We start from the raw sequence: 72,089 nt of genomic DNA, 5'->3' as shown, positions 1-72,089 counted from the left end.
ATGAAAGAAGATTCTGAGGGGTTTTTTTATTTGTCTAGTGTTCCCCATGTGCTAGGTGCCTCACTGACACATTGAAAGAAACAGTCCCTAAGCGTCTGTGCTTGCTAACTAAATAGATATCATTGTGACCGTGGGGCACTCTGTATTCATACCCTACATACTAATGTAATAATTTTTGTACAAAATACTCATTGCGGGGTGTCACTTGAAAATTAATAACACACTGGTTAATATCATTATAAAAATATGTGTAATATTCCTCTGTGGAATTATGGATACCCACTAATATGCTTTAAAGTCTGTGATGTCACTAAAATGTGCGTAAACCAGGCATGTCAGGAAGAGTTGATAAACAGGTTTTCTCCTGACAAAGGAAAGAGGCCGACACCTCCGATCAGATGTGGCCCAAATTCAATGGACTATTCATTTGTATCAGAAGTTGCAGCAGGAAGAGAGTTTGCATAGTAGTAGTCACCAGTGGGTAGAGAACCAGCATGGAGCCTTATCTTCCAGATCTCATTGCTTCTATATTCAGCAGGAACATTATTTGAGACTTGAGCAGAATATATTTCAAAGGTACACTGAACTACATAGAGAGGGAGAACAAATGCCTAAGTTATCCTTCACCTTAAGGAGACACAGAAACCAAGGGATTTGATCTCAGTGATGAGTTATTGCCTGGCCAACCAGTAGAAAGCTGGGAAAACTGTGGGTCAGAGAAAAAATATCTTGCACAAAGACTGTTTCATGCTAGATTAAGTTTTAGACTTTTAGATGTGTGTTCTCACTTTTGTTTGTGACTATTTCTGACCTAAACTTGAACTCACTGGAAACCTCTGTCTTTTTGGCTAAATAAGTTAATTTTACTTTTTATTCTAAATCAACCCAGTACTGTGTTTGACTTGAAGTGGTTATTAACACCAGCTAACACAACAAGCTGCTGTGTTTTTGTCTCTTTAAAGGAGTAATGGACCTTATTACTTCTCTGAATGTTCCAGGAGAGGGCTGGACATTTCAGGGTGGACAGTTTTGGGTCAACATGAAACTGGGGGTGTGTTGGGGTCACTTGGCTAGTAGTAACCCAGGCTGGCTGTGGTATAACAAGTAATCTGCTGGAGTCCCAACTGGTGAACCAGGGCTGCTTAATACACAAACACTCATTGCATGCTTGTATGCTGGCTAGGAGAAACTAGACAGGGAGCTACAGCAACAAAGCATTTTAAGGCACTTGGGGTTATAGGACAAGTGGTGATACAACCTCTGACTGGTCTGGTTTGAACTCCAAAACATGACAATTATACAGATTAGCAATTGGGGAAAAAGGCAATAACAAATAAGCAAGGAGATCAAGGTTATAAGTACACTTTTTAAAATGTTATCTGTCTGTGATCCCTCTGTTCTAATCAACACTAGCAATGCTTTTTCCGCTTTTCCTAGTTTCCTCCTTCCCCATATATGCCACATTCACCTCCATAATCCCCAGCAAGGAGTGAGAATATCATTCGGAAACAATATGCTCTAAACTATAGTCCAAAACCTATAATTAGTCTCTCATTCCAATAATAATGTATGGGAAAGGCCGGGATCACCAGAGAGGCTAACATATTGTTCCATCTGCGTGATAGAGGGGGAAATTTAGTACTAATACTGATTTGTTCCAGCTGGTTCATATTAGTTTCATTTTTACTTTAGAGTTAACACAAAGTAAATTTCCCCATTTGAGGATGGTACAAGAAGGAATAGTGAAAAGAAGTTATCTGGCTGAATGCAAATGTCAATAGTACATATTCTCTCACAAAATTCAAAATAAAATCCTTTAATGTAAAAAGAAATAAATTGTGAAAGATAATCTTTGCCAAGACTGTAGTTAAAAAGTTGAAGTAGAATACTTCATTGACTTTTCACTTCTTGGGTAATAGGAAGTTCCTTCACAAATCCAGATTATAGCATCATATGACTAAACTCTGGCCCCTTTGTGTGCCCCAGCATTAGGAGAATAAAAGGGATACCCACAATCCCCCAAAGAGATATTTCCAGAACTAGAATTGTGGACCCCTGGACAATTACTCCCACTGATTCTGTGCATTTGTGTGGATAGAAGTGAGCTTTAACTGGTTTGCCACACCTCTTGATTGGATAGAATAAAAGTTAAGGGGCAAAAAAAACCCAAAAAACAACAAAATGGTTGGGTTACATCCACAGTCCAACTCTACAAAGAATTCCAGTTTCTCTGAATATTCCAGTCTTCCTTGTCTTCACAGGTCACCAATGCAATAGAGAAAAGAGGTGCCTGAGAAAAATCTCAGCCAGTTCTAGGTTGAGTCTTGGTGGTGGACTAGCAAAGGATTGTGCTGAGGCCTCCATTTCTAGTGATGACCTTCTGAAGCCTCACCATTCACTGGTAAATATGAGGGTGGAAAAAACCTTGGATCTTCCTGGCTCACTCCATCAGGTGGAGAAGACATCCACCTAGAAATATCTGTGAAAATTTACGTCTTGAAATATGTTATAAAACAACTGTATTTTCTCCAAGCTTATTTACCCTACACTCCTTAAGAGGCAGTGTATCAGTGTTCAATTGACAAGGCAGATGATGGCATATCCAAGCATAACTACCTTTATAGAAACAGCACACAAAGATAAATATGTGCATATGATAGCTAGTCTTTGTAGAAACCAGAGCTTGCAGCTGATGACACGAGCAGTTTCAAGATCAATTCCCCAAACAAGACTACTTATAGATTAGCTGCTTATCACTTACAACTTCCTGTTTTACATGTGACAGTTACTTATATTACTTTTGGTTGTTGCAAATTTCCAAGCACATATTTGCAATATCCAGACTTTCCATACTGCTATTAGTACATTTTATAGTTAAAAACACTTGCTTTGATAAACAAGATATTACATTAAGAAACTAAACTTTCCATTCTGACTACTATCAATAAAAGCCAAACATCTTAATTTCTTCATTCTATATTATTACAAATTATTCTGAAAGTTTTCTAGGGGTTTGCTTCACTTAATAGATCTTTGCTTAGCGATAGACCCTTTGTTATACATTAACCTTTTGTTATACCCCCCTGATCCAGTATTTTAGCTCCTAAACCTTTCATTAGAATGTCAGATGCATGCCAGCTTCTTTTAAAGGTTTGCCAATCTTTGTGCAATTAGCAGCCAGGTTTGGTGTGGACCCACTCACTCCCTACTGGTCTGGGGGAGGGATTAAAAGTTTTGTTCAAAACCACACGAAACTCAGCAGATTTCACTTGAATCAAATCTAGAAATCAAATAAAGATGCAGGGGTTGTGTCCACACAAACTGAATCAAACAAATGACAAAGAACAAGGTTAAATCCCCTGAGAATGGGTATCTTACTTTTATGCAGTTCTAGTCAGCATGTGTGTGGCTTCTCTGAACTTATTTAGTCAGAAATAGTGTTAAATAAAAAGGGATTTCTTCTCTCTTTATCAGATTGTTTTATATCAATTGCTATATTTTACTATAAAACATTCTTTATTGTTGCATAATTCCTGTATCACATTGCTGTTTATACTTGACAAAGATGAAAAAAGCTATTAATACAAGTACATATTCCATACCACTTATTCTACTTTCTAACCATAACTGCTATCGAGATTTATCACTGAGAAAGAGTCACAAGACCAGAACATCTATTAAGTCATGGCCTACACATGCAACAAAAAAGTTAATGTATGCCTGATAGTCTAATTATGTTATCTGGCTGCACCAGGAGGGTGGTCCAGGCTTAATTAAACATGAAGACCAGCTGGGAAAGGAACTGAGTTGTGACTATGAAGGAAGGACATCTGGAGCAGAAGGGGATTGGGTTGGCTGTGAGGGACTAGAGGGAAGGGTTTGGCTGTTTGCTCAGGCTGGCTGTGCTAAACTGGCTGGTCAGGGGCAGATGGAAGTGATAATACATTATACTAAAACCAGACTAGAAAATGTGGATAGGAAAAAGATTGAGGAAGACTAGATGCAAACAAAGAAAAAGAAAAGAGTAGATTCTTTAGAATCAGCAGCAGGTACAACAAGTGCGAAGGTAGGAATGGGACATAGGCGAAAATTACTTAATAGTAAAATCCCTAGCTAAGAACAAAAAGATAGGAGACTTTAACTCCCTGAGGATTGCAGAGTGTTTCAAAAAAGTGTTTAAGACACAGTAAGAGCTAGGAAACTACCTTCTGGAGACTTGTTAGTGGAATGCAAAAGCAAAGAACAAGTAAGGAAGCTCCTCAAGATAAAGATACTAGAAAGCTAAAATAAATTGTCAGCTACCCAGATTCCTAAGTGAAAAAAGAGGGGTAGTGTATGATGTGCTACTTGAAGTGCTAGAAGAGAAAATAAAACAAGGAACAGATGAAGAAAAGGTGATACATGATAAGAGGCTAATTAGCAGAGAGGAATATGATAGCCCTCAATAGCTGTGCTAGTCACATTTAAGGGAAGGATACTTCAAGATAAAGTAACTTTAGTACATCAGATATTCTGGACTCAGCCATATATACCCCCTTCATTGAGATGCTACAGGGTCAAGATTTGGTGTCACAGCAAATAATTGCAAGGGTAAATTATGGTACAGCAACTGTGGAGCTGACCATTCATAGAACAAATGTGAGGAAGGGAAAGGACAAAACTTCTGTAGCTGTGGAGAAAAACACAGGTCAACATATGGAGGCTGTGCTGAGGCAAAGGAAGCTAAAGAAAATACAAAAAATAAAATAATTAGCATCTCATACGCAGAAGCTGCTAGGAGACATCTAAAAGGAGGAGAGAAAAAAAGTAGATCAATAGGGGAACAGGGATTAGCAAGCAACAAAATACTGGGAAGGAAGTAATGAGTGATATCTGAGTAAAAGGAGATGAGATGCCAGTTATAGAACAAAATTCATTGCATTTATGATTTGTCATAAATTTGTTGTTCTTAGACAGGAGAGAAAACAAAAACAATAAGAATTATAGATATAGCTGCTGAAAAGTACCTATGAGTGAGCAACCTAAGTGAAGAAAGGATTGAAGGTTAAGAGAATGGGGTGGTTATTTTTAGCTAGAAAGCACACAGTTGTATAGCCCATGGGCAGGGATTAAAGAAACGTTATTGATATTGAAAAGAAAGCCTGATATACTATGCATACAAGAGACTTGGCTAACAGAAAAACTAGACTATAAAATCCCACGATATGGTATATTTAGACATGATAGATTAATAGAAAAGAGTGGGAAGAATTCAAACTACCTTGAAGTATTGTTTAAAAAGCTCAATATTGAGTATAATGCTATTGAGGTACCGATACAAAAAATCCTCCTGTCTCTCAAACTGTATAATGTTTATAACCCCTGCAGGAAACTAGATGCTGAAAGAATTGTAGATGTCATATGTCCATAAATTATTTGCAGTGATCTGATCAGTCACAACCGATTTTGGGGAAATAGGACAAATGATAATGGAAAATATTGAGCAATTTTTGAAGATAATATTTTAATAATATTAGATGATGGAATACCTACCAGTCCAATACAGCAGATAGAAGCCTTTCTTGGCTTGACCTGGCAATAGCTTTTAGTAACATAGCAAGCAAATACAGTTGAGAAATTTACAGAGAGGAGGGACTGTGTAGTGAACCCTTCCCGATGTTAATTACTTATCAAGGAAAAAGAAATATTGAAGACAAGAATAATATCCCCCCTTGGAATCTAGAAAAAGTAAACTGGAAACTCTTTAGACACAAAAGTGAGGACTATGTTGGTGAGCAGTGTATAAGTGAGGATATTAAGCAATTTTTTTAATAACGTTACTATAAAGACAGCCTGCCTAACTATTCCAAGGAATCAACCATAATTAAAATACGAAAAGTGTACCATGGTAATTAAGGAAAAGAACAAGGCAGACAAGAAAGCAAAATCCACACTAAACTGTGAGGACTGCATGACATATAAAAAAAACTAAGACAGTTGGACAAAGGTCTATAAAAAGGGCAAAAATAAAAAAAGCTGGAGGAAATACTGTGAGAGAGTAAATAAAGATCTCAATACATCAGAGGAATACAAGGACTGTCAGAAAATTGATGGACTAAAGAGTAAGAGTAATACAATACCTGGCCTTCTAGTTGAGGGCCATGGAGTAATAAGCTCCAACAAAGGAAAAGTGGAAATTCTGGCAGCCAGGTTTCAAAAAGTCACTAATAATGAGGATCAGAGGATAGAAATTAGGAAAGGAAAAGAGTGTTCCTTAGTAATGATTATGAGATGAGGAGGTAGGAAGAGGATGTAGATCTTATTTTAAATGAAAACTTCAGTATGAGGGAAGTCCAAAAAAGGCATTATAAGGCACAAAAACACCACACCAGGCAAGCACAAAATAAGCTTTGAAATGCCCGCATACCTAGGTGATGAAGGCCTGAGGGTAATATTGAAATTATACAATACCTTATGGGGAAAAGGGGAAATATCTAGGGAGGAGAAATATGCAAGTATTTGAGGAAATGAGTTAGAAAATGAGGCAAGATGTGCTCTAGGCCTGAGAAAATATACACTAACTGCCCTTACAACGTGTTTAGGTAAAACTATGGAAAAACTGGTGACAGAAAGATTAGTAGAACGCTTAAAAATAGGCTCATAGATGGATCACAAAGTGGGATCAGAAGAGGTAGGAGTCTGATTATATGTACAATGTGGTCAGACAAGCACAAAAAAGCTTGAGAACCAAAAAATCTTGATAGTATCTTTCATGGGCATAAAAAAAACCGATAATGTGTTATAGAGAGAAAAACTATTATATAAAATTGTCAACCATAGGTATTAAAGGCAGAATGTACAGATGGATAAGGGATTTCCTAAGCAAAAGAACCATACAACGCTACATAGGGAAAGCCTTTTTTCATCATATATTATGTTACAGAAGGAACTCGACAGAGAGTGTCATTAGCCCCACTTTTTTTCAGATCACGATAAATGACCTTTCAAAATAGATGAGTACAGGTGCAGTCACCAACTTTCCTTGGTGCCGGTGGGTGCTCATGCCTCCTGCCCTCAGCCCTGCCCCTGGCCCTACCCTACTCTGCCCCCTCCCTGCCCCTATTGGACCCCTCCCCAAATCCCCGCCCCAGCCTCGCCTCTTCCCTGAGTACGCCACGTTCCTCCTCCCTCCCCACAGCTCAGGGGAGGAGGTGGAGGTGAGCTGGGACAGGGCGGGGAGTTGCTGGTGGGTGCAGAGCACCCACCAATTTTTCCCCATGGGTGCTTCAGCCCTGGCGCACCCACGGAGTCAGTGCCTATGAATGCAGGAATAAGGAATAAGCATCACATTATTTGCTGATGACTGTGCCATAGGGACCAAATACAGAAACCTTGAAAGTGATTCCATATGGTGGCAATGATGCACTACAGAGGAATATAGAATGAGGAAACAGGAGAGGCTTCAAGTTGTCCATTGACAAAACAATGGAAATGAGGACCTTCACAACACAGACAATTCAAAAAGAGGTAAAATTTTATATAAAAGACCAGCAAATAAGCATAGTGGAAAAAGTACAAATTCTTAGGTCTGATATTTGATAACAAGCTCACCTGGGGAGATCACACTGAAAATATTGTAAGTGCAAGGGCAGAATCAACGTACTTAAAAGTATATCTGGACCCTCCTGTGGAGTGGACAAGAAAATGGTGCTAATGCTGTACAGAGCACTAATCAGACCTATTGAGTATGGCTTTAGTTCAGCATCAAAAACAACTCTGAAAAAACTAGACTGTATCCAGGCAGAGGGATTGCATATAGCATGTGGTTCCTTCATTACTATGTCTCTTTGTGTGTGATGCCAATAGCAGATGGAGAAATGCCTATCACTCTTAGAATGAAGCTCCTGTACTTAACCTTTTCAGCCAAAGTACTAGGTAATAGTGAAGATAAGACTAAGCTAATATATACTGATTATTGGGAATTAAGTGGAGACTGGGTAGGACAAAAACTCAAAAATTCCTCATGTATGTAGGATAAAGAATCTCATTGACAAAAGCAGCTTAAAAGAGGCCAAAATCTATAGCTATGGGAAAATACTCTAACACTGGAAAACCATCGCCATTGAAAGACATGGTACTATATAATAAAATAAACAGCAGGATCATGATAAATATACAAGATATAGCAAATCAATAGATCTGTGATAAGTGGGGACACTAGTGTCAAATAGTGATAGCTCCAGAGAGTAAGGAAGCAGTAGAAGGAAGGAAGCCAGAGAGTAAGGAAGCCATGGCCATCCTGTCTGATTCCTTATAATGCTGCAGGCACTATACAAGGGCAAGTCTGACAACATAATGATGTGCTTAATGAACTATTACTGCTAACTGAATTGGTGCAATTGGATGTGACCGTAGTAATAGCATGGGTCTCAGCACATGTAGGAATAACTGACAACAAATTGGCAGACAATGAGGAAAAAAAAAACCAAGCTATTGTGCATGAACAAGACCTTCCTGAAACTGTGTGTGGTGCTTGTACTAACAATCAAGCACCAGGATAATCAATTTAGGAAAGCCATATCTGTGGAGAAGTGGGTTTCTATTGCTTGTGTAAGCTGGGTACCCCAGACAGCTATAGGTCTGTGGCAACCCAATTTGGGGTTAGGAAGTTCACCGTAAGGTTTGTGGTTATGGAGGTTTATGAGGCAATTGGCGCTGTGGGGTTTACCCATGGGTGGTTGGCATAAGAACCATAACAGAAACAATGGCTGGTTTTGGAAGGGATTTCCAAACTTCGCTGGGGCAATCATTGAACTCATACCCCAATAGTTTGCTCACCACAAGGGGACAGTGAGTATATGAATGGAAGAGGATACTAGTCTACCATTCTGCAAGGCCTTGTGGACCACTGGGGCATATTCATGGACATTAATGTGGAGTGCACTGGAAAGGTTCATGATGTCAGGTTGCTGAGGAGATTAGGGTTGTATACAATGGTGGAAGCAGAGACTTTATTCCCCAGGTATAAAATTGTTCTATATGGTATATTTCTAACAACTGTTTTGGGGAACACTGCATATCCACTCATGACTTGGCTAATGAACCTTTAGTGTTAGGATTTCAATTTGAAATGCAGTAGCTGCAGAATTGTTATGGAATGTGTGTTTGGTAGGCTGAACGCTTATTGGAGATATTGACACATGTCTCTATACCAGTGTGAAAAGTGCTGTTAGAATATTGTTGTGCTTTACACTCCACAACATTTTTGAGCATAAGGAGAACATTTCCATCCTGAGTGGGCTAAGGCCAGATCTGGTTTGAGAACTGTTTACAGGCAGCTGGATCCAACCTACATGCACACAGGTCCTAGTGGGCTAAGGAAATGGGGGATGTTATATGTGCACACATCACAGCAAAGCAGGAAGAGAACATCCTTTTCTTTTACCAGCTGTACATGTAAATGATGGAAAATAAATAGAAACTTAAGGACCCACATAGCTTTGTAACTCTGTTTCATTTTGAATTGCTATTAATGATGCTCTGTTATCTGTTCTCAGGTGTCAGTGCGCACATTAGGTAAGGCAGTTATTGCAGGGAAACCACAGTGTGCTATTGGCTTGATGTTGGTTAACTGCTGTTGATGGTGGTGGTCGTATTGTTATGCGCTCACTGCTGCTGCTGTTGTCATTATTGACATCTGTATGTAAGGCAATTCATCAGTTTACATTCTTATTAGAATCATTAATGAGGTAGGAGTGCTGATGGAAATACTCTTGGCCATTGTTACTTGTGTTTTTTTGCAGGCTGGGAACACATGAAACTCCATTTACGAGTATAGTGGTAACCCCTCTTTAATGCAATGATTTCAGGTTTCTCTTTACACTGGTGAAGGCTGCATTAGCACTTACTTTGCCACATTTAGTGGTCTGAAGTACTTTACAAAATAACACATTTCAATGCTTAATTAAAACCCTTTTTTCATAAATGTGCTACCTGTGGAATTGATCCTGGGACTGCAATACACTTTATTTGTGTGCCTGCATTTCTTTTCTTTATTTCTGAGGTGCCCCATCATTAGAGACCATTGCTCATGGGAGTGCTTGAACATTTGCAAAGTGCTTATGAGGGAGGTTGGAGGGGAATAACTTAATCACTATGGTCAGTGGTAATGTGGAAATGTAGCCCTTGCAAGGTGCAATTAATACCTGTTGGGACTCCCTTAATTTGTTAGTTACATCGCTTGAGGTGGGGGAATGGGTTTTGTAACATAGAACTGGTAGACACCTTGTGATTACCATTATATTGTGAGATTGTCTGTTTGGTTTTTTGTCTACATGCTCAACGAACACATTAACAAAGATATTGGATTAATCTACAGTGTACGCTTCTTTGGGTGGCATCCATGTAGTGTACATACCTGTGTAGCTTCCCTCTCTCCTTCCTCACCTTGCACAGGTATAAATAGCAGTGCAGACGGTGAGGCAAGGCTCAGGTGAATAAAGACACACCTGAAGGGTGTGAGTATGTATTCAAATACATACCATACATGTCTCTTTACTCACTCAAGCAGTGCCTCCCCCTCTAAACTGCTGTTTGAGCCCTTCCCTGCCACAGAGACAGGGTCTGGCAGGGGAAGACAGCAGAAAAAGGCTCAGCCATGACAGGCCCAGGGGCACAATTTATTTCTAATTTTCAAGTGTTCACAAAAACTTGCTTTTGAAGCAGAAATGCAGACCCTGTGCTTGTGGTTCAATGATTGATTTATAACTGTATTTCTTGAATGTTAAGGTGGGTGAGGTAATATCTTATTGGACCAAGATCTGCTAGTGAGAGAGAGAGAGAAGCTTTCAAGCTTACACAGAGCTCTTCTTCAGGTCTGGGAAACTTATTCAGAATGTCACAGCTAAAAGAAGTTGGTCCAATAAAAGATATTGCCACCCCCATATTGTCTTTCTAATATCCTGGGACCAACAGGGCTACAACACTCCATACAACATTTCTCTTGAGTAACATTTCAGCAGATGGAGAATGGCCGGGGGGGGGAGGGGAGGGCTTGGTGTTTGGTAAGGGGATGTGGTGGGACAGTGCCACTGTTTCAATGAGGAATGTCCCAACACACAGACACACCATATGAATTTATGAATTTGCACCATAAAAAGTGAATATTTCTTCTGCTCTGGCTGAAATCGTGGAGTATTTTGCCCAGATATTGTTGAGCATCTGGGTATGGTTGGCACAAAACCATGTGTTGACATGTTTACAGTGGCTAGTGAACTCTAAGGGTTTCATGTTAATTGGGCATTGCATTAATGCTTCTATTTAAGCAGGCAACAAAATATTTAAATTGATTTTTTGTTTCAATCAGAAATTAATTTGGATAACTGAAAATCGGAAAGGTAATTTTAGTTATATATATTCTGGAGCTTCCTCACAATATGGGAATAGTTTATAATGTTAGAATATGATGATATTAATCTGAAAATATTTTAAAAATAAAGACTTACAAAGTGTAAGATAATTATTTGCCTTTATCACAGCAATTTATTATTGTTTCGATTAGAACTAATAGTGAGCCTTGAGGAAATGAAAACAGATGTTATCGCCAGTCTTCCTTTATTTCCCCAAGGCAAATTTCTCCTCTGAACTGCACTTTATACTACTTATCTGCAGTGCAGGTTCCTATTACATATTCTACACTTGTTCCATGTTCAGAACTCCAGGAGATCTGCTGTGCTGATCACAGAGTCAGTTTTGCCTTGAATGCTGTTAATGTTGTCATGTTTTAAGAAAGAAATTGTTACTGCTAAACTTATAAAATAGAAAGTTAATTTTAATTATTAGTAGGGTGGACTAAATAGGCCATCTGATCTCCTACCACTGCTCATCTAATACTATGATGATATGAGGCACTACCATTGTTGAACCATATTCAATTGAAACATAAGTATAAGATCTTAACATAATTCAGATCTCTGAGAACTTTACTACAGATATGGCACAGTAAAACAAAAGATGGGTTTATACTTATATATGTGTGTTCTCTCGAGCTTCATTGCATGTTTAATTTTAGGATTCAGCAGAGCAGTGAGTAACTGGAAATGATACTTTGAAGCTCAATAAGATGCCCAGTAGTATAAATTATACTATCCCATGTATTAATGCAGAACAAAGCAGTAATTAAAACCAGTGGGCTATTTGCATTTCAACCCATTAGGTGTCATGGAATAGCATTTTATGCTATTCAACAATCTGCAGGTATACAGAGAGCAAAGGCAGAGATGGTCCATCCATTATCCTAATAGCAATATCTCTTTTGAAGAACTAATTTGATGCTCTCGGTCGTTTTAGTTATGAGGGACTCCTCACTATGAGAGATGGTGGCCGAAATGTTACAGGCATAACAGCAGTGATTAGTCCTCCTACAACACCAGAAGTATTGGTGGCCTGAAATGTATTAGAGTTACTGAAGAGAAATGTGTATTGTTCAGCCCTTCACTGGAATCACTTTGTACATAAAGTAATCCAATGTTTTATGTCATCTTGAACATATTGATATCTTTGACGCTTGCACATTCACTATATTTTGAATAGGTTTATTACTATTAAAATGATGTTTTGAAGAATGTCTTTAGATAGCATTTGTTGTCTGTCTGAATTGTGAATAGTAAAGAGGACAAAAATAGCAAGCAATACATGAAGATGGGTTGTCCACAACACAACAGTAGTTATGAATGATAATGTATACTGCTGCATGGTTTCCCTCCAAAATTGTCTGTCTGAGTTGCCCACAGCACTCATGCAGTCAGTTAGGGCCACATTTTTAACAGATGCCTAAAAATAGAGAGAGATGTTGAGGCACTTTTGAAAATCCCCCTTGTGTGTCTACCTCCCACTGACTTCAAATTCCTTGGGACTTTAAAATCAATAGGGGTTAGGCACCAGGTGGGATTTTCAAAGGCGCCTAGGCACCTATCTGTCTACATTTAAAAATCTGGTGATCTGTGCCTATACCTGCTCTGCAAATGCAGTGCACTTAGTTCTTTTTCATCTCTACCTCCACCAAAAATGTAATATTTAAAAATCTAAATTCATGTGCCTACAGCAGATAGGCAGTGGTATAAAAAAAATGCCCTATTGCTAATGATCCAGTGTTCTAGATTGCTGGGAGGCATGTAGTGTAGGTCCAGATTTGCTGAATAAATTGGGGTTCTCATGAAGCCACGTAACCTCTGCTGAGCAGCCCCTCATCCTCCTCCCAGACTCCAGATAATATCCAGAGACTCATTTCCCTTGTACCATCCAAAGTGGCTGCCTCTGTAGGCTTGAGTTTGGAGAAAACAACCTCTTCTGCCACCAACAATAGGAGCACTATGGGAGGTGAGGGAAGGAAGAGACACCCCTACTAATGGAGCCCAGCCATCTATATAGCCTCTTCCTCTTTCCACTTGCGGGGCTTGGTTTTCTGGAGCAGCAGGCACTCTGATAGAGAGGGGAGAAGGGGTCTGCTGGAGGGATTGTTGCCTTGCTCTCTGGAGCAGGTAAGGGCCCCAGCATAACTGAAAGGCCATCTGGCACACTGATCTGTCCTGCTTCCTTCTGAGAGCAGAAGAGAGGGGAGAGTTGCACACTGGAGAAAAATGGGACTGCACAATAAAAACAAACAAAACACCCAAGATATGCTGGTGGCTACCTGGGCAAGTAATTTATGTGTACTGGGTCAGTGCTCCTATTTATTCCTGTCTTAGTGCATCTCACCACTGATTCTTAACATTTCTCATGTCATTCAGCAAAATGTCATTTAAAAACTTATTTTAAAATAACATTTGTAACAATTAGCACTAGCTGTAGAGATTTTTTCATCCGTCAAACACTTTACATAAGTTAACTTCACAGCACTACATGAGGTAGGTAATCAAATTGTTTTTCAGGTTGCTTTGAACTTGAAACTAAAATGGCTCAAAGGATGGAAAAACTCACAGAAAATGAATCCCATGATTCCATACAAAGAGTGTCACTCCTCATTCAGGAGACCTTGTTTAAGTGTTTTATTATGCTCTCCAAATTTAATTGTACAGGAAGAATCAGAGACTTAATACTTAAGTTCCCTGTATATTTCTACAAACAATGCATAATGGCAGTTTAAATTATTGTAAATATAAAAGTAAAATGTTCTATTTATCTACGCTAACACTAATGTTCCATAGATTTAGCTGTTAGTATGGGTGAAATAATGGTAATGCTTTTTTCCTTAACATATACAAATATATGAAATTTTCCACTGCTGCAATGTGGATCGTTAGCTTTTAAAACTGTTCCGATGAATACAAGTGATGAGTTAAGAAATATGGAAATCAGAGTCACTTACTGCTGTCCACATCTACGGCACATGAAAGAAAATATCATTCAAAACTTAAAGGAAAAAGCTTACACAGATACGTCTTTGATCCTAGGAGGCTTATTTCAGGATTCAAATATATTAAAAGAATAACGACTTGCTGTGATTCCTGACAAATGGGAAGAATAATAAAACTTTACATGAATGCAGCATATAATCTTTTCTTCCCAGCATTTTATAAGATTGCCATCAAAAGAGAGTTTTAGTACATAATACAGCTGTTTGAGAATATGAATAAATAAAGATTAATATTAAAAGTACATATGGATTGTATAATTAGTGGACCAGGGAAATAGCAATTTAAATAATTCATACTAGGAAATGTTTAAATAGGAAAGCATCAGTTTTGTCAAGGTTGTTTTATTACTGGCAGTTGTAACTATTTCCCAATCATTAATAAGACTGTCATGATGTATATTTAACAGCTGACCATAGCTTGATCTTAAAAATACAAAGAGAAAAAATTACCAAAGAAAAACTCTTTAAATTATGTTAATGAGCATGTTTTCCTTTTTCAGTTTAATGAGGACAAGCATCATAACCTGCTCAATAAACAAAGTGACAAAGTGGAACATGTGCAGCTAATATTAGATTTATTTGATTAACACTTTGATACTTAAAAAGGTAAAAAAAATTGGCTTCTTTTTCTGCAGGCATTTATTAGCTACAAGAATTATGGAGAACAGGGATAAGAGGAAGTGGAAATGCTAAATATCAGCAAGAGCCTGTGTGGAGTAGATAGTAATTGAATGGGTTTTCAAACATTCTTAGTGTTCTGACCAAGTTCACAATCTCTTGAATCAACTCCCTGCCTTTTTTGTAATTACCCACACCATCTTTCTTCCTCTTTAAGATGATGCAGGTCATCTGTCTTCCTATTTGCCATAAGCAAAAAGTCAGCACCATGTGACCAGCTAGCTCTCTGTAGCTTGCCAACAAGTGCTGCATAGACTACCATTGGTTCTTGGACTGCAGTTTGAGAACCACTGGATTAAACTAAGCCAAGATTTTTACTTACAATAGTTTTTTTTACATATACATGTGCAAAGACAGAGATTAGGTTGGAAGTGGGATTTTTGTGCAATTAAAATCTAATCTTCAGTGTTACATTAATTTAGGATCAGATTCTTACATTTAGAATCATAGACTATCAGGGTTGGAAGGGACCTCAGGAGGTCATCTAGTCCAACCCCCTGCTCAAAGCAGGACCAATCCCCAATTTTTTTGCCCCAGATCCTTAAATGGCCCTCTCAGGGATTGAACTCACAATCCTGGATTTAGCAGGCCAATGCTCAAACCACTGAGCGATCCCTCCCCCCAGTAACAATATTTACATAGTAACATAACAGTAGAAAAAGGTAACTCTTATGGCTATAACGTATCCTATTCTTAAACTTGATCATTAGAGCTGGATGAGATTTTTGGCTTCTTTTCTGCTAAATTTTTGTGGCAAAACCAAAATTATTTGTGCTGTTTTATTATTTCCCAGGGCACAAAACTAGGCAAACCGTGTTGTAGCATAACACACTGCTTACCTGCAGGACTCAGTTGACCTTTATCAAGATGTCCTATGCTGGAGGAGGAGACTCATGAGGGCAAATAAAATACTCAGATATATTTAATGCTAGTTTTTAAAATTTAGTCATGGAAAACAATGTTTATGATGGCAACAGTAGTGGAGGCCTGTTCACCTTCACCTTGTAAGGGTGAATATGGGCCTGAGAGGCCAATTAGCATACCAGGCTGCACCTGGAGGAATAGCCAGGCTTAACTGATCATGAAACCCAGTTGGACAGGAGCAGGCTTGATAGTATAGTATAAAGAGAGTCTGAATCAGAGTGGGGCTGTATGGAGAGATTTTGTAGTTCCCCTTGGAAATTAAATGGGGAGCAAGGAGGAACCCCAGAGAGAGTTGGCCTGGAACCTGAGTAGAGAAGTCTGGCAAGGAATGATGGAGCCATCCCTGGAAGTGGAGCAGGCTCCAGTTAGTAAGCCCTGACAAAAGGGCGGGATTTGGGCATTGGTTTGAGTTTATCATTTTAGTTCAGGATTTTTGTTCGGGGATTCCAGAACAGGGCCCTGAAAGTCCCAGCACTGAGAAAAGGGTGAGCCTAGAGAAGTCGTGGGGGGAAGGCCTGAGACAGACCCTGATAGGAAGACACTCGGGAAGCAACAGCAAGTAGTTGAAAGGAGCAGACTTTCAGTGCTGGTTATAGGGTCCCTTGGTTGGAACCCAATTTAGCAGGAGGGCCTTGGTTCCCATACCAGCCACTGGTATGGTAGTGTGAGGCTGGAGAAGGGGACAGAGGGCCTTGAGAAAGAGGGACAAGGACCTCAGGGCCCAGAGCTTGGGCTGAAAGCCCATTTAAGGGACTGTTTATTCTATGGACTTTGTTACTTGGGAAAGAGAGACTTTAAAGTGACCTTGCTAGAGGGCCAAGTCCTAAGAAGAAAGACTGTCACAGAGATGGAGCAGCCATTGGCACAGGGTTGCCAGTTGGGAGGAGAGTTACTATGTTTGGTCACAAGGAGGTGGTCTAGTGGTGAGTGAATTCCTTCACACACCTAGAACACTTGTATTCAAAAAGAAGCAAAAGGTGTACTTTATCTCTGTATGTTACTTTTTTTGGCAAAATTCTAGATTCTCCCATTTATGAGTCAGTTACACTTTCACATAACTTTAAGAATTACTTTGATTCTAAAGTAATTCTAAATTTTTGTTTCTATCAATCAATAGCAATTTGGCAAAATGAAGGACCGACTTGCTTGTGCTTGACACCTGGAGAAGACAAAGTACCTCTGCACCTGCATGCAATGGGAACATTCCTGCAGCTAATGGATCTATCTTGTCAGGAGACAATATTTCTTCACATTTCACATATCTTGGATATAGAACCATGAACTAGAGACTAATTCTGCTCCCACTAAAATCAATCGGTAAATTACATTGATTTCACTAGGGGTAGTTTTTAGTAAAGAGTGCAACTTTATTTAGTGCAGCTGACCCATTATGTTTCATCAAAAGTCTTAGTCGTTTTCAGAGATTCATATTCCTCCCCAGTAAGTGAGTGTTTTTCAGTTATCTTTATGTAGAAATAGGTATTATCTAATTTGCTGGCAGCACATTTTCAGATTACAGTTAAACACAAATCTAAAAATCAAAACTTTTTTATGGGATTAAAAATCAAATCAGAATGCTGAAATCCTTAAAATATATCTTCACCTTTTTAGGTCAGTTTGCCTATAGGAATTGCTGACGATTAGCTCTTACCTATGTAAATATCACTAATTAAATAACTGCAGGCATCTATTTCATTATTTAAATGGAACGTGTATTAAAAACCAGTGACCACAAAACTCTGTTTCTATGGTTACCATTATGAGACTGAGAGCATTCTGTCAATGATAAATTTACTGTGATCATGGCTGGAGTATCGTTTTCTTTTCTTTATTATTTTTTTTTCAAATCTGAATCTGTGACATCTGTTTAAAAAAGTCTATATTCTATAGTGCACCCATACCAGAAGTGTAAGGGAATTGAAGATCATGGTTGACAACAATATGTACGTTGTACAGACTATCCAAACTAGAGTTTTCTAAGCTGCCCCACCATTCTGACTAATCAGCTAAAGCAAAGATTGACTCAGCCAACACTGTCCACAGTGGTAGCTACAAATGGTATTCTAAAATGAAAGTTAAGCTACTTTAGGGCCCACTCCCACTCTTATTAAGGTCAGTGCTAGTTTAAAACCTGGTTGTAAACAGAGCTGGTCAGGAAATGGAATTTCTGTCTCCAGGGAAGTGCTGACCACTCGCCTTCTAAAAACCAGATCCCTTTAAAATGTCTCAGGGTAGGTAGCCAAATCCAAAATACTCAGAATTACTAGTCGCTTCGGAAATTTTTCCCTTGGTTTTATCACTCTCATCTTTATAGAAACCAGACAAAGTAGCCCCCTTTTCCCAATACTCAGCCTGATGAAGACATTGGTCACCTGCATTTGAAATGGCTGATGCTTATAAACCTCCCTCTGCTCTGCATAATGTAGATGAAAGTTGCTGTAGATGACCCTAAGGAAAAAAAAATCACTTTTTTTTTAAATTCAAACTGTCAACAACAGTACTGTGTATTTAAAATTCTACAAGCATAAAAAAGGGGTGTTTATAGTTTCTGGACCTTCTTGACACTGTCTAAATTAAAAGCACTAAAAAGACTGAAAGCAGGCAAGCAATTAGTGCAAACCATGTCATACAGTCACTTGTGGTATTTTGAAATAGTTGCAGTACAAATGTAAATTTCCCTCTCAAGTCTGACCTGAAATCAACAAGTTCTTTATGTGAGGAATGCCTTATGGTGGTGTGTGTTTTCATCATTAAATAATGCAGTATGTTTTTAATATCATTTTTGCCCAGTTGGGAATTCTCTTTGATCCTCATTCTTTTCAAAACTGTTTACTCTGTTGTAAGGGCATTTGAATGAGCAATACCATCTGCTCATGTTAGTTTTTGAGTCAGATGTTTTAGCTTTTGTTTCCATCCTCTACATCAGTGGTTCCCAAACTTGTTCCACCGTTTGTGCAGGGAAAGCCCCTGGCGGGCCAGGTCGGTTTGTTTACCTGCCGCATCAGCAGGTTTGGCCGATTGCGGCTCCCAGTGGCCGTGGTTCGCTGCTCCAGGCCAGTGGGAGCTGCTGGAAGTGGCGCGGGCTGAGGGACGTACTGGCCGCTGCTTCTAGCAGCTCCCATGGGCCTGGAGCAGCGAACCGCGGCCACTGGGAGCCGCAATTGGCCGAACCTGCTGATGCGACAGGTAAACAAACCGGCCTGGCCCGCCAGGGGCTTTCCCTGCACAAGCAGCGGACCAGCTTTGAGAACCACTACCTTAAGTGATGTGACCAATATATTTTTTTCTCTCATTCTCTTCCCAGAAGGAGAGCTGTATGTCCAGTGGACTGTGGTGTTCTGGTAGCTTTTTTTCTCAGCTATTTGGGGTGAAGAGGCACAGGGTTTCTGTACCTGTTGCTGTGCATTTATGTTAGATAAGCAGGTCAAAGAACTGCACTTTGGACTTGGAGCAGAAGGTAGTGAGGTTTGTGATGGCCCTTCGTTCCTATGGAGTTCATTTCAGTTTCAGACTGGCTCCTGAAAAAGCTCTCTCTCCTGCACAGATGACCTTTACTCTTAAAGTTCCACTGTGCCAGACAAGTGCAGTTGGCCACCATGGTCTTACGAGTTTTTTTCCAATCTAGTCAGATATACTACAAAAATAAGCCTTCTTTGATACCTCTGATTCATAGTTCATCTAAATTCAGGAAGCAAAGAGGCATACAAGTATGTTTTAAATAAACAAAGTGAATAGAACATTTTTGAATATCAGAAAGAATTAGGTTTATGTTCAATAGAGACAGAGGCGGATTATGATTTATTGGGGCCCTGGCCACAAAGAACTTTAGGGACCCCCATACTGCCCTCACCATAGGGCCCTGCTCCTCCTCTTCCCTGTGATGCTCTGCCCCCTGGCCAGGCTAGAAGCCAGAGCTGGGCCATGTTAAGAACCACCCAGGGCCAGACTTAGGAAAAATGATGCCCTGGGCAAACTTGTATTTTGGCGCCACTGGCCTCCATGAGCTCAACATCATCTGTGGCCCCTCAGGTCTCCCCACTCCCCCAGAGCCCCTCTGCCTTCCTCCAGTGGGGCTGCTCTCAGGCTCCCCCAGCCCAGCCCCTGCCCCTGCCCTGGGCAGGAGGAAGGTCTGGGGATCCATACAGTGACCTGAGCTCCCAGGGCAGCTCTTACTATGGCCTGGCTCCAGCTTCTGGCCTGGCCAGAGGGTGGGGCCCTGGGGAAAGAGGAGGAGCAGGGGTTGGGGCCAGAGTTCCAGCACTGGTGGCCCCCCACTTCTACCGAGGTTCCAGGACTTCTGCGAGGGCCCCCAAATTGGCCAGGGCCCATGGGCCCCTGCATTAATCCACCACTGAATAGAGATGTGAAATGTCTGTACCAAATCTCAGAATGGTCAGAAGGTAGACATTTTTGCATATTGTTGGACATTCTAAATAGCTCCAGTGTAAGCAAAGTTTGACAAGAAATTTTTTCAGCAAAGTTAGGTGCGTGTGCTCAAGTATCCTGCTGAATCAGGGTCCTACAGGAAAAATGAAATTGTGGAAAATTTCAGAAAACATTATCCAGAGTTTTGCATAGCTTTCTTTCATGGTTTGGAAAACTTTTCATATAATGCTTCATTCAAATAGTAGTCCAGATCCTGAGCTGGTGTAATTCAGAGTAGTTCTGTTGAACATACTGACTGATGCTAACTGAAGATGTGGTCTGGTGTTCGCTGTTTCATAAATTTTATCCAGAATACATTGTGTACTTAGAGTCAAACAGTTTCGGTTTTCAGGAGAAGTTTCTAAAGAGCAGAAGCCTTGAGCCATGTGTGAAACTTCATGTGCAATTTTGAGCTCAATTTGCATGCACAGTTCCTGCAAATATGTGACAATCAGATAGCTGTGTGCACAAACACTGAGTAATTAGCATATTTAGTGTAGATTATTGGCCTAACGGGCATGTGTGTATTCTATTTGGACCCAGCAGAGAAGGAGACACACAGAGATTGTTGATAGAAATACATCCCTCTGCTGTGCTGGCTTTATTGTTCTTCTGGTAGCAAAACTGAAACTAACCTAAAAAATGAGGCTTTGCACTGTGGAGGAGGGAGTGCTCAAACATTTAAAGGGACAGGGCTTCACACTGTGTGTGCTAGTATCCAAGCTGCATGTACAACTGTGGAAACTGTCAGCACAAACTAGTTGTGCAATTGTGTACGCTTTTGTACATTGCCCTTTGCTCCTCAGGTTTTGAAGTCCTTGTTTAGTAAACTACGTATCTGTATGGTTTAATCACCTCTCAAATGTCATAGATTACTTCAGCTTCAGGTTTTCCTCCCTCCATTATGAGTAATGGCAGGGGGGATATCCATTTTACACTGTGAATTTAAAAAAAAATACAAATAAGTGGTAGACACTGAAATGTTTCCATTAGCCGTTTTCTTCTGTTATATCTGGATCTATCACTTTTTTTAGCAGATATGGAGCCTGATTTATTCAACTATACTTTGAGTTTAACCAATTTTAGGTACCCACTGTGCTCGTGTCAGATTGAAAGAGCTCAACATCTGAATCATTTTTATTTTTTGTGGTTGTGACCTTCAGTAACAGACATAGTGAGCAAATCTAAAGATAAATGATTCAGTGATGCATAATGTAGAGTCACTGAAGGGTCATACAAAAAGCCGAATTGCCATGTCTTCACTGCTGATTCGACTTGAGTCAAGAACACACCTGTTATTTGCAGTGTAGGCATACCTTGAGTTGCCATCTGTCATTCCTGAACCTTATTATATTTTTAATTAAGATGTCATTACATTTCCATCAGTTTTTTTTATGATAGAATAAAAATAAGACTAAAAAGTGAGAAATGTTTCAATACATTATTGAGCATCCTGGCTCTCATTTTAATCTAGGCTTGTTACTTCCAGGATGGTCTGTGATATCTGTGTTCCAAGCCTCTGTACATCTCACCGGAAGCAATTGGTAGAATAAATCTGAGGAATTTATGCTGGCAAAAAGGGATGTAATTTGCACACCCACCCCAGTGTGACAGGTTTCAGTGTGGTAGCCCCAGTGTGAGTAGCTGTTCCTGAGGTGGGAGAACCCCCAAGAGATCGGTTGAGTGGAGAGCTTCCTTTTCAGCATAGTTAAGGCTGCCTGGGAAGATGCCATGATTCGATCTATCTGCAAGGTGTCCTGGTCATACTCCCCCTGGAGCCAGTGCCACCGACTTCTTAGACTATACTGATTAGCTCAGGGCACCTCACTAGAGAAGGTGTTGCACTTGGCACAACCCTCTTGTAGGTAGATTATATCTAAGAGTGTTCTCCATATTCATTCATCCAAACTGGTCCCAGCAGAAAGCTGGCAGAAAATCACTTATTTCTCACCTTGTTCTTCAAATGCACTGTCAAGGTTGGGTACAGATGTGGGTACAGGGTAGGGTACAGATGTGGGGACTCTAGGGTACAGATGTGGGGACTGCATGAAAACCTCCTAAGCTTACTTTTACCAGCTTAGGTTAAAACTTCCCCAAGGTACAAATTAATTTTACCCTTTGCCCTTGGATTTCCACTGCCACCGCCAAACTTTATCTGGGCTCCTGAAAAAATGGAGTTTGGACACGTCTTTCCCCCCAAAATCCTCCCAACCCTTGCACCCCACTTCCTGGGGAAGGTTTGGTAAAAATCCTCACCAATTTGCATAGGTGACCACAGACCCAAACCCTTGGATCTTAGAACAATGAAAAAGCATTCAGTTTCCTTACAAGAAGACTTTTAATAGCAGTAAAAAGAAAAGAATCACCTCTGTAAAATCAGGATGGTAGATACCTTACAGAGTAATTAGATTCAAAACATAGAGAATCCCTCTAGGCAAAACCTTAAGTTACAAAAAAGACACACAGACAGGAATATTCATTCTATTCAGCACAGCTATTTTCTCAGCCATTTAAAGAAATCATAATCTAACACATACCTAGCTAGATTACTTACTAAGTTCTAAGACTCCATTCCTCCGGCAAAAGCATCACACAGACAGACACAGACCCTTTGTTTCTCTCCCTCCTCCCAGCTTTTGAAAGTATCTTGTCTCCTCATTGGTCATTTTGGTCAGGTGCCAGCGAGGTTACCTTTAGCTTCTTAACCCTTTACAGGTGAGAGGATTTTTCCTCTGGCCAGGAGGGATTTTAAAGGGGTTTACCCTTCCCTTTATATTTATGACATGCAATGATTGGAGATCAGACATACATGAGGATCTAGCCTGTTGTGGTGTTTGGAAGGATACATCAGAACTGAGGGAGGAGAGATTGAATACATAATGGAGGAAGTCAATATCATCATGAAACTCTGAGGCACATACTGGTGGTGTTCCAAGGTTGGGGATTAATGAGATAGATTCTGTGGTGGAAGAGGGGCAAAGGAGTCTAGGAAGGCTGATGGGGAGAGTGGAAGGATTTGACAAGATGTGTTATATAATGCCATTGTGATTTGTTCCATGGGATAGATATGTGCACCATTGATATGTGCACCCTCCACATCAGCCTCTGCCCACGGCTACATAGATGGGGTATCAGTCATCTCTACAGAACTGTGGATCCACTTAGCACAATCACTGGGTTTCAGGGATGCCTATGTGAAGAGGACTGGAAACATACCTTTCAATAGCCTGTCAACTATTGCAGCATAGAGTTGTATTAACATTTCTGTGGTGCTTCCTCCTTGCTGGAGAACCCCACTGAAGTCTGTGTGTTGAGGGGAAACATTGCAGGTGCTGCCACATGTGAGAATCCCTGGCATCACAACTCCAATGCAGCTGGGATACCAGGGAGCAAAGAGCTATGGACTCGGTCAGGACACACAGGGCCTCGGCTTTCATGACCCTGCTTTTTACTGGATACTTAAAGGTTGAGGAGATCAGTTCAGAGAATAAATAGGGCTTGGAGGCTGGACTCTCAGTTTCTCTCACAACTGTGGACCTCAAAGATCTTTTTCCTCCTGGCTTCCTCCCAAGAGTTTTCCTGCAGGAGAGCATTATTTAAGCCCATATTATTCTCTTCTTAATGATCCAGTTTAGACCATTGCTATGCATCATGCATCTTCCTTGATCTCTCCACAATGCTTCCTTGATCTTTTTCATTAAAGGTTATAGGTCGTTCAGACCCCTCACTGTGTCTTTGAAAAGGAAAAATATTTTTTCCAATGGGCAGTATGTTTCCCATATCTAAATTAAATTTGTGAACATGTTGCCTAGTTTTCATTTAATTGAATTAGATACTTCTGGAGTTTCTCATAATTCTATGATGGTTTTTCTATCTGAATAATTGTGTGTTATTGGCAGATTTAGCATCTTTTATGCACATCTTCTATATCATTACTAAATATCTTGAACCATATTACTACATGACTTAATCTCTTGGGCACCCCACTAATTTTTTTCTCCACACTGTCACTTATAATTTCTTGTTTCCTTACTAGTGTTTGATCCATGGTACAACCTTACATCTTGTTTCTCATCCAATGCCTATTAAATTTATTTTAAAATCTTTTGCAAAGGACCATGCCAAAAGATCTGTGGAGGTCCCAATAAATTATATATATTTGTTCCCTTTTGCCCATTATTTTATTAACCTTTTCCCACAATTGTGGCATGTTTGACAGGAATGACATATCTTTGCAGAAATCATGCTAATTTATTCCTACCAGTTGAGTTTCATGCAAGTGGTATTTTCATCTGCTTGTAATATTGCTTTTAACCACTTTCCCCTATACTGAACTTAATTACAATTTCAACCACTGCTACTCTTTAAAAGATAAATCCCATGTTGACCACTTACCAAGTCTCAGAGAAAGGTGACGTTTGAAGGATATATTCTATGTTTGGAATTCAGTAGTTTCATATTTTACCTATTTTGGAATTTTGATAAACTTCATCTGGCTCTCAGGGTTTACTGTTATGAAGTTTCTGAATTTGCATGTACCTCTCTTCCAGAGAGACCTCTCTCACTTAATATCTCTGGTTAGTCTCTTTATTTCTATAGCCACCAAATGTGTGCAGCTCCATATGTGATATTTTATGCACATTATTTAATATGATAATTTCATGTTTGCAAATAATTTGCATATAACCATAAACTTAATCTTAAAAATTAACTGTTGGTGAAAGAGATAGGATTGGCAGCCTTAGTAAATTAAGTCTTCCAGGGCAGTAGTGAGCAAATTTCCCGCTTACAGCTGTCCTGCCAACTTGCTTCAACTCTGAATGGGGATTTTGGGCTAGGAGAAACAGTCTTAATGACCCATGCAGTTCTTGGCCTCTCTGCTGAGTCTGCCAATTAGCACAAAGCATGGTGGGGAGAAGGGAGCTGTAAATAGGACTCAACAAAATATTTAGCTGTTACATGACATGTGACATCTCTGAATTTCCTATTTACACCTTGTCTACCTTAGTTTATTTTCTGTTCTGGGCCTGATCCTATTCTCATTAAGTTAAATGGATTCACTGAGGTATCCATTAAATATACCTTTTGTGGTCTGTCATCCTAATTATAAAAAAACACCAGAAAATTTTACACCATTTCACAGGGTTGGTATTCTTCAGTCTGGACAACACAAGGAGAGCAATAGCAGGTGTGGGGGTTGCATATCGTGATGTTTTGGCAAAGCTCTGTGGCAGATACTATCAGTCTGTTGCTTATACTTGGCTAGAGGTAAAGTCTTCAATTTCACTATTATTAAATTAAATCAAATCAAATCAGTTATAGACAGGAAGAAATGATAATTTCCCTAAACATAGTGGATTTTGTCTTTCATATAAACTAAAGGATTTACCCAGAGCCCATTGAAATCAACTGACAGACACCCATTGACTTTGGTGGAAAATTACATTAGCTGACAGTGTATCCTTCAGTCTCTTAGAGTTAATATAATTACACTTAGCTGTAAGTAACACAATTAAAATAAATATCACAAGAACTGAAAAGTTAAATGGAGCAGGCAAGGGATACATGATATATATTTAGATGAAATCTGAACATGAACATAGAATCAGTGAGCTACAGCAATACCATTTCAGATGGCAGAAGTTGTAGAGGAGAAGATTTTTATACCACCAGTAACCAGACTGTGTACACAGTTTGCTTTTATGAAGCAGTACATGCAAACAAAGTGAGGACTTCCCCAATACTCCTTTCCAATTAAAACAAATCTTTTGATTGTGGTACTGGTAGACCATGGGATATTAGCCCTTAAAACTAAGACACAATTATGTTTGGAAATTTTATTTTACATAATCTTTAAAGATTTCATAGAATCATAGAATATTAGGGTTGGAAGAGACCTCAGGAGGTCATCTAGTCCAACCCCCTGCTCAAAGCAGACCAATACCAATTAAATCATCCAAGCCAGGGCTTTGTCAAACCTTAAAAACCTATAAGGATGGAGATTCCACTACTTCCCTAGGTAACCCATTCCAGTGCTTCACCACCCTCCTAGTGAAATAGTTTCCTAATATCCAACCTAGACCTCCCTCACTGCAACTTGAGACCATTGCTTCTTGTTCTGTCATCCGTCACTACTGAGAACAGCCTAGCTCCATCCTCTTTGGAACCCCCCTTCAGGTAGTTGAAGGCTGCTATCAAATTCTCCCTCACTCTTCTCTTCTGCAGACTAAATAACCCCAGTTCCGTCTGCGTCTCCTCATAAATCATGTGCCCCTTAACCAATGTTATATATTGTTATAGCAGATTATTGTGACAATTCATGAACCTTTACCCACTTTTCACCAGTCAGGCTAACAATTTTAAGTAGGCCTGCTATGCCCCAATTATTAAAACAGCTATTGTCTCTGAAACTGACTGTTACTTACACATACATTCAGGGCTTTGAATACAATAGTGATAGGGTGTGACTCTGTATAATGATTTGTGAAAAGCCCTAATAGGATAGACTCTGGTCTATACTTCTCAAAGAGATGGGCTGAAGTGCAGGAAAGGGAAGTGAAATTGTGTTGTACATAACTTACCTCCTGCATCAATTTCAATACTACATGTAAATTCTTTTAGTATTATTGGGATTTATCTATGTAAATATCTTTAGCAGCAATGGGAGATTAAACTATGCAGTTTAAAGGAATTTTGGTAGATACCGATCCCAAACCCACTGAAATCAATAAGTATCTTTCTATTGACTACAATAAAGTTGGGTCCCATTCTGTTCCCATTTTTCTCCTTATCTCCTGTTTAAGCAGAAGTGCCCTGAGATTGTCTCTATGTGAGGCTGTTATGAAGAAAATTATCACTCTCTATGGTTCAATCTTAAAGAAAATATTCATACAATCTTAAGAAGTCTTGAAAAAATTCTGTTACAAATGTTTGAACGTCTTAGTGGAAAATGTTATTATTTGCTCATTAGTTTCTTCATAAACAGAAAACAAATATTTGGTGCACTCACACTGTAAGAACTGAATAGCATTATCATTCCATGTTAAGTGATGAATAGTTGTAGTCTTCAGATTATGTGGCTTTTCAAGGACATGATATTTACTTTTCCTCAGACAATTTAATCAAAAGAGAACATAATTCTGCTTTGGCAGGAGATGGCAAATAAGTTCTCTTTCTAACGGAGAATAGATTCTTTCCTTGATATATACAAAAGGAAAAAATGATTTTTTTTTCCTTCATTTGTTTTGGTGTCAAATATACTCATCAATATTATATTACTGCTACTCACCAAAACTGAATCTATGTTATTTTCAGTCTTATTAAAAGTTATGCAAGATAACTTTGTGTACATACAAAGGATTGCACAAGTGTATGGTATTTGCAGAGGTATTGTTTGCTGTATAAGCTTAGTGTCCTATGGTGGCTGTTATGATGGCTACATACTGCAGCCCACATTTTCAGTTGGCGACATGCAATGTGATCCCACAAAACTTACACCCACAGTTTTAAGGTGTAAGTAGTTGTGTACTAAGTAGTTTCATCTGTAAGTGCTCAGATTTGCATCTGTAATTCATTTGCAGGTACAAGTTTTGTGGACTAATTACAGCAGCAAAAGAAATCAGGCCACAGTCCATCTATCATAATTCATATGTCCCCACATTTCCAAACAATGTGCAGGGATTTAAAAAAAAAAACAACAGATTGTTGACAATAAAAGTACAGATGCTTATAAACAGACATGACAGCGATAACGTTTGATATGACAACTAAGACAGAAGGTGTCCCTCTGAGGATTAGCTGCTGAAAAGCAGCTCAAATTTACTAGCATGAAGTCCTTTGGCAAAAGTGCTACTGTCAGGGAAAGATCTCACATCACTTGTTATCTGGGTCATGTCATAATTATCCAAGGTAGAGAAAAGGGTTAGGATTAAAAACGCTGAAATATAAATTATAGAAGGGGGAACAATAATAAAAGGCAGGTTATTAAATAAAGAACTACTATTTCTTTGTGCTGCTATTATTGTATTGCAATAGTGCTAAAAGGCCACACTAAGGATCAGCCCCACTGTAAGGCCCCACATGTCTAGAACCCAGGCCTTCAGAGCTAACAGGACACTAATGTCTCCAGGCTGCTACACAGCAGCTGTTGTAACTAGTTTGTGCTCCACTTTCCATGACCCTCTATGAACATAGACCACGGAAAATTCCACCTCAAGGGTTTGACAGATAGAAGCCCTATGGCTCCTGATTGGCTCCATGCCCTATATAAACCCAGGAAGTAGATGGATAACAGTATAGCTCTTCTGTAGCTACTATGACTGTTTCTGTGCCTTGCTCTTGAATTCCTTGCTTGACCTTGGCTCGATTTTGACTCCTGACTCAGAACCTGAAACCTGACTTGGACTCTGACCCTTGGTATCGACCCTGGCCTAGATCTGATGATGAACTTCTTGGCTATTCCCGGCCTCAGGTTTGCCCCTGCTCTGACCCTTGGCTATGACTGCCCTTGTTGGGATTCTGACACCCTCATTCTGCTGGCTCTGCAAAAAAATAAAGGAAGACATTGAGTTACCCAAAGTGCTCAGGGCCAGATTTCCAATTAGGCAGAGTAGACACGTGTCTAGGGGCACCGGCATTCTAGGGGTGCCTTACACCTCTAAAACTGTGTGCAACACAAAGGCCAGTTGTGGGGGTGGGGAGGGCTGAAGATGCTGTGCCTAGGAGTGTGTAAGGTGGAAATCCAGCCCTGAAAGTGCTTACTATCTAAGGGCTCAGTCCTGCACTGAGAACCTCATGGTTGGATCTGTTTCAGAGTAACAGCCGTGTTAGTCTGTATTCGCAAAAAGAAAAGGAGTACTTGTGGCACCTTAGAGACTAACCTATTTATTTGAGCATGAGCTTTCGTGAGCTACAGCTCACCCCCACTGAAGTCATAGGGCTCCATTCATGTGCAGGCGTCCACTTGCATAGTTCTCAGCACAGCATTGGAACCTAATATAATACAAGATGCAACAAGTGAAAGTAACAAAGGGGCAAGAAGATGAGGCTAATAGTAATAAGATCACATGTGTACATATGCACTTACCTAGCCTAACTTGATGGTCCTGAATTAGTTTATTTAATTAATATAAACATCCATAATCCCCGCTGGCTCTCCACCTTGGCACTGTCAACTGGTAATTATTGAGGGCATCATTGCAAAATCTGGAAGGATTGGAGAGAGGACAGTTTAGAAACCTTACAGACTAGCTCTAAGAGTTTATTTCATGCATAAAGAGCTGTGCAGAAGAAAGCAAGAATTTACTTTATATCATGACCTTTTACAGATTCTTTAGAATTCTTTGGATGCATCTGGTCCTGCATGAGTGTAATGGACATTAACACTGACCATTAAAAAGCACAGCTGTTTGTATTAGCCTAAGATTTCTGTTAATACTTTTCATGGTAAAGAATGTATTGAGAATAATAAATAGTATTAAATGATGTTCTTGGTTTTAAAACTGTAGTGATTTACCTTGTGAAAGGAATTTGGCTTGCTGGTTGCGAACATGCGTGTTGCTGAGGTGGTCAAGGGAGCACGAACTGAATTTAATGAGAAATGCAATTTGTTAACAGTATAAAGATGTTAAGGATAAATGTGACCTTATTGTGACCCCTAAGTGAAGGGCCTCAAAACATCTGTGAGGGAAAACCAGGGTAACAAAACCATGGGTAATAAGCAGCAGCTGCTGCTGCTGCTGATAAAGAATAAATCTTGCCAAACTAGATTTTTTTGATACACTAACAAAATTAGTTGCAGGGAAAGCAGTGGATGAGATATACCTAAATTAAGAGCACATCTTCACTGTTCCGTTTCTCTTTCTCCCTCACCCTTTGGAGACACCTTCTCAGAAACCCAGACTTTTGTCTCCAAATAGGAGTCCTTCTCCTCTCATATAAAGTGCCTTGTTATCTCCCCTCTCTGCCTCCTTGGAGTCTTCCCCAGTTATACATTTGAGATCATTTTGAACAGCCCCCTGGGATCACTCTCTCTTCCACAGATGTCTCTCTTCTGAGGAATATATAACAGACTTTTATGAAATGACTGTTTATAGTTCCCATAACAGTCCATTGTTGCATATGCTGCATTGGACAAAGTTTGTAGTTAACGTTTTTTCTGGACTCCTTTTACAAAGTTATTTTTCAGGTATCAATGTACTGGTAATAGTTTTATCTGTTACATTGCCCTATTCCAAGGGCCATCAGTTCTTTCTTCTAGTTTAAGGTCTATGTTTTACTAATTTTTATGATTTGTAAGAGTATCATGTAGAGCAGTGGTTCCCAAACTAGCGGTGCTGCTTGTTCAGAGAGAGCCCCTGGCGGGCCGGGCCGGGCCGGGCTGGTTTGTTTACCTGCCGCATCCACAGGTTTGGCCGATCGCAGCTCCCAGTGGCCGCGGTTTGCCACTCCAGGCCAATGAGGGCTGTGGAAAGCGGTGGCCAGCATGTCCCTTGGCCCGCACCGCTTCCTGCAGCTCCCATTGGCCAAGAGCAGGGAACCATGGCCACTGGGAGCTGCGATCGGCCAAATCTGTGGAAACGGGCAGGTAAACAAACCAGCCCGGCCCACCAGGGGCTTTCCTTGAACAAGCGGTGCCCCTAGTTTGGGAACCACTGATGTAGATGCCCTTGGTAGCATCCTATTAGTATGAGATAAGCCCTAAAAGATTACAATGAATTTAACACAAGATACAACAAGGGTGTGTATCAAATGGAAGGGAAGGAGACTCAGGTAAGTGATTGAAAAGATTAGCTGATGGTTTTCTCAGCTCATCTGGTTTGTCAATGGATTTGCTGGCTTGCTTGCAGGTGCCAAATGTTTGATATTGTAGAGGTTCTCAACCTTTTTCTTTCTGAGGCCCCCCCACAACATGCTCTTAAAACTCCATGGCCCACCTGTGCTACAACAACTGGTTTTCTGCATAGAAAAGCCAGGGTTAGCGTAAGGGGGTAGCAAGCTGGGCAGTTGCCTGTGGCCCAATGCCACAGGGGACTCTGCAAAGCTACATTAGTCAGGCTTCAGCTTCAGCCCCAGGTGGTGGGGCTCAGGGCCCTTGGCTTCAGCCCCATGCAGTGGGGCTTTGGCTTTCTACCTCGGGCCCCACAGAGTCTAATGCTGGCCCTGCTTGGAGGCCCCCCTGAAACCTGCTCATGGCCCCTCAAGGGGCCCCCAGACTCCTGGTTGAGAACCACTGTGATATTGCACACTGTTGAACTCCTATCCCTTGGTAGCCAGCCGGGAGAGTGAAAACACAGGACTCTTTGTCAGGCATGGTAGGTTTGCAGGGGTAGAGGCTAGTGACCAATAGGACCAGCAAGCAGCCATGGCAATGGGAGACATAGCCAAAGCAGTGTGTTCTTTATCTTCAGCTCTTGAAAATTGTGGCCTGGCAGGGTTTCCTCTCCCCCCACTCTTGTGACTCCTGAGGAGTTCCTTGGCAAAAAAGAATGGGAAACTCACCAGTAACTTCAGAAGCAACAAATGGGCTCCTGTTATGCAAATAGGATTATGCGAATTGGGGTTATATTATACAAAACCTTATGCAAACAAAAAGTCAATCCATTCCAGGAACTTCTGGATCCGTAAATCCAGTAAATGGGGGGAGGGAAGCTCAGTGGTTTGAGCATTGGCCTGCTAAACCCAGGGTTGTGAGTTCAATCCTTGAGGGGGCCATTTAGGGATCTGGGGCAAAAATTGGGGATTGGTCCTGCTTTGAGCAGGGGGTTGGACTAGATGACCTCCTGAGGTCCCTTCCAACCCTGATATTCTATGATTCTATGAAATCTGTGGATTCAAAAAGACATCCAGTCAGTCAGCAGGTCTGTAAGTGTTTTCTTGATCATGAGTCAGTCAGTCCATTCATCCTACAAGAATCCAGAAACGAATTTTTTTTTAAAATGCCAGACTAGCAAATAATTGAAACTGAAATAATAGGAAAACACCAATCCCACTCTATCATTCATGCACACACAGGAGCAGTCCTTTATTCTGCAGACAGATGCTTAACTTCCCTTTTTATATTTTGGCATTGTGGCTGAACTCTGAACAACATTTGACACACAATATTTGGATGAAAGGTTAGACTTAAAGTCTGTCTTAAAAATCCCAATTCTGGCACTCTGTTTTCACTTACAGGCCTCCCTTTGCCTCACAAAGGTGCTTAAGGACATGTATAGTACTTAGGTTAGACACATTCGTAAGAATCTAAATGAATGAAGGCCTTACAGATTGTGTAGGATATTGAATGCATAAACAATATGGAGCTGCAATCAAATGTAATCATTATGAATTTGATGGAAATACAGAACTCCACTGCAGTTTAGGGCAGTATACATTGAAGTAATGTCATATAGCTAAGTAATAGCCTCTCTCTCTATAGCTCTAGAAGAAAAACCTTGAAATATTGCATTTAGCTCTGGGCACCTCACCACTGGAAAGATATTAATAAGTGGAAAGGTGCTCAGAGAAGAGAAAAAAAATCAAATCAAATCATTGCTTCAGAGACTGACTTAAAAAGAAAAGGCATGTATTGCTTGACTTTCAAACGTGTTAACGTCCAGAGCTCCCACCGAAGTCAAAAGGGGTTGCTATTGCTCAGAAACTCTGGAAACCACATTAATAAAATATCATATTACTAAGAGGAAAATACTGGGGGAGACATGATAGTATTTTACAAATCTTTGATATGAATACTGAAGCATATGAACACTGAAGATGGAGAGGGACTATTTACAAGGGGGTACAACTAACACCAAAGGGACGAAATTAAGAATGGAAAAAAATTGGAAAGAATAGTAAAGATACATCCTTAGAGTCAAATATATTTGACTGTGGCATAGTCTCCCAATAAAAGTGGTGGGGGTCCCACTTTTTGGAACACTTAAAATCAGTGTGGACAAGACACTAGCAAATGTATAAAAGGGAACAGTTGTTTCTTGACAGAAGAATAGAGTAAATGACCTCAAACGTTTCTAACTTTTATGATTCTTCTAAGCTGATATTTAAAAAAAACAAACACAAGGTGGGGACAAGGGTAGTAATGTTACCTGAGCTTGAAAATTGTTCTAGAGGATCCTTCAGACAAACTGTTAAATCATGTTTCTTTCTGGCATGGTGACATAGTTTGTCAAAAAGTATGATTTCTATCATTTATGGAGCACCACATAATCTGGAGAATTGCATGATTCTAGGTAAGGTGACAACTGAAAATGTTCTTTTTTCACTGAGCAATACCTGAGAACTTTCTAAACTCAGAATGAGTTTGAGAAATTCACATTCACTTAAACACTGTTTATATAGCACCACATAATCAGATAAGATATTTAATTCCAGTTTCTACTTTCTAAGTAATATAAATCACCATTTGTCTTCATCAGATAAATAAGGGAAGGGAAGTCCTGAGAATTCTTATATGATTAACATTGCTAGAGACCTAGTTCCTATTATTAAAACCCACTTATGGTCTGATCCAACTCAGAGTGAAGTCAATAGAGAGACTGCATTGACTTCCATTGTCTTTGGGTCTCTGAGCCTAAAGGCTTGAATAGTATTGGGTAAAATTGCATTTGTCCATTATTTGAGGGCAATATCTGGTAGATTAAAATAGTATACAAGAGCTAAGTGTAATAGTTCATTATTTCTACTTCTCATGCCAAATGAAACTCAGAAGTCTAGAAATGAGCAAAAATATGAATAAATAGTGATGGCACTAACATTGGCAAAGGGAGAAATGTAATGAGGGCCTGCAGACACGACTGGCGCCACTGCTATGCCTACAGCAGATCTCAAGTGTGGAGAGGGAAGTTAAAAGAAGGCCTCGCTAAGTTTGGGACTGACTAGGGTGGGTGGAAAGCAGAGCTTGGCTTCTCCCTTGTGAGGGAAGTTTGGTTTTGGCCAAGAGTCAGGGATAGCTTGCTGCCTGGAGTAGCCTGCTGGTGGATGAGACGGTCTGGACCCATGGAGACTGACCAAAGGATTGACTTCATGAAGACAAGCCCTGAGTAGGACGGGGTCCGGCTGAGGACTTCTTGGGTGGCCCTGTTTTGAGTTCTTAGCATTCTTCTTATTTTGGTGCTTTAATACCCCAGAAGGGGTGGGTCTCAAGTGTGTCTTAGCCAGAGGGCTAAAGCCCTCTGTACTGAACCCCATGAGAGGCAATAACTAATTGTCAAAGATCCTGTCACAGGATGAGCAGTGCCCCATTTGGTTACATGGGGGCTCCACCAAGACAGACTCTGTCACAAGAAAGTTTTGAAAAGGTTTATAAACTTCTTTCAATCTCAAAAATGATGGGAAATATAAACTTTAATTATATGGTAATAGTAGGTTATAGGTCAGGATATTTCTTGAACAGTGCTCAGTGATATGGCAAAGGACTCTGTACATCACCATAAAATAATTTCCATTGTTCAAGTGGTATTTTGCCCGTCTTCAGCCTTATAAAACTTCATAAGGACACCTTATCTTTGCTGGAGGAAGTGACCAAATGATTGGCACCATTCCCCATATTTTGAGGGACTGCCTTAAAGTTCAAGAATAGTGGACCACAGTTATATCAGTACCCTTTGAAAACGGAAGGAGTCAAGCTGCCTCATGACAACTCATGTCTCATGGGGTAGGATCAGATGCTAAAATAGGAAAAGAACATATTAAGAATTATTTAGATTAGATGTCTTAAAGACTGCACAGCCTGATGAAATAGTTCCCAGAATACTTAAGGAACTATCTGAAGAGATCTCTGGGCCATTAGCAAGTATCTTTGAGAACTCATGGAGGATGGGAAAGATCCTAGAGGACTAGAAAAGGATATAGGGATATAGTACCTAAGGACAACCTAGGGAATTATAGACGAAACTGAATATGATTCAACAATGTAATACTATTGCGAAAAAAGCTAAAATCATTCTGGGAAGTGTTACCAGAAGTGTTGTAAGCAAGACATGAGAAGTAATTCTTCCACTCCACTCAGCCCTGATAAGGCCTCAGCTGGATTATTGTGTCCAGTTCTGGGCATCACACTTTGGAGAAGATGTGGACAAATTGGAGAAATTCCAGAGGAGAAACAAAAGTGATGAAAACATGACCTCTGAGGAAAGATTTTAAAAAATTGAGTTGGTTGTTCTGAAGAAGAGAAGCCTGAGGGAGGATGTAAGTCTTCAAATACATAAAAATTGCTATAGAGAAGAGTGTGAAAAATTGTTCTCCTTAATCACTGAGGACAGGACAAATGGTAATGGGCTTAAATTACAGCAAGGGAGATTTAGGTTAGACGTGTTGGGGGGAGGACAGAGGGGATAGTTAAGCACTGGAACTAATTACCTAGGGAGGCTGTAGAATCTCTGTCATTTGAAGGTTTTTAAAAACAGGTTGACAAACAGTGTCGGGGTGGGCTAGATAATACTTAGTCCTGCCTCAGTGCAGGGCACTGGACTAGATGGCCTATCGAGTTCCTTCCAGTCCTACATTTCTGTGATCCCTTGAAGACTTTACTGGGGTTATCACTTGGGGATATACTCACTATGAAGCTGACCAAACAACATGTTTACTGGTGGCAGCTAGATATGCAGTTTGAACACTTCTGGAAAAGACAAGAGCCCCGTGATTGTACTGGGTGGTATAGAAAATCTGTGACATATTCTCAATGGAAAAAATTGATAGATGACTTCAAAGAGAGAGTTGGTACCTTTTAATCAAGTGTGGCTGCCCCTTCCAGAATTTGATGAAAAGATCATTCAAATGTAACCAGAGAATAAAAGGTTTCTCTGTATAAGAAAATCAGAACTTCTCACTACATACTGAAGATTAAAGATGTATTTTTAAGCATGTTGAATGTGTTGCATTTATTAGATCTTTCTTTGAGATCACATTGAACAGTCAAAATGAAAATGTTTCTTTATGTTGTATCTTTTTGTGCATGGATTTTCTTCAAGCATAAAATAAAATGGTCTTTTGAAAATGATTGTGTTTCAATCTTAGTTGAAGGATTGAGTAAAAGCTGGGGACAGTCTTTATTCTGGCCAAACTGTTTGCTTTTCTTATGTGGAGCTAATGTGGAAGAAATAATAATCTATCTTTAAAAAAAGAAAAGGAGTACTTGTGGCACCTTAGAGACTAACCAATTTATTTGAGCATAAGCTTTCGTGAGCTATAGCTCACTTCATCGGGTGCATATTGTGGAAAATACAGAAGATGTTTTTATACACACAAACCATGAAAAAATGGGTGATTATCACTACAAAAGGTTTTCTCTCTCTCCACCCCACTCTCCTGCTGGTAATAGCTTATGTAAAGTGATCACTCTCCTTACAATGTGTATGATAATCAAGGTGGGCCATTTCCAGCACAAATCCAAGGTTTAACAAGAACGTCTGAGGAAGGGGGGAGGGGTAGGAAAAAACAAGGGGAAATAGGTTACCTTGCATAATGACTTAGCCACTCCCAGTCCCACTGAGAGTTACCAAAAGAAACTACAGCATTTGCTCAAGAAACTCCCTGAAAAAGCACAAGATCAAATCCGCACAGACACACCCCTGGAACCCCGACCTGGGATATTCTATCTACTACCCAAGATCCATAAACCTGGAAATCCTGGGTGCCCCATCATCTCAGGCATTGGCACCCTGACAGCAGGATTGTCTGGCTATGTAGACTCCCTCCTCAGGCCCTATGATACCAGCACTCCCAGCTACCTTCGAGACACCACAGACTTCCTGAGGAAACTACAATCCATCGGTGATCTTCCTGATAACACCATCATGGCCACTATGGATGTAGAAGCCCTCTACACCAACATTCCACACAAAGATGGACTACAAGCCGTCAAGAACACTATCCCCGATAATGTCACAGCTAACCTGGTGGCTGAACTTTGTGACTTTGTCCTCACCCATAACTATTTCACATTTGGGGACAACGTATACCTTCAAATCAGCAGCACTGCTATGGGTACCCGCAGTGTGCCAACATTTTTATGGCTGACTTAGAACAATGCTTCCTCAGCTCTCGTCCCCTAATGCCCGTACTCTACTTGCGCTATATTGATGACATCTTCATCATCTGGACCCATGGAAAAGAAGCCCTTGAGGAATTCCACCATGATTTCAACAATTTCCATCCCACCATCAACCTCAGCCTGGTCCAGTCCACACAAGAGATCCACTTCCTGGACACTACAGTGCTAGTGAACGATGGTCACATAAACACCACTCTCTACCGGAAACCTACTGACCGCTATTCCTACCTACATGCCTCCAGCTTTCTCCCTGACCACACCACACTATCCATTGTCTACAGCCAAGCTCTGCGATACAACCGCATTTGCTCCAACCCCTCAGACAGAGACAAACACCTACAAGATCTCTATCAAGCATTCTTACAACTACAATACCCATCTGCAGAAGTGAAGAAACAGATTGATAGAGCCAGAAGAGTTCCCAGAAGTCACCTACTACAGGACAGGCCTAACAAATTAAATAACAGAACGCCACTAGCCTTCACCTTCAGCCCCCAACTAAAACCCCTCCAACGCATTATCAAGGATCTACAACCTATCCTGAAGGATGACCCAACACTCTCACAAATCTTGGGAGACAGGCCAGTCCTTGCCTACAGACAGCCCCCCAACCTGAAGCGAATACTCACCAGCAACCACATACCACACAACAGAACCACTAACCCAGGAACCTATCCTTGCAACAAAGCCCGTTGCCAACTGTGCCCACATATCTATTCAGGGGACACCATCACAGGGCCTAATAACATCAGGCACGCTATCAGAGGCTCGTTCACCTGCACATCTTCCAATGTGATATATGCCATCATGTGCCAGCAATGCCCCTCTGCCATGTACATTGGTCAAACTGGACAGTCTATACGTAAAAGAATAAATGGACACAAATCAGATGTCAAGAATTATAACATTCATAAACCAGTCGGAGAACACTTCAATCTCTCTGGCCACGCGATTACAGACATGAAAGTTGCGATATTACAACAAAAAAACTTCAAAACCAGACTCCAGCGAGAGACTGCTGAATTGGAATTCATTTGCAAATTGGATACAATTAACTTAGGTTACCTTACATAATGACTTAGCCACTCCCAGTCTCTATTCAAGCCTATTTCCCCTTGTTTTTTCCTAATCCCCCCCCCTCCTCAGACGTTCTTGTTAAACCCTGGATTTGTGCTGGAAATGGCCCACCTTGATTATCATACACAGTGTAAGGAGAGTGATCACTTTACATAAGCTATTACCAGCAGGAGAGTGGGGTGGGGGGAGAGAAAACCTTTTGTAGTGATAATCACCCATTTTTTCATGGTTTGTGTGTATAAAAACATCTTTTGTATTTTCCACAGTATGCATCCGATGAAGTGAGCTGTAGCTCACGAAAGCTTATGCTCAAATAAATTGGTTAGTCTCTAAGGTGCCACAAGTATTCCTCTTCTTTTTGCGAATACAGACTAACACGGCTGTTACTCTGAAACCACTCTATCTTTAAAGTACTAAGAACATATCCAATTCCTTAAACTAATTGCTTTTAATTTTTAAAAGGGGATAATAAAAATATTCAGGATGTGTGAATGCCTGTGTATATTTCCCATACACCTTACCTTGGGCTTGCTGAACTTTATGGGCAAGAGAGGGACTATATCTCATTCAAAAACATCTCCTTCTTTAGTTGTACTCTGAACAAATCGCAGTAAATTGCAGCATGAGCTAATGTCAACTCCCTTTTGTAATGCAATTTTGGAAGTGCTGTGGAGTCTGTTCTTTCAGGGATGATGAAAAATAAGACCTATGAGTCATAAGTTCTGCTGTACGTCAGGTATGGGGAAAAAAAGGGCTGCTAGCAGGCTGGATAACATCTAACTGCTCAACTTACATGTTTGACTCCTGCCCCATGTTGCCCTATTTTTAAAACAATCCTTTTCTCCCCCTTGATGAGGCAAGTGACAAAATTTCATACAAACTCTCAATCCTTTTTAGACTTTGTTCTCTTGTTTGATGCTCTCATATCATATCACACAATACTGCCCAGCTGTCTGCAGTCATGAGGCAGTAAAAAACATTTTCAGAACTAATTCATTTGCATACATGCAGCAACTTTTGACTTCCCTTTACTGTACAGCTTCCGTCAGCGTGGTGCCAGCACTCTCAACTGTGTCCTCCCAGGCAGACTTTCCAAATATTGTTCTGCTGCTATGTCTATTAATCTCTACTGGTCCTGGACTTGCATCACCAGTCTGTCAAGTACTAGTGAAGATGTATGGCTTGCTCCCTGGAGGAACAGGGTTCCCTAGGCTGGTTCCTTTCCCTTCAACTCTCCCCCCCGCCCAATCTATCCAAAAAGAGCAGTCTTCACAGCTCCATATTCTGCAATAGTACTCTTATCTAGGGGTCTATGACGGGGTGTATGAACCCCACAGTGGTGAAGTGAGAGTTAAGGAGTTGCTCTGGACCCAGGAAGCCCCATCTCACTGGGTACACGACCTGTGGAGGCAGAGTCCAAAAGGGAGCAGCTCAGTTCAGTCTGGGCAGACAGAGGGGGAGAGAGAGTTGGGTGTTGCAGCCTCCTGCAGAGGAGCTGCTGAGGCTCCAACAGGCCAGCACCAGGCCCTTACGGTCAAGCTGCTGCAGACCCTTCAGCCGTGGGGCCCAAGAATGACAAGTTGTCAAGGTTCCTCCCCCACTCTAAACTCTAGGGTACAGATGTGGGGACCTGCATGAAAAACTCCTAAGCTTACTTTTACCAGCTTAGGTTAAAACTTCCCCAAGGTACAAATTAATTTTATCCTTTGTCCTTGGAATAACCACTGCCACCACCAAACTCTAACTGGGTTTACTGGAAAACGTAGTTTGGACACGTCTTTCCCCCCAAAATCCTCCCCCCCTTGCACCCCACTTCCTGGGAAAGGTTTGGTAAAAATCCTCACCAATTTGCATAGGTGACCACAGACCCAAACCCTTGGATCTGAGAACAATGAAAAAGCATTCAGTTTTCTTACAAGAAGACTTTTAATAGCAGTAAAATCAGGATGGTAGATATCTTACAGAGTAATTAGATTCAAAACATAGAGAATCCCTCTAGGCAAAACCTTAAGTTACAAAAAAGACACACAGACAGAAATAGTCATTCTATTCAGCACAATTCTTTTCTCAGCCATTTAAAGAACTCATAATCTAACGCATACCTAGCTAGATTACTTACTAAAAGTTCTAAGACTCCATTCCTGTTCTATCCCCGCCCAGCAAAACAGCATACCAACAGACACAGACCCTTTGTTTCTCTCCCTCCTCCCAGCTTTTGAAAGTATCTTGTCTCCTCATTGGTCATTTTGGTCAGGTGCCAGCGAGGTTACCTTTAGCTTCTTAACCCTTTACAGGTGAGAGGATTTTTCCTCTGGCCAGGAGGGATTTTAAAGGGGTTTACCCTTCCCTTTACATTTATGACACAAGTCACCACAGATAGAGGGAGACCCTCTACAAAGTAACCAGAGAGAACTCCAAGAGGGACCCTAAGACAGACTAGTGGCACCAACAGAGGAACCAAAGCTGGGGTAGGAAGTGGCCCAGGGAACAGATGTAGGGGCAACTGCCCCCTCACCCACATATTTTGAATTGTTTTTGAGCCCTTGGCTGAAATCTGGTGGAGTATGTCTGGGTTCCCCTACCCCAGCCACTTACTCTCTTGCTACTGGGCTATATGACTGTGGACTCTCACCATTGGGCAACACAGCCATTGAATCCAATGGAAGATAGGTGCCTAGCAGGAGTTTCAAAGGCACCTAGTGTCTATCTGTATCTTCAGTATCCTCTTAAAAATCTAGCCCTAAATTGTGCCTATCTTTCACAGGCACAATCATGTCTACAGGAGTCTACTTTGGGTTTACACCTCCTTCTACTCTCCTGTTTTAGTATGACTACCCCAATGGAAGCTTTGATTTGGTCCAAAAAATCAGATTTTTTAAAAGATACATCCTTTTCCAAAACAGGTTTACTGAATCCCTGACTAAAACTTCTATAAAATAAAAAGCTCACAATGAGTTACAAAGTACTAACACTTCTTTCCAGTTAAAATTTTCAGTATTTGTTCCTTGATGTTACCATCCAATGACCTCTGTTAAATTAAACTGCTAACACGGCTCTAGGGTGCTATGGCAACGGGTCGATTTGATTTACATGCTATCTGGGTAACTATCTGCTGAAATGCTGCATAGATGTAACCCAATTATTGGTCGCCACCATCTTTTTTTTTTTTTTAAACTGTGTGTAGCTACTGTATTATACCAGCAGATTTCTAATTGCTTCTAACAGGGTTTATTCTCCTTAGCCCTGATATTCATTTCATGTGCTATGGGAAGAGGGGAGAGAAACTCCTGGGATAGCAAACCGAAATAAGCAAACACCCTGATGATTTTAGATGTTAAATACAAACATTAATTATACAGAAGATTTCTCAATCCAAGTACTACACTGTGCCCTGGTATTGCACAAACATTTTTCCATAGTACAGCACTTTGAATGTGTACTGTAAAGTGATATGTATATGCTAAATCATGGTGATTTCCCTTTTTATTAAGGATCATTGAAAACATTTTAATCTGACTAGCATACTTTGAAGAATAATAGCAGTGCAGTAAAAGTGCTCTTGTGGCGCACAAGCATTACAGAGCTGGAGATGCTGGCACTACGGAAAAACTATCTAGAGAAAAGGTCTGCCTGCCACAAAAGAGTTAACCCCCACCCCCCCAAACCTCCTGCTCTGTGGCTGTCAATGCTGGCACTGATTAGCCAGGAGGTCTCCCTCCAGGTGTGTCCCACCCTTTCTACCCCCCCTTTTTGCTGTTGTTGTAACACTCAGAGCAGACAGGATTGGACCACAGGCTCAATCTAAAGACCAAGGATCAAGCCCCAAATTTGTGTGCATCTTAACATGTTATATAAACCAAACAACATAATGGATGAGAAACTCACCTGGCATAAATCAATGCAGCTCCATTGAAATCATTGTGATTTACACTGGCCGAGGATCTGCAAAAATAATTTTGCATCATTTAACATACATTGCAATAAACTGCATTTTTATCTTCCTTGCTTCTATTGTCTTCTACTTTATTTTCTTTCCAACTACTCTGTATTTTGTTGTAGCAGTTCTCACATCTCTTGCAGTGCCTCTTTTCACAACCCTCTGCTATGGTTAGGAGCATCTGTGTTATAACGTGTGTTTTAATTGGCCTTTGGGAGATTAAAAAAAAGGCCCAATAGCTGTTAGCCTAGGTATTTTAGCCTTACATCCTTTCTTACTCAAGACAGTTTTTTTGTATATATTTGAACATATAGACTACATGCAGTTTATGCATGGAGCGTTCAGGACACTAAAACTTCCATTGATGATGATGATATAATCAGAGTGATACCACTAGATGTGAAATAATGAATATTCTGAACTGCTTGTGGGCACCAAAATAATTGCTACTTTGTCAATATGTACAATGTGTGGTCCACAAAAATACGTGTTGGATGTACTGTGTTCCTCTGCCTAATTAAAGAGACACAGTGAAGAGCTGTCAGCAGCAAGAAATGACCACACTTGAGAACTATGCCTTTTTATACCAGATGGTAGCTGTTATAGATGAAGAATCAGAAATGAAGCTGATCAACCTGGTGTTTAACTAGAGTCTGCAGCTGTGGACACTGAACATGTCTCATTTCCTTTAAGTCTACCACTTAAGATATTCTATAGTCTATAGATGCACACACTAATACACTATTTTAACTGTTTTACTAAAGAAAAACTACACAAATTGTTAGAATAAAGACCTCTAACATAGCCTTCTAATTATATATGTATGTATTCATTAGTAGTGGCTAAGTTGTCAGAGCTATATTTAGGTAGGTGATATTTACTTAAGATCTCTTTGGGGTCTAGGTCTTCACAGAACCAGTTTCTCCTTCAAGGAAAGGTCTTTCTTTCTCTCTTTCTTGCAATACTGGTTTGGTTTCTTGAGATTATGTGACTCTGATGATGTTTCCTGATTTGTATTCCAAAGATCAACACAGACTTCATAAAATTAATACTGTTCTGCGATCCTCAGAATACAGACTAGCTTTAGCTGGTGGACAATATTTTACAAAGACTAGCTCTTTCCCTGGTGAGGAAGCTAAATATAAAACCATCTCGGATGAGAATGGTTATCAATATTGAATGGTTGATTTTTATTGATTAAAGGATCATAACCCTTCCTCTCATGGTGAGATGAGGCAGAACTAATTTGACTAAACTATCTTTTTAGAATTTATGGAACCCTTTATCCACTCAGAAGGTCTCTTCAATTACAGCCACATCCACCATCTGCTTTTTAAAATAGCTTAATTTATTCTCCTATATAAGTGTGGTGCATGAGGAAGAAATCTTACTTTGAACACGAATCTCATGCAGCTATTCTGCTATTAATAGTGGAATGGGTAATTCCTGGTAAACTGTACTTGATCCCAGAGCTCATTTGCCATACACAAAAAGAGGTCCCCATAATACCAGAACACCAATACATTTTCTTCAAAAACATTATTCCAGAAACAAACACAATAACCCTAATCTGATAGTTAATTGCTGTGTTCAGACCAGTTGCCAGATTACCATAAGTACTTTGGGTTTAGTACCAGAACAGCTGGGAAACAGAGTTAGAATAGTGGGACTCAGGATTGCCTCCTTTTTCATGTGGTAAAAGCTGTCACAAGAAACATTGATTATTTTTACTTAAGTGTTCAGAAAAAGGAACCGGGGGTCTACAGTTCTATAGGTTGAAGTTCTCTGTCATGCACAGGCAGAATAATGATAGCTCTGATGCTAGTATATGCACAATAGCTACAGGGCCACTGCACAACCTGGACTGTTAGAGCTGGATCCTTAAATGCATAGGTGCTAGGGCCACCAGTGTGCACAGCTGTCCAAAGTTTGACATGCAATTCTGTGTCTAAGTTCATGCTTTGGCAAATGTTTATATTCCTTGCTTTGAAGACAGGTCTATGTCTGATTGATTGAAATCACTGGAAACAGGGCTGAGTTGTACCTAAAAGGCTGCAAAATAAGCAGTGTCATAAGCTCAACAACATTTCTGCTACATGTGTTACTGATTCAAAGTGACTCAGATTTCTAAATATAAAATCACATCTGAATAATGAATAATTATTCTCACTAAAATAACTGGCACTTGTGATGCATATTTTTAAACTCTTGATGTTATATATATATATATATATATATATTAGTTAAACATTTTTATAAACAAAAAAGTTTAGCCGACGCAACACATAATAAGTGAGGAATAATTTATTTTTTATTTAGAGGATTCTGGATTAGAATCCAACAACATTAATCGTTCCCAAGACTTTTTAAATAACTACAATATAATTTTATTGAAATCTGTCACTGGTAGGAAAAAAGGATTGACAAATGACTTATTTAAATCATCTCTTCCTAGTAAATCTCCAAGCATTTTAAAATGATGGGAAAGTAACTGTTTTATATGTATTTTAATATAACAAGTACTTTCGTCCATCTCTCCAAAATAATTGCAATTTGCCAGGTCACTAACTCCTCTCAGGACCCCTTAATGAAGTACAGTATCAAAGAAACATTTTAAAATAGAGACATTCCACAAAGCTGATTTCATTCCAGCTAGCACTCTTGGCTAGGCTAAAGCTGGAGCAGTACATTTGGGAAAGCAGAGAAAACAGGTTGAAAACACTTTGTGCTTTTACAAGCTCTAAAACAGTGTGGTGACTTGTTTTGATATTTAAAGCACTGCCACGGTATCAGAAAGACAGAGGAAGGTGATCTGAAGCTCAAAAGTCTGATACAGTAGTATATGTATATTGAAGATGTAGCAAATAAGGGTAGTAGCATTTAGTGTGCTCGTAACAGACTAAAACTCAGTTACGTGTCACGAGGGGATTGGACCTTCCAAGAGGGAGTGGGCCCAGTTTACCTGCACCATCCTTCTAATGGGACTGGAGAGAAGAACCACTTCAGACAGCAGTAGGGAGCTGGAGAAAGGAAGGGGCAGCTGGGATTGAGTGGAAGATAGTGCCAGAGAGCACTGCTAGAATTTCTAAAGAGCAAAGATTAAGTTTATGATAGGAAAATGAGGACAGGGTGCCTGCAGGACCACCTCAAGACATGAGGGGTTGCTCCAAGAGGACCTGCCTTGCTACATTATGCAGAAAAAGTAACCTGGAGAATAAACCCTTATTGTACATTGCTAAATTTGTTTTTTTTTTAATCTTTAGTGATTAAAAGCCTTTCTTCCCCTCCTTCCGGCCCCTCAAAAATCCTTAGCATTCCCTGGCCCAGGATTTGTTATGAGGAACTACATACAGGCATCATGTAAATTATCCTACTTGGTTGATCCCATTGTATTTGGTCTGTTCATAGAGGGAAGTTCTAGCAGAATTCTAAAGACAGTTTCAAAATAGGTGTAAGAGAAAGGGCCATCTTAAAGTGAGAGGGGTAGATATGATCTGAGGAATGGTTGAAGGGATAACAAAAAGTCAACAGAGTGAGAGGAAGAAGCTATCCAAAAAGGAAAATTTGACTTTTATTTTTCAAATAAAGAGCTTTTCTGGCAAGATGGTGAAAACTGTGGATGGCAATTTCCTCATGAAGATATGTTGTGGGTCTGTACCTCTGACAAAAAGAGAAACAGAGAATAAAGAAACACTACCAAGAACCACAAGTTCAAAAGTGCCAGAAGGCTGCCAGTTTGGAACTGATCCAGCTTCCAGTGTAAATTAGAACAACCTGATTTATCTTTGGTAGTGATGGCCAACAGGAGGCCACTGCAGCAGCATATAATAACTGAAGCACAAAGTTGCTTCTGCCACATCCAATTCTCCCTGACACAAACCGTACTCCATATTTTGTAGGGAAGCTTTCATGTGAAGTCTATCTTATCTGTATTTGTGGTACCTCATACTCTGGTTTGCTGATAATAAAGACTGGATAAACTATTATATTAGACATACAAAAATTCTGTTAAGATTATATATTAATGCCCAGTAGTACTATATCAAGAAACTTCTGATAAAACGTAAATATATTCCAGAAACAGCCAATTTCTATAACAGTCAATCTTACGTTTCTAGAAAGATATAGAGGAAATGTGCCAACTCTTAAAAAAACCCACAACAGGTTAGAAGTGAATTAACCATACAGGGCCTGACCTCCCAACCCTGAATCAGAGTCAAAGGGACTACTCACATAAATATCAATGGGATTAGCCCTTAAACAGTAAATTCTGTCAAGAAGCAAACTGGTTAACACTGTCCCCGGTGCTGCTCTGTGTGGCCACTGGAAACCTACAAGAGAAGCGATATAGCCCCATAGTGCAGTGATTTACAGAGCTAACTCAGATTAACTTTCTGCTGGTTTTGAAGATACCACATCTGTAGGCAGCTGACTCTTTCTTTAATTAATGTGGGTGTGTTCAGTTAAATTATTTGTTCCCTTGTTTGTATAAGAAAAATGATTGATTAGGGCTGCACTCATCCATCTCTCTCTCTCTCTCTCTCACACACACACACAAAACAAAGATATTTGTAAATTTTTTGGGGTGGTGTGGTGATTAATGAAAACACAGAGTAAATATACTTTGAACCCTCATGTTTCTCCGTCAAAGTCAGGAACATCCCCAACTCAGCCACAGAGATCCATCGAATAGAACAAATCCAAATGCTTTCCTGTAAAGAAGACACTAGAGGGAGCTCACATAAATGTAAAAGCTTCTAAGATGTGATAGAAATGTGTTGCCATTGGCTAAAAGGTTAATTAATTGCTTTACAGATGCCAAATATATAAGGTGCACCCAATGGCCCTGTATCTCTCATGCTGCTGAACAACTTTGGCAGATACTGGTGCTCCTTTCATTTCAGTGGAATGCCCATTTAAAGTATTTATAATGCTTTTCAATTCTCTAGCAAATAGGAAACAAATTTACTCATAAGTTTTACTGAAACGATGGGATATGGAACACAACTGGTTAGCATCCAAGAGTTTATACACAATACAAAATTATATTCTTATTCTTATACACACACACACACATTAAAAACATCTACACATTTTTGTTAACCAGCAATTAATTGTTCTTTATGTATTGTAAGACTAAGCAGAAGTCTCACCCCCATCCTTTTTGCAGGTACTTATTTACAACTTGGTAGTCATGTGAGTTCTTCTCACTGAAGAATACCCATGTGAGGAAGGACTGCTCATGCGAGTAAAGGTTTGATCCTTTGTGTGATCTTAGATAATAAACTCCAAAGAATGACATTCCAGTGTTTCAATACCACAGATTCTTCATGGAGTTCAAGTTTGTATTTATGATCGGCAAAGCTTTTTTCCTGGACTTACATTCAGCTTTCACTATTTAACAACATTTTGCTTTTATAGAACACTCTCCATCCCTATATCTCAAAGCACTTTACAATTGAGGATAAATATTGAGACAGATGTGTTAGAGAGCTTATTCCTTCACTCTCCCACTTCCCTGGTCCTTCTCGCATGAACAGAGAGCAACAATACCCGAAGTCCAAAGGTGCAAACAATTCAATGTTTATTGGGGTGAACTTCCAGCAAGCTTAAATACAAGTTCCTTTTTCCTTATTTTCGAATCCCAGCTTACTTCCTGTTTGCCCCTAATTTATATAGTAATATTCTTAGCTATACCTTAACCAATCATTCTACTGAAATTTAACTAACCAATCCTAACATATTGTAACATGATTAGCTAACCAATTATATCCCACCACCTTAATTAGTTTACACCTAGCAAAATTAATTATACAGCAGACAGAAACAATCACAGAACCAGACAGAGACCATGCCAATAAACAATAGCAAAGTGGGAACTATAATGACAAAACAATACAGAAGTGAGGATTTCACAAATACATCTATAAAGACATAAGAGTTTCCCAGCTGTGTCTATTGATAAGTGAGTTCTTACCAGACAGAAAACTATCAACCTCAAATTTCTTTTACATCTTCTAGGCACTTCCCTTTCTCTGGAGGTGATAGGCACTATCAGGACAGGATTGTATTCCTAACAGCCCAATAGCACCTTCTTTCAATGTGACTAGTTTGGAATGTGAGGATGTGACCGGTCGCTTCCCAACTTATGGCTGCCTCTGTTGCTTAGCCAAAGGCCTTAGCCTAAGAACAGGGCCTCAGACTGTCATAGTAAGAGAAAGACCTTACACTGGCAGACAGTGATTTTGATTCTTTCTGTTATACCTCTAACTAGTCAAGTGATAAGAATACACCTAAATTCTTAAAGTACAGGCCTTTACAGACAGGCCTGAATATCTATATCCTAACAAGATGGAGAAATTAAGACAAGAGAGGTTGAATGACTTAGCCTAGGCCAAACAGCTGGCCACTGGCAGATCCAAGAATACAACCCAGGTATCCTAAATCCCAGTCTCCTTCACAGTTCATTGGCCTCCATGAGGTGCATCAACAGGGCACTCTCTTGCTTTTTTATTCTCCACCAGGATACTCTTTTTTATGCATTTTTAGTATTTCATTTCTTCTTCTCTCCCTGCAGCTACTACCAGCACCTGATGATGACTATTTACAGCTTTACCATTGTCATTATTTACTATCTTACATTTTTGTTACAGAATAAGATATAAAGTTATGTATAAACAAAGGTCTGCAGCAGTGCTAGAGGATGTTCTGCCATATAATTTAAGAAAAGAGTCACACAACTTTAAAGTTCTTCAGTTCTTTTTGAAAAGAATAGATCAGATTCTCTAGCTTGCGTTCGTCCCTTTGTGTTGCTTTGGATGCCCAAAGGGGAATTCCTCTGATGCATATTGGTTGTGAGCAAGCATAGACTTTTCCTAACAGCCATGCCCAGTAAAAGAGAATGTCCACTATCACATAAATAGAAAAGTAACAGTCATTTTATACTTGCCATATTAAAATGTCTTTAAGCAAATGAAATATTAATTCTGCATTACTAAACCAACAGACTGCTGATCAGTCCTCTTACGATAACTAAGGAAATATCCATACATGTAATCCAATCAACTATGTAATATACTGGATTAGTGACACTCATTAATCTAATATAAATTAGCCTTTCTGATTTTATATACTTACGTTTTTTTCTCTGTTATTTTGGGCTACCCTACAAGGCCAGCAAATCTAGATACTGCCACATGCATTTTAAACTACCATGCATTGTAAAAAGAAAAGGAGTACTTGTGGTACCTTAGAGACTAACAAATTTATTTGAGCATAAGCTTTTGTTAGTCTCTAAGGTGCCGCAAGTACTCCTTTTCTTTTTGTGAATACAGACTAACACTGCTGCTACTCTGAAACCATGCACACTTTGTAATAGGTGTTTTGATTTGGATAATACTGACAGTTTAATGAGTCATTCTTCCAAATAAATAGTAAGGCAATATGCTCCAGTCACTCATGTTAACAATAATTCATACAAGAAAAGGACAACAACTTAATTTTGACATTGTTTCCCAATCCTGGCAACATTTACTCTCAAATCTAAAGGCTGAGATTGTAAGCCTCTGGGGCATAGACTTTTTGTTCTGTTCATATAGCACAATGACACTCTGATCCAAGATTAGGGTTCCTAGGCACTATGGTAATACACATAATAAATCAAATTAATAATAACAATAAATGTAGTATTCAATTATTTTCAATTAAAATCTGCCAGTGGAAGCCAAACTAAGGAAACACTGGTCTATTCATCAGTTTTTCAAGGCTTGTGTAGACTTGCTTTACTTGACCAGCACTATAAGTATAGCCTTGCTGAGCATCTTCCTGAGCAGTCTACTAGATTCATCTTTATAGCAACTTACATATATATGCTTATTTCTTTTATAACGTTGGCTTCCTGAATCTCCTCTATCCTGTTTGTTCACTTGTCACATTTCTTTATATTGTAGAGAAAGAATTGCTACTCTTATTTGTTGTACAGTGCCTAGTGCTGTAGGATATCTGATTCATGTTTGGGGTCCTTAGGCACTGAAGCAATAGAAATAAATGAAACAATAATCAACTACTTGAAAGGTGGTTCCAAAGAGGATGGATCTAGACTATTCTCAGTGGTAGTGGATGACAGGACAAGGAGTAATGGTCTCAAGTTGCAGTGGGGGAGATTTAGGTTGGATATTAGGAAAAACTTTTTCACTAGGAGGGTGGTGAAACACTAGAATGCGTTACCTAGGGAGGTGGTGGAATCTCCTTCCTTAGAAGTTTTTAAGGTCAGGCTTGACAAAGTCCTGGCTGGGATGATTTAATTGGGCATCGGTCCTGCTTTGAGCAAGGGGTTGGGCTAGATGACCTCCTGAGGTCCCTTCCAACCCTGATATTCTATGATTCTATGAAAGGCACATAAGGGAATTAGATGCACCACTCCAAGTGACTCGCAGTGGGAGTTGGGTACCTAATTTCCTTAGGTAGCTAAGGTAGCTACCCACCCTATTTAATGGTATTTAAGCTATCCGACAAAGATACTCATTATAGTTGAATTTTATGGACAAAATTCTGGCCTCAGATTTACAACTCCTATTTACTTCAAGGGTGTGGGCATACATATTTTAGGGCAAAATCTATCCCCATAATCCCTGTCTGAGATAGATGTATTTTCTGTATCATATTATGATCATACAAATGAGTAAGTAACTTTTCTCTGTTAAATACTGTTAATCTCCAGGGCAGGTATACTGCCTAAATGTTTTATTTTTTTTTCCAGTCAGTTGTTTCTGATCTCTTGACAATAAAATTCTCCAAATTTTTCAAAGAATTTACAGGACACAACCACATGGTTCTCTCTATTAAATTTATGAAGGGTGTGTGTGTAAATGTATAAACTGAAGGTAAAAATAGGTCAATAACAGCTGCACTCTAGCAAATCCTTTATATAATTCTGCTTGGGTCTTCACAGCAGTGATAATATATTTCTCGCTTTGCATTCATATTTGCTTTAATAAGAGCCTCTTACTATCATCTGGAGCTAGAATATGAAACAAAGAATAAAGAAATGAGTGAGGGAAAGACTGCATCTTAATAAGTGGTTCCCACAATTATTCTTCAAGCTGTTCATAAAATTCAGTACATAGTTCACCAGGCTCCTGGGTTCCAATTTTGGAAGACTAACTCTCAGATTATTGAATAAAGAGAACAAATATGTTCAATTTTGTTTCTGGCTCAGTCATCCTAAAAATCTAACAGAAAAATAAATATAGTACTTTGATTATTTTGCTTAACTACATCAATTTATACATTTTTATTTATTTATTTTAAAGATACGACTGACATATCAGAGCACATTCACAAAGGCAGCATTTCTTAGCTCTAGCAGGAATGACTGACTACAAGGATTCCTCATCACATAAGGAAAAAATAATCACACTGATCTTTATATTTACAAATTTCCTTTCACTTGCAGTTTCTTTCCATTATGTAATCCATATGATAAATTCTGCAGACCTAAAGAGGTTTACCAAGTCTGATGAGCCTGAAGAGTTTATCAGCTCTGCAGATCTGAAATACTATTAGCCTTGGTATCTCTGTATGGTCTTAAGGAATTTATGAGCTTCACAGGTTGACAAGTGAGGCCCAACCTTGAAATTGGACTTTGGGGTTTTGGCCAGAAAAACATGTTGATTATCTCCCAAATCCATGAAGTGAAGATCTGTGTCCCTACAGAATTTCTCTCCGTATATGACATGCAGATAGAGACACTGTGGTGTTCATAAACTCTGTGAGGGCCGTCTTCCAGAATAGTCTTTATAGACTCCTCAAAATTTTAATGTCAGGGAAAACACAACATATTGAATAATTTCAGAATTAATCTATGATATCACACTTCCAAAAAATCAGTCAAAAGCACCACTCATCATTTAGAAGGACAGAATAAACTAATTTTAAGAGTTTCTAGGAAAAGATATGAGTTATAATGTTCCTAAAAAGAAAAATCAGGAAATGTTTGCATAAGAACTACCTCTAATGTTTTAAATATTCATATTTGATTAATGTCTCTGCCCAATCATCTTCAAGTTTTAAGGGGGAAAGGGTGCAAATCTATTTACCAGCAGGGATTCAGGTTTAACAGACTTAAAGTTGATTGGTTAAATTTTTGAGAAATTAGAAGGGGTGGGTAGAAATGTCCAAATCAGGATTATAACCAAAAATAGTCAGTCTTACTATGGAGACTCCACTGTCTCTTTATAATATGCCCTGAGTTGCACCCTTGAAAGCCTCCCCTGCCATTGCAAGATTAGAAATGGCAGGTTTGTTAAAACCAAGAGCGCCAACTGCTTAGCGATGAGTTTAACACATTCATTTATAATAAACAGAAGGTATGGATTTAGTTCCTATAGCTTAGGGTTAACATTATGTGTGGGGAAAACAAACATTTGATATGAACTATCAAGGTTCTTTCCCCACTCTGAACTCTAGGGTACAGATGTGGGGACCTGCATGAAAACCCCCTAAGCTTATTTTTACCAGTTTAGGTTAAAACTTCCCCAAGGTACAAACTATGTTATCTTTTGCCCTTGGACTTTATTGCTGCCACCACCAAGCCTCTAACAAATATATAACAGAGAAAGAGCCCACTTGGAAAAGTCTTTCCTCCCAAAATCCTCCCAAACCCTACACCCACTTTCCTGGGGAAGGCTTGATAAAAATCCTCACCAATTTGCATAGGTGAACAGACCCAAACCCTTGGATCTTAAGAACAAGGAAAAAGCAATCAGGTTCTTAAAAGAAGAATTTTAATTGAAGAAAAAGTAAAAGAATCACCTCTGTAAAATCAGGATGGTAAATACCTTACAAGGTAATCAGATTCAAAACAGAGAATCCCTCTAGGCAAAACCTTAAGTTACAAAAAGGACACAAAAACAGGAATATACATTCCATTCAGCACAGTTTATTTTATCAGCCATTTAAACAAAACAGAATCTAACGCATATCTAGCTAGATTACTTACTAAATTCTAAGACTCTATTCCTTTTCTGTTCCCAGCAAAAGCCTCACACAGACAGAGAAAACCTTGTTTCTCCCCCCGCTCCAGCTTTTAAAGTATCTTGTCTCCTCATTGGTCATTTTGGTCAGGTGCCAGCGAGGTTATCCTAGCTTCTTAACCCTTTACAGGTGAAAGGGTTTTTCCTCTGGCCAGGAGGGATTTTAAAGGTGTTTAGCCTTCCCTTTATATTTATGACATGAGCATAAAATTATACTGGTAAAAAAGGGAATAGCATAGATCAAAACAGTGATGGCATCCCACTGTCTCTGTTTATATTCCAAATGCCAAGTATTTTAATTGGAAGATTTAGGCTTGGATTACCAGAAGCTTTAGCCTGCTGCTTTACTGAAATCATCCCCTGATAAACAATGAGGTCACTACTAAGCAGGTCTAAATTAAGCACATGAAGAGGCCTTTTCTAGGTTGTTTTTTTCAGTATGAAAATCCCATGCTCTGCCATGCTTGTTCCATGTCATCTAAAGTATTTGTATGATACTTGGTTTTCTGCTATTATCATTGCAAGAAGAGCAACACATTGATTAAATATCAGTTTATTATTCAGAGGATTTTCTATTGATTTTTTTAAGGGTTATAGAAATGTATCTTTGATTACATAGATGTGAATTTGTTAATAATAATCCAGCAATGTTCTTTTCCATGGAAGCCTCCTAATCTGGTACTCACATTTTCTGCTTTTACTGAGTTATAGTAACAGTGTAACAGGTATTATTTTTAACTCCTATTTCTGAGATAGCTCAATATTCCTTTTCACCATTGGTTTGATAGAACTTGAAATGGTAGACTTGGCAGACAAGACTTTCAGAAGTACCATAAGTAGTGATTTTGCTGCTTCAGCTGGGTGCCCAAATTGAGGCAATTTTAAAAGGCATTGAAAATCAGGCCCCTTTCAATTGTTGTTAGTTGGGCACCCAATAACTGGGACATACAAAATCACTACTTTAAAATCTTGTGCTATTGTAAACAACAACAGCAGCCCAGATCCTTCCCTCCAAACAAGGACCAGGGCCCCATTGTGCTAGCATCTGTAGTAGAAGAGGAAGAGGATGTCATAACAGTAAAATGAACATGCCATGCATTATCACTCATCTCAACCTTTAGAAACAATTCTCATGTTTGTCTGAAACTATAGATTATTTGAATATAAAGCACTTACACAGATTTCTATGTATATAAAACATTTCAGAGGCTAGAGTATCAAAGACTGGCTACAAATAATGTCAGGTTGCAAGAGAGTCCGAGAGCATGGGATAGTCCTTCCTGAAGCAGTGCTATTTGTTGGGGGGACACAGGAGCGGGAACCAGTTGTGCATGAGGAGAAAAAGGGTCAGATTGGCAGACAAGAGGAAGAACTGGTTTAGGCGAGGGGTTCCCGCAGGCACTGAGTTTGTGGGTCCAGGGATCCCGGAGTAGACAACTTTTGGGAAATGAGGTGAGCCTTCATGGGCAGAACTTCCCAGAATGACTTCCAGAGGTGGTGAGCAGCAAGGTCTGGAGTCATATGTCAACAACAGGAACTAATAACTCTGATTACAGATGCAGCCAGACAGTTTTAGATCCTGGAAATTTAATCTTCATCAATTTCATGATTAAGTCAAGTGTTGTTTACTCCAATCACAGGAAGTTTGTTCTCGTAAACATTTGATTGCAGTTTGGTTGTTTCATTTCTGTTATGATTTTTTCATCTGTACAAAAACAAACAAAATTATAATTCTGTACTACAATAAAGCCCTTATCTTATACACGAATGTGTGTTATAGTCCAGTTGAAGGTTAAACATCCAAAGCATCAACCAGCAAGATACAACAGAAAGCTGACTTTTGAAAATAATGTCTGTTAAAAAATCAGTTGCCTTTGGTACATTAAGCCCATTAGTCTGACTGCCATTAGGAGAGAAAACTTTTGCACTGAATGCCAAATAAGTAATTTTAGCTCTAAGAGGAGCAGAACTGTTGATGCAGTAGAATATCTTGCTTTTCAGGACTAGTATTTTGCATGCTTCTACATGAAAATAAATTTTAAAAAATTAAACAGTGGGGGTATGGAAGGAAAGAAAGCCATCTTCATGAAGCCTGCAGGCTTTTCTAATTGTTATGCACTCTAATAATGAATGCAAAAGTAATTAATATAGCTGCAGGCACCACAATTTCTGAATGCATAACAAAGCACTGAGATTCCATAATGAATTATAAATGGGGTATATTTTTTTCTCTTCTGAGGTTAGATTTTTATTCTTGCTGTTGAGAATTTACTTTATTAACAGTTCCAGCAGAATGTACATTATAGGCATTATGTGCCCATCAAATATACAACCCTTCTGTTTTGGCCTGGTATTTATTGTTTTCAAAAGATGTTGCTGAGTACAAAGGATGGAATAGTTCGATCATTAAACACCACACAACTTATTGCAGAGGATCTGTATGGCATTTTTCAGCCACTGCTTTGTCAGAGTTGTAAAAGTATATGATCATAATATGTAAAAATCTGTTCACATGCGTCATTTGCTGTGCTCATTGAAGTCCAGAGAACAACATACAGTACATACCTCACTCCATACCCAAAGGAGTGCTCTGAGATCCCCCGGAAGCACCAAGTATAACCTCATTATTCTTTTCAGTATTCTTCCTCCTTTGCTCCCAAAGGCACTCCATTGAATTTTCCTTGTCTTGAAGTGGAGGAGGCATCTTTTAATTAACTCACCTGTATGTGAGGCAACACATTCTTTCCCTTCAATGTGCCGAACTTTTATAACACGTGTGTTGACATTGTTGGCCTAGGCTATTATGGGCTATAAACAAGGGCAAAAAGTGATGCTATGAACTGTAGGAATAAGACACTTAAATGTCCTGCAGTTGAATTGTAAATGTTCCACTCTGTTACTTTTTATTCCTTTTTTCATCACACACTATTGTTTAAAAGGAAATTTATTTTTGCAGTTTGCTGAAGTATTTAGTGTATGCATGTGTTTGGTTTGGTTTGGCTTGTTTACGAAACTATGAGTCTGCTGGTTGTTAGGTTTGAAGAATTAAAATGATACATGCAAACGTTGCAAGGAGATTTTCAGTGACACCATAGACTTATTATTTCCCCCAATATATTTATATTTATATTTATAATTAGGGCTGTCAAGGGATAAAAAAATTAATTGCGATTAATCGCACAATTAATTTTTTTAATTGCGCAATTAATCACACTGTTAAATAATAATAGAATACCATTTATTTAAATATTTTTGAGGTTTTCTACTTTTTCAACTTGATTTAAATTACAACACAGAATAAAAAGTGTACAGGGCTCACTTTATATTTCTTTTTTATGACAAATATTTACACTGTAAAAAACCAAAATAGTATTTTTCAATTCACTTAATACAAGAACTATAGTGCAATCTCTTTATCATGAAAGTTAAAATTACAAATATAGAATTATGTACAAAAAATAATTGCTTTATTCAAAAATAAAACAATGTAAAACGTTAGAGCCTACACATCTGCTCAATCCTACTTCACCGAATCACTCAGACAAACAAGTTTGGTTACAATTTGCAGGAGATAATGCTGCCTGCTTCTTGTTTACATCACCTGAAAATGAGAACAGGCATTTGAATGGCACTGTTGCAGCTGACGTCACAAGATATTTACGTGCCAGATGCGCTAAAGATTCATATGTCCCTTTTATGGTTCAACCACCATTCCAGAGGACATGCGTCAATGCTGATGACGGGTTCTGCTCAATAATGATCCAAAGCAGAGTGGACTGACTCATGCTCATTTTCATCATTTGAGTCAGATGCCACCAGCAGAAAGTTGATTTTATTTTTTGGTGGTTTGGGTTTTGTAGTTTCCACATTGAGTGTTGCTCTTTTAAGACTTCTGAAAGCGTGCTCCACTCCCCGTCCCTCTCAGATTTGGACAGCACTTCAGATTCTTAAACCTTGAGTCGAGTGCTGTAGCTATTTTTAGAAATCTCACATTGGTACCTTCTTTGCATTTTGTCAAATCTTCTGTGAAAGTATTCTTAAAATGAACAACATGTGGTGCAGTCTTGGATGATGACCTATAACAAATAATATATGGCAGAATGTGGGTAAAACAGAACAGGAGACATAGAATTCTGTCCCAAGGAGTTAAGTCACAAATTTAATTAACACATTTTTTTAAACCAGCACATCAGCATGGAAGCATGTCCTCTGGAATGGTGCCAAAGCATGAAGGGGCATACAAATGTTTAACATATCCGGTATGTAAATACCTTGCAACGCTGGCTACAAAAGTGCCATGCAAATACCTGTTCTCACTTTCAGATGGCATTGTAAATAAGAAGCAGGCAGCATTATCTCCCGTAAATGTAAACAAACTTGTTTGTCTTAGTGATTGGCTAAACAAGAAGTAGGACTGAGTGGACTTGTAGGTGCTAAAGTTTTACATTTGTTTTGTTTTTGTGTGCAGCTATGTAACAAAAAATCTACATTTGTAAGTTACACTTTCACAATAAAGAGATTGCTTTTGAGGTGAATTGAAAAATACTTCTTTTATCATTTTTACAGTGAAAATATTTGTAATCAATAATAATAATATAAAGTCAGCACTGTACATGTTGTATTCTGTGTTGTAATAGAAATCAATATATTTGAAAATGTAGAATACATCTAAAATATTTAATACATTTTAACTGATATTGTATTGTTTAACAGTGCGATTTATTGCAATTAATTTTTTTGAGTTAATGGTGTGAGTTAACTGCAATTAATCGACAGCCCTATTTATAATATGCTGAATGCAGAGCTGTTCATCATGAAGGGTCACTAAGCACTTTACAGAATTAATAAAATATGTTGTGCTATCTCTACAGTGTAAGTGCTCAGCTTGGAATTTGGCTAGGACAGTAATGTACCTACTCTTACAAAATGTACTGAAAAGGGGTTTAATGAATATAAACTGTCACTGTGTTATGGTACAAATCAGGGAGTCTCAAAACTATAGCTATGCTGTACTTTTGTGGGTGTGGATGAAAGTCCCAAATCTTATATAGAATATGCATTTTAAACTCCTCAAAAATATTATACCATCAATACGTCCCTTTGCCAGGGAAAAAAAGAATGCCTTTCCTGACAAAAACCCGACAGGGGAAATCATGCTCCTGGGAAATTCAGGCTCTATCTACTGTGGAGCCTTTACAATTGCAAGCAGAACCAATACAGCCCAGAGGTGAACTAAGCCTGAGGATGTGGAGAACTAAACTGAGGATGTGGAAAAAGCTAATGTACTCAATGCTTTTTTTGCCTCTGTCTTCACAAACTAGGTCAGCTCCCAGACTACTGCACTGTGCAGCACAGCATGGGGAGGAGGTGACCAGCCCTCTGTGGAGAAAGAAGTGGTTAGGGACTATTTTGAAAAGCTGGATGAGCACAAGTCCATGGGGCCAGATGAGCTGCATCCAAGAGTGCTAAAGGAGTTGGCGGATGTGATTGCTGAGCCATTGGCCATTATCTTTGAAAACTCATGGCAATCAGGGGAAGTCCTGGATGACTGGAAAAAGGCTAATGTAGTGCCCATCTTTAAAAAAGGGAAGGAGGAGGATCCTGGGAACTACAGGCCAGTCAGCCTCACCTGGGTCCCTGGAAAAATCATGGAGCAGGTCCTCAAGGAATCAATTCTGAAGCACTTAGAGGAGAGGAAAGTGATCAGGAACAGTCAGCATGGATTCACCAAGGGCAAGTTATGCCTCACTAATCTAATTGCCTTCTATGATGAGATAACTGGCTCTGTGGATGAGAGGAAAGCGGTGGACGTGTTGTTCCTTGACTTTAGCAAAGCTTTTGACACCGTCTCCTGCAGTATTCTTGCCAGCAAGTTAAAGAAGTATGGGCTAGATGAATGGACTATAAGGTGGATAGAAAGTTGGCTAGGTTGTCGGGCTCAATGGGTAGTGATCAATGGCTCCATGTCTAGTTGGCAGCCGGTGTCAAGTGGAGTGCCCCAAGGGTCAGTCCTCGGGCCGGTTTTGTTCAATATCTTCATAAATGATCTGGAGGATGGTGTGGATTGCACCCTCAGCAAGTTTGCAGATGACACTAAACTGGGAGGAGAGGTAGATACGCTGGGGGGTAGGGATAGGATACAGAGGGCCCTAGACAAATTAGAGGATTGGGCCAAAAGAAATCTGATGAGGTTCAACAAGGACAAGTGCAGAGTCCTGCACTTAGGACGGAAGGATCCCATGCACCGCTACAGACTAAGGACCGAATGGCTCAGCAGCAGTTCTGCAGAAAAGGACCTAGGGGTTACAGTGGACGAGAAGCTGGATATGAGTCAACAGTGTGCCCTTGTTGCCAAGAAGGCCAATGGCATTTTGGGATGTATATGTAGGGGCATTGCCAGCAGATTGAGGGAAGTGATCGTTCCCCTCTATTCGACATTGGTGAGGCCTCATCTGGAGTACTGTGTCCAGTTTTGGGCCCCACACTACAAGAAGGATGTGGAAAAATTGGAAAGCGTCCAGCGGAGGGCAACAAAAATGTTTAGGGGACTGGAACACATGACTTATGAGGAGAGGCTGAGGGAACTGGGATTGTTTAGTCTGCAGAAGAGAAGAATGAGGGGGGATTTGATAGCTGCTTTCAACTACCTGAAAGGGGGTTCCAAAGAGGATGGATCTAGACTGTTCTCAGTAGTAGCTGATGACAGAACAAGGAGTAATGGTTTCAAGTTGCAGTGGGGGGGGGGGTTAGGTTGGATATTAGGAAAAACGTTTTCACTATGAGGGTGGTGAAACACTGGAATGCGTTACCTAGGGAGGTGCTGGAATCTCCTCCCTTAGATATTTTTAAGGCTTGACAAAGCCCTGGCTGGGATGATTTAGTTGGGGATTGGTCCTGCTTTGAGCAGGGGGTTGGACTAGATGACATCCTGAGGTCCCTTCCAACCCTGATATTCTATGATTCTATGATTCTAAGCCATCCTGTTACATCAGCCCCAGTTAGGCACTGCAATATCCATTATAAAATTGGACCCAGCTGCCCTTTAACCTCCTTTAATTCCTGTGTGGCTCTGTCACAATCCTGGCCTCAGCTTTATACTGCATCCCAAATATGATATCTCCAGTGTGATATTCCACAAAAACCCAGTGCTGGAGCACTGATTTAATACTGACAAAGAAGAGAGAGTGCTGCCGACTGAAACACTAAAGCTGCTTCCTACACCACTCAGGTGTTTCTTGGAGGTTTCCCATCCAACTAGTGACCTGGTCTAACAATATTTACTGTGTCAATTCTCCCATATCTATACATATTTTGGTGATATTATGTTTATTATGGAAGGTTTTTCAGATGATGTACTTAATAGTCATTGGGCCAGAGAAACAGAAAGGATGAATCAACAGCCCAATTATGGTTTCTCACCTGAACTGTGAGAAACCAAGTTCAAGTCCCTGTTCCAATGGCTATTTAGTTTTACCAAGTGGAACAACTTCAGTAGGAGAGATTGAGAACAAGCCACTCAGAATAGCTAAAAAGAAAAGGAGTACTTGTGGCTCCTTAGAGACTAACAAATAGCCAATAACCCAGTGGTTAGGACACTCACCTGAAAGGTAAGAGACAAGTTTTCTAATCCCTCCTCCACATCAGGCAGAGGGGAGATTTGAATCTGAGCTTCCTCTATCCTTTGTGAGTGCTCTAGCCTTTGGGATCCTGCGTAACAGGGGGGTGCCTAGCTAGATGATCACAGGAGTCTCTTCTGGCCTTGGACCTACGAACTCAGGTCTTTGGATTCCACTAGGTGGCAGGGTGTCTAAACATTGTCATACACATTGTAAAGAGAGTGGTCACTTTGGATGGGCTATTACCAGCAGGAGAGTGAGTTTGTGTGTGCGGGGGCAGAGGGTGAGAAAACCTGGATTTGTGCTGGAAATGGCCCAACTTGATTATCATACACATTGTAAGGAGAGTGATCACTTTAGATAAGCTATTACCAGCAGGAGAGTGGGGTGGGAGGAGGTATTGTTTCATGGTCTCTGTGTATATAATGTCGTCTGCAGTTTCCACAGTATGCATCCGATGAAGTGAGCTGTAGCTCACCAAAGCTTATGCTCAAATAAATTGGTTAGTCGCTAAGGTGCCACAAGTACTCCTTTTCTTTTTGCGAATACAGACTAACATGGCTGTTACTCTGAAACCTAAACATTAAATGCTGCAACACTGAGCCTAGCCCCAAGTTTAAATGTGTTATGGGCCCATTCATTTTAATTAGGATTTACACAATATCTCATGTGCTATCAGCCATCAGTAACGCATGAGTACAAATAATTTGTTTTATTTTATAGAAGAGGCTAGCAAGCGCTGCTGATAGCTTAGTTTATAATCAGGGTCTGGCTTTTCATTTCTGAACTAAATGGATAGATTCAAATTTGACTTCCTCTGTTAACTAGTGGGTAGTAATCTGTAATTCAACACACAGTATTTTGGTGTGCTAGTTTGTGAGAGTGGAAATTAAATTATCTCCTTTCTCTCCATTGAAATGCCAGCCCCTCAGTGCATTCCACATGTGGCAGCTCTCCCACCAGTAGAAGTATATTCTTTTCAATTTGCTCATAAAATTTCTTCATAAACTTATGTTGTTTGAAAATGACCATCATGAGATATGGATGTAATAATTATATTGTCTTGTAACACACTACTGAACAAGTCAGCATATCTGTAAAAGTTAATTGGATATGGGGGAATAGTATATTTTGTAGCATATTTATTAATTTGATGTAAAAATCTACCTATTATCTCTTCTCTAAATATTTTCTACTTGATTTATTTTGTCTAACTTTTAGATAACACTGCTGTTTAGTCTGAGAAAGCCATCTGGGAACAACAACCCGATTGCCACAAAAGCATTCGTTTAGCTGATGTATCTCTTTAATGAAAGCTAAAAATGATCTAGCTTGGGTGTGTAGGACTACTGATATATGTTGTTGATAAATTCATGGGCTGTAGTTTAAAACTAGTACTTGATGTTTTTGAGATTCCTTATTTCCCAATCAGAAAAACACTGATTCTTGTTCTTCATTTGTTTTATATAATTAAATGAGACTTCACATTTTGGTATAAGCAGATGCTCATATGCATTTTTCCTGCCTGCATGTTGCCAGAATGTTTTTTTAGGATACCTGCCACAGTTGAGCAACTCCCGTAACGTAATGTATCTGGCACAGTTTCCAAAAATTTAAAAATGCCAGGCTAACTTAGTGAAATGTAAATTTAAAATAAAGGACTTAATTAATCATTATCTATTCTTCTGTTAAAGGGAGGATACAGGTTAGCAACAGATTTTTTTCTTAGTATATTTCTTGACCTAATAATGAAGAGTTTATAACAAATCAGAAAGATGATGTTTTCTTTTGTGGAGTGAACAGTTGTCAGTCTTTAAATGTAATACAATAGCTTTTAGTTTTCCTACATTTGTCTTCATCTTTACTAATGAAAAAAAAACAAAGCAAATTCAGATAATCAAGTTTCACAAAAAGACCTTCAAATGCATTTAATTTGAGTTATGAAAGGGGAGATGAAAAAATGTGAGACACTTATTTGTAGGTGAAATTCCAGCCGACTGCATGCTGCACTTACTCTAGGCTGTGTACAATAGCTTGTGTAATCCATGTCTGTGTTTGCATTTTAAAGACCTAACACTCTTCTAGAGATCCTCTTCAGATCTGAATGAAACTAGCGGGTTTCACCAGCTTGATATACAGTTAAGAATTCAAGTGTTTTCATTAAATCATGTATTAATTAGTATGTGTTCTGCATCTCAATCCTGCCTCTGTTAAACTGTATTCAAATCTTCCTTCTTTCTCAGATGTTCAGATAGAATCAGGCCTTATGAGCTTTTTCTGATCTCACACTCAGCAATAAGAATAAAGCTAGTCTGCAGGAGACAGAACTTTCCCCAAAGGGAGTCTGAGATGGTGGAAAGAACACCCTCAGGAGCATCACAAATCTTCCAACTTTCTGCTCCAAGTGCAAGGCATATTTCTTTGCCCTTGTCTTCTCTATCTTTAACATACAGCATCAGGTATATTTATATGGAATGGGAAAAACCCAAAACTAAACTATCCAAACAAGACACTCCACTGCACATGTGTCTCCTTTTGGAGAGAGGATTAAAGAACGAACAACACAGGCCAGATGTGTAGTCATGTTGCTTAAAGAGGGCCGGTTCCAGGCACCAGCGTTCCAAGCAGGTGCTTGGGGCTGCAGTTAGAAAGGGGCAGCAGTGTTTCCGTGGCGGTGGTAATTTGGCGGCAGGTCCTCTGTTTCGCCGGCTGCAGCGGCAAATCAGCAGCAGCTTCTCCCTTTTGCTGTCCGCGGTGGCAGTTTTTTTTCACTGCTTGGGGTGGCAAAAACTGTAGAGCCGGCCCTGTGCTTAAAGCACTACTGAAAGGAGCTTAATATTATGGTGCTGGCATGATATGGGGACCTAGAATAGAACCCTGGTTTTATTGCATTGACTTCAGTGGCATTCCTCCTGATTTATACCACTGTCAGATCAGAATTAGGAACATGCTGTCTCACTTCTCTCAGAATTTTAGGTAACTTTCCAGAATTTGTCAAATTTAGCATCACTTAAAGGCCATACAACACTCAGTCCTGCTCTTCAGTGATGTCAACGTTTTTGAAAGCTTGTTGATGGAAAACAATCTGAGTGCATTCTATCTGCCGATTCAAACAGCCTTAACACATGAAGCCACTAAATAATGAATTATATTCTGTGTTATCTTCAGAATTTTCACTGACACAAAAGAGCCACAATGAGTAAATTAAGATACTTTCTTTTGTTGCAGTGGCAAATGAACTGCTTGGTTTGGTTCTGAGAAGCTGTTATTGACTCAGTGGTGCAGAATTACCGTGCCCCTCCCACAGCTGTCCTGCAGACAAACTGAAAATATAAGACCAACAATATTCAGTATTCTTTCTCTTTTGTTTATGTATTTGTCTGTACATATATTGAAACCCACAAAAGCATAGGCAAACCCATACCACATCAGACCAGCAAAAGTTCAAACATCAAGACAAAATAGCAAATAAAGTAATCATTACACATAGGCTGCTGACCTAAATGGGAAATGTTCAGTTTTAGAGAGTAGAGGAAGACGATGTACTGTACCTGAACAATGAATTCATGCCATTGCTTCTGATGCTGCCAGCTCTCCTGCTTAGAGCAGCTGCTAGGGTAGTTCAGATACCTCTGTGGTTGGTGCCACTTCATATTGTCTCACAGCAGGCTCCTGGATCTTCAGAAGCCAAAGTGAGGAAAATCGATCTCACCTCCCAGTAGTCAGAATTACTGGAGCAGAAAGTGATTAAGTTCCATCTGCTGCTTTGTGATGTGACTGGCATCTTCAAGGGACACTGGGGTAAGAAAACAGACATACATTTTCTACATAACTCTCTCATGCTGCATCATTGATTCAGTTTATATTGGCTCCAATATAGACAATGGAATTTAATCATGTGCCTAAGTTCTTTCTTTAGTCGGTATGGGCTGATGAATCAGGGCTTCAGTAAGGGAATGGAGATATTGGTGGAGGAAGAGGGGAGTTATTTTGTATAGACATCATCCAATATTTGTTTCTGTACACCTGCTGAAGCTTTACTTAAAAGAAAGAAACAAAACTATGAATCACACATTCAGTGTGTGTTGCGTTAGTGATTTCCCTTTCCTGTCTTCCATCCTTTCGGATTTTCACTCTTTCTGTTTCTCAAATAATGGAGTAGAGACCAAAAGCATGGTGGAATACTTCAAGTGATATATACACCCACACACACATACACACATAAAGGTTCTGATTTTCCACTTAGTTTTGTCGCTGGTACCAGTGAATTCTTACACTGGTGTAGTTCCACTGAAATCAGAGAGTCACACTGGTATATAATGGATATAGTGCAGTGCAGTGCAGTGGGGAATCAGGTATAACATGTGTTTTAACTATTTACCTGAGACTTCTCAAAATAGATTACAGGGAATATCATGAAATACCAGTCTTAATATTTATAGATTCATAGATTGCAAGCCTGAAGGAACCATTGTGATCATGTAGTCTTGTAGCGAGGTGGAGTGTCTTCCCTCTGATGTAGACAGGGAGGACCCACTCCCAATCCCCTGGTGGGCAGATGGACTGGTGGAGTAGGGTGGGCACGGGTCCCCCTTCCCCCTGCTGCCAACCCGACCCCTGGGGTGGCAGCCTACTCACCGTGGTCCACACGGCCTGCGTTTGTTTGCTGTCTGCCCCAGCCAGGGAGCTGGGCCACAGATTTCTTTTGCTCTGCCCTGCCCAGAGGGCTGAGCCTGACTGTTCTAATTCCCTGTTGATCAGCTTTCAGTGATTAGGTGGTGTACTAAGGCCTCCCTCTGATGCAAACAGAGAGGAACCACCCCAAGCCACTAATAATATGATTTCCTGTATAACACAGGCCATAGAACTTCCCCAATAATTCCTAGAATATCATTTAGATTTAGAAAAACACCAATCTTGATTTAAAATTGTCACTGATGGAGAATCCGCCATTTCTCTTTGTAAATTGTTTCAGAGGTTAATTACACTCACCATTATAAGTTTACTTCTCATTTCCAATCTGAATTTGTCTAGCCTCAATTTCCAGCCACTGTTATATCTTTCTCTGCTAGACTGAAGAGTCCATTATTAAATATTTGTTCCCTATGTAGATACTTAGACACATCCTTTTCTTTGTTAGACTCAAGGTGCTCAATCTATTGAGCTTATCACTCTAAGGCATGTTTTCTACCACTTCCTCTTTCCATCTTTAATATTTTATAATCAGTAAATGGTTGATAACATAGTCCCTGAACCTGCAACTGTTATGAATTAAGATTGGATGGAAAATAATTCTGTTTCACAAAAAATAAGAGGTTTTGAACTTTGTTTAGTTCTTGATTAGAACAAAAATGAGACTTTCAAAATTTAGGCAAAAAAATATGAGACACTCTCCATAATAGTTAATAGTCCAGTGATTAGGACTAGACCAGTGATTAGGACATTCAGTACCTGATTCAGAAACACTGATTCAGAGTAGGGAGCTGACCCTGAGTTTCTCACATTTCAGATCAATGCCCTGAACAGCAGTCATTGGCTGTTCCAAGATGGTGTGTGTATGTGAGCGTGCGCACGCATCTCCCAGCCCCCACTCCAGGAAACATACCCAATTAAATTTTCATCAAAACCAATATATTTATACATATGAAAAATCACACTGACTTCAGTGAAACTTCTCATAGATTCAGAGGCCAGAAGGGACCATTGTGGTCACATAGTCTTTAGAATGTGGTCACCTTCTGTATAATACAAACCATAGAACTTTCCTAAAATAATTCCTTTTGAAATAGATCTATATGTCTTAGAAAAAAATCCAATCTTGATTTTAAATTGTCAGTTATGGGAAATCCACAACAAACCTTGGTAAATTGTTTCCATGGTTAGTTACACTCACCGTTAAAAATTTACACCTTATTTCCATTCTGAATTTGTCTATCTTCAACTTCTAGCCACTGGAACTTATATCTTTTTCTGCTAGATTGAAGAGTCAATATCAAATATTTGTTCCCCAAATAGGTACTGATAGACTGTGGGCATGCCACTCCTTAACTTTCTCTTTATTAAGTTAGATAGACTCAAGGATCACAATTACTGTAAAGCATGTTTTCTAATCCTTTAATTATACTTGTCTCTTCTCTAAGCCCTCTCCAATTTATCAGCATCATTCTGAATTGTAGGCATGAGAACTGGACACAGTACTTAAGCAGCAGTTGCACCAGTTCCAAATATAGAAGTAAAATAACCTCTCTACTCTTATTCAAGTTTCCCCTGTTTATGCATGCCAGGATTGTATTAGCCCTTATTCAAATACACAAAGTTAACCAAGTGGGTAAGCATTTCCTGTATCAGTGCCACAGTTTGTAGCCTTGTATATCTGCACACAAGATTTACTTGAGAAATACTGGAATCTTCTACTAAAGGTCATATTTGAATATTTGACCATAAGGGTCCTAATCACTGCCTATGCAGCTGAGAATATGCCGAGATTTCTTTCAGACCTTTAGATATTACCCAGGAAAAGGTTTGGAGGACATAGTTTAGCACTATCAGATTGTAAATATGATATTCTTGGGTTAAGTGGCATATGTAGTGTGTGGAGATGTACAGAAACAGCTCTTGTTAACTGTATTGTATGCTGAAGAGACGGAGGGGGAAACAAAGACCCATACAAAGAAAGAGGAGTGTATTATTTTTCTGGCATCCTTGTAAGAGTGAGTGACTCAGTCAAGCTTTACATTTTCGTTCTGTGAAAATCTCAGATTGATATGTGAAGTAATAGGGGGGTTGTAGGGGGCTGACTTTTATCTCAGTGTCTAACTATAATTTTTTTTTCATTCTACTGCACCTTAGAGAACAAGTTACAAAATAAAAGATGAATGCATCTATAAAAGTTCCAGAAACCAACATGTTTAGTGTGAACCTCTTCACCCAGTACATTACTCATCATTAAAAAAATTCTCAAACAGTAAGATCCTGTGACAATAAGGTGATGTACTATTGAAATGAAACAGAATTCAGTACCCCAAACAATATTTTACTCTTAAGTCTGTACACTTCTTATAAATGTATCCAAACTTTATTAGAAGGGTATGCGTAAAAAGAATAAGGCCGAACAGATAGAATAGATTCTGTGCATTGTATGTGGTAGGATCCATGGGAGCAGAGACACAAATTGAGATAGCTAGGTTCAGGGAGACATCTACAAAGGTGGGTAACTCACCTTTGAAAGAAGAACTGCAGGTCAGAAACAAACTCCTTTTTATTATGTTCCTCCAAAGAACACAATAATAAAGATGGCTGCTCCCACTGATCATTTTAAAAAGTGCATTAATAAAGGAGACCAGTGAGCTGCAACCTCTGGGGGTCAGGTAGGGGGAGAGAAGGGGCATAAAAGGCAATCAGGGATCCACAGGGATTCAAATACTTTACTACAAGCTAAATCAAAGAAAATCTCTCTCTCCACCCATCCTTCCCTTCAAGGTTAAATATTCTGTCAGCCTTTTGAAACACACACAAATAATATAGACTTATCATTGTTATAATGATACTTTTTTCTCTTAATTTTATAGTAAATGTAATAGATTTGCTAAAATTTTTTATTTTGAACAAGAGGTTACCAACATGAGAAGGCTGAGAAACACTGATGTAGACTGGTAGCAATTCCCATTATAAAACTTTGTTTGCAGTGCTTATAACTTTGCAAAACTTTAACTATTAGGGATGAAATTTTCCATGCCAGGTGTTTGTCAGAGGCTGAATATTGTTGGAAAAATTCAGCCAAAACAGTCCTGATCAGCGGCCTGCCAGGTTAATCCACTGGCGAGCTGCAAGACAATTTGTTTATATTGACTGTCTGCAGGCATGGCTGCCTGCAGCTCTCAGTGGCAGCAGTTTGCTGTTCCCAGCCAATGGGAGCTGCAGGAAGCAGTGGAGACTGGTTATAGCCTTTGAAAAATCACAATTTGCACATGGTCTGAAGAAGCTTGATAGACCTTTAAAGCTAAAATCTCTGAAGACTCTGTCATAAGAATGATCTTACTGGGTCAGACCAAAGGTCCATCGGGTCCGCTATCCTGTCTTCTGACAGTGGCCAATGCCAGGTGCCCCAGAGGAAATGAACAGAACAGCTAATCATCAAGTGATCCATCCCCTGTCACCCATTCCCAGCTTCTGGCAAACAGAGGCTAGGGATGCCATCCCTTTTTTGAAACCTAAACTCTGTACACAGTGGACATGCTAAAATACAGGTCTGATTAGGGCTTTCCCTGCAATTACTGCCTTGGACTGCTGCAGATTATGCCAGGTCTGACTACTGGAACTGAAAGCAGAAGTCTGTTTCTCATGTATTCTCAATTACCACTCTGCTGGGCTTGAGGAGGAAGCTGCCTGATTCCAACACAGAGGGAACAAGAACTGGACTGGAAGGGAAACTGGGTAAAGGAGTCTGGGTAAAGGGAACTCAAACTGGGGGCTTCTTGTCCACTGTAATCCCCAGGTCCTTTTCTGCAGAACTGCCGCTTAGCCAATGAATCCCCACCCTATAGCAGTGCATGGGATTCTTCCATCCTAAGTGCAGTACTCTACACTTGTCCTTGCTGAATCTCATCAGATTTCTTTTGGCCCAATCCTCCAATTTGTCTAGGTCACGCTGGACCCTATCCCTATGCTCCAGTATATCTACCTCTCCCCCCAGCTTAGTGTCATTCACAAACTTGCTGAGCAAGCAATCCATCCCATCATCGAGATCATTAATGAAGATGTTGAACAAAACCGACCCCAGGACCGATGCCTCGGGCACTCCGCTTGATACCAACTTCCAACTAAATATTGAGCCACTGATCAATACCTATTGAGCCTGACAATCTAGCCAGATTTCTATCCACTTTATAGTCCACTCATCCAATCCATACTTTTTTAACTTGATGGCAAGAATATTGTGGGAGACCGTATCAAAAGCTTTGCTAAAGTCAAGATATATCATGTCCACCACTTTCCCCATATCCACAGAGCCAATTATCTCATCATAGAAGGGAATCATCATAGAAGGGAATCAGGGTGGTCAGGCATGATTTGCCCTTGGTGAATCCATGTTGCCTGTTCCTGATCACCTTCCTCTCCTCTTCAAAATGGATTCCTTGAGGACCTGCTCCATGATTTTTCAGGGGACTGAGGTGAGGCTGACTGGTCTATAGTTTCCCAGATTCTCCTTCTTCCCTTTTTAAAAATATGGACACTATATTTGCCTTTTTCTAATCATCCAGGACCTCCCCCAATCGCCATGAGTTTTCAAAGATAATGGCCAATGGCTTTTCATTCACATCAGCCAACTGCCTCAGCCACCTCGGATACATTGCATCCAGCCCCACGGACTTGTGCATGTCCAGGTTTTCTAAATAGTCCTTAACCTGTTCTTTCACCACTGAGAGCTGCTCACCTCCTCCCCATACTGTACTGTCCAGTGCAGAAGTCTGGGAGCTGACCTGGTCTGTGAAGACCGAGGCAAAAAAAGCATTGAGTACTTCAGCTTTTTCCACATCATCTGTCATTGGTTGCCTCCCCCATTCAGTAAGGATCCCACACTTTCCCTGACCTTCTTCTGTTGCTAACAAACCTGTAGAAACCCTTCTTGTTACCCTTCATATCCCTTGCTAGCTGCAATTCCAATTGTGCTTTGGCCTTCCTGATTACATCCTGGCATGCTCAAGCAATATTTTTATACTCCTCCCTAGTCATCTGTCCAAGTTTCCACTTCTTGTAAGCTTTCTTTTCCTGTTTAAGCTTACATAATAAGACAGTGTCTTTATTAAGTCCATGATTTTCAGTGTCTAGGAAAGTTATGAATTTAAATTCCCAGGCTTGTGTTTTGAAGGTATTATACATTTCCTTTGGGGATGAAGATTCAGAGATCAGGGAGTTATTGTTCTGTGGAACAGTTTTGCCCACAAATGGTAGGGTATTTTCTGTCCGTTATCATTTTTTTCTGTGTAAATTCATTTGAGAGCATGGTGATTGTTTGGTTTCACCCATATAGTTGTTAGGGGGGCATTTATACCATATGCTGTGATAGGCATGCTCAAGCCTGTGACTGTGTGGACTAGGCCCAGAAGCTCCTTGCTGGAGGCTTCAGGGTACTACCACACTCCATCCCAGACAGGAGCAGAAGAGAAGTCCTCAAAACAGCCTAGAGTAGTTGCTGCCAATGAGGGAGGCTGTGGGGAAGCAGCCAATGGGGGAGGCTGGAGGGAGCAGCCAATCAGGGCATAGCAGACTCATATAAAAGGAGCTGCAGATGAAAGTCAGTCAGTTGATGCCTGGAGCTGGAGGAGAGAGTCTTGTGTTCCTGGGTGGATGAAAGATCAGCAGGACCATGGACAGCTCAGTGCTGGCAGGGTCTGAGGGAGCAAGAGAGACAGATTTCCTGGGTGGCTGATGGGACAGAGAAAGGAGTGAGCTCAGGAAGGGCTGCAGGAAGACAGTGTCTCCAGGGAGGAAGCCCTGGTGGTATGGCCTCATTCCAGGGACAGGATACATTAAAGATTGTATACCACAGAAAGGGGTTATTGTCTGTATGTGAAGAAACATGTGTATGACTTGGCTGGAGGGCTGAATCATTGAAAACACATTTGTGGAGAGGTCACCACAAACTGAGAGACTGAAGGCATGCACTCAGTGAAGGAGTGCTCATGAGAGAGCCCATTACAAAGACCCATGGATCTTGACAGGTGAGTTGTGGGGGGTATTGATCATTGTAGCAGTGAAGATATGTCTATAGGTTTTGCATCTGTTCTGGCAGGGTCTAGTGCCATTTTGAGTTCATATGCCCTGATCTGTGGGAGCTTGCTTCTGATGAAAAGTTTAGCAAGGTTGGGAGACTATCTGAAGGCCAGAATTGGAGGGTTGGAAAAGATTTCAGGATGTGGTGCCCATGATATATGGGTTGTAGATGTTTAATGATACC

General features: G+C 39.9%; 1 long non-coding RNA gene across 1 annotated transcript; it reads right to left on the bottom strand.

Moving 5' to 3' along the window:
- Positions 1 to 29,326: 29,326 nt before the first annotated feature.
- On the bottom strand, positions 29,327 to 42,589 carry LOC142071766 (uncharacterized). Its single transcript, XR_012667959.1, has 3 exons — positions 42,432 to 42,589; positions 29,505 to 29,623; positions 29,327 to 29,410 (listed from the first exon to the last, which is right to left on the bottom strand). It is a non-coding gene; the product is annotated as an uncharacterized LOC142071766 (long non-coding RNA).
- Positions 42,590 to 72,089: the final 29,500 nt, after the last annotated feature.

This window comes from Caretta caretta, chromosome 4, assembly GCF_965140235.1.
Source record: "Caretta caretta isolate rCarCar2 chromosome 4, rCarCar1.hap1, whole genome shotgun sequence".
Taxonomy (NCBI): Eukaryota; Metazoa; Chordata; order Testudines; family Cheloniidae; genus Caretta; species Caretta caretta.
This window is presented reverse-complemented; position numbering and strand designations above follow the sequence as displayed.